At 42.4% G+C, this 72,089-nt stretch overlaps 1 protein-coding gene across 2 annotated transcripts; it reads right to left on the reverse strand.

Annotated features, from left to right (window-relative positions):
- Window positions 1-27,263: 27,263 nt before the first annotated feature.
- LOC123412578 lies at window positions 27,264-34,137 on the reverse strand. 2 transcript variants are annotated; one of them, XM_045105528.1, is made up of 16 exons: window positions 33,788-34,137; window positions 33,616-33,669; window positions 33,281-33,514; window positions 32,412-32,510; window positions 32,273-32,328; window positions 31,847-31,955; window positions 31,166-31,336; window positions 30,810-31,022; window positions 30,357-30,563; window positions 30,054-30,260; window positions 29,846-29,965; window positions 29,470-29,763; window positions 29,299-29,397; window positions 28,802-29,214; window positions 28,662-28,714; window positions 27,264-27,536 (listed from the first exon to the last, which is right to left on the reverse strand). In XM_045105528.1, exons 1-15 carry the CDS (start codon window positions 33,857-33,859, stop codon window positions 28,681-28,683), a joined length of 2,382 nt encoding a protein of 793 aa, XP_044961463.1. In that variant the 5' UTR covers window positions 33,860-34,137; the 3' UTR covers window positions 27,264-27,536; window positions 28,662-28,680. The 2 variants fall into 2 exon arrangements, with proteins under 2 accessions (XP_044961463.1, XP_044961462.1); XM_045105527.1 differs by having other exon boundaries at window positions 31,847-31,958.
- Window positions 34,138-72,089: the final 37,952 nt, after the last annotated feature.

The raw sequence follows: 72,089 nt of genomic DNA on the forward strand, positions 1-72,089 counted from the left end.
CACCATACCTACCTACTATGGCTTTTTCAAAGTCATTCCGAGATATATTGCCATGCAACTACCACCATGACATGTTCCACCACGTCTACATTGCCATTGCATGATCGTAAGATAGCTAGCATGATGTTTCCATTGATGTCTATGCCATGCTAGATCATTGCCACGGTACGATACCGAAGGCATTCCATATAGAGTCATAGTTGCTCTAAGTTTTGAGTTGAAAGTGTGATGATCATTATTAATGGAGCATTGTCCCATGTGAGGAAATAAAAGAGGCCAAAGAAGCCCACCAAAATAAATAAAAAAAGAGGCCAAAGAGCCCACCAAAAAAATGAGAGAAAAAGAGAGAAGGGACAATGCTACCACTTTTTTCACACTTGTGCATATTATGCACCATGATCTTCATGATTGAGAATCTCTCGTTTTGTCACCACCATATAGCTAGTGGGAAATTTTCATTATATAACTTGGCTTGTATATTCCAATGATAGGCTTCCTCAAAATTGCCTTAGGTCTTCGTGAGCAAGCAAGTTGGATGCACACCCACTAGTTTTCTTTAAGAGCTTTCACATACTCGTAGCTCTAGTGCATCATTTGTATGGCAATCCCTACTCATTCACATTGATATCTATTGATGAGAAGCACTCTCGAGGAAGAAAATCAGCTCGTGAAGGCTGGCACTGAGAAGACCATGGCAGAGCTTGCTGAACTGAAGAGGCATTATTCCGAATGGGAAACCAACCTCAAGAATTCCACCGCCAAGAAAGATGAGTTGGAGCAGTTTGTTGAGGACTTCTGCGAGAAGCTCCAAGGTACGTCGAGTGTTCTAATGTTTTCCCACGATCATTCTAAAGCCTTTGACTAATGTTTCTCATCATTCCTTTTCTGCCGAGTGTAGCCTTTGTTGCTGATGCCGAGGAGGAGACGTCCCGAATCAATAAGGAGCTCAATCCCAAGAGAGGGTAATGCTGCCTTGTCTCTCCTCTGACTGGAGGAACGTGTCGGCTATGTGGCATCTTGTTTCAAGCTGCTTCAGTCCGCTGTTGGAGATATCGACCGGGAGAAGGCGCCTGAGGACGCTCATGTGAAGGATGATCAAACCATCGTGAGCCGAGTGAAGGTCATCCCTCGTGAGCTCAAGTCGTGGAAGAAATCATCGGCGAGGGCCGGAGCCAACATCGCCCTCTCCCTCATTCGCATCCATTGCAAGGGAGTGGACAAAGAGAACTTGAATCTTCGGGTCGTGAACCGTAAGAGCGCCAAGTTCGAAGACTTCATGGAGATGTTCATGGAGGCGGCCACACAGATTGCGGAGGGCATTGACGTTGATACCTTCATCGAAGCGGTGGAGTCTTTGGCCTCCGAGTGAAACTCAGAGGAAAAAACATTAAGTTTAAATTTTCCTCGGTATGCCGAGTGGTTTGACAACCCCAAACTTCGAGCGGACCCTGGGCCTGCTCTTTTGCGCACCAACAGTTGAACTCTATCTATTTTATTTGCAGTTGGTCTCGGATTTCATTTGCTCGAATTTTCTTTTGTTTGGGGTTATTTATACTCGGCCGAACATGGGTTCATGCTCGAGTCCTTGAGTGTGGAGGTCGGGTATGTTCTTGACTTAGGTGAGAGCTGATTCGCGCTAAGCCTCCGAGTGTGGAGGTTGTCCTCAGTCGGGTCCGTTTCTCCCTCCGCGAAAGAGGAATCGCGGCTTGGGATGATTGTCCTATTCATCTTGGCTCTCGAATGGAGATCTTGCCTCTCACTTGGAACCCCTTTGACTTAGGCGAGATCCGGTTCGTGGCTAAGCCTCTAAGTGTGGAGGTTGTCCTCACTCGAACCCATTTCTCCCTCAGCGAAAGCAGAATCGCAGCTTGGGATGATTGTCCTATTCATCTTGGCGCTCGAATGGTGGTCTTGCCACTCACTCAGAACCCCTTTGACTTAGGCGAAGGCTTGTTCGCGGCTAAGCCCCCGAGTGTGGGGGTTCCCACGATCACTCGGGGTAGGATTCACCTTAGGCGAAGCAGGTCCGCTACCAACAAATGATCGTCCTGCTCATCTTGGCGCCCGAATGGAGGTCTCAACTACATTCAGAACACCTCTAACTTAGGAGAAAACTGGTTCATGGCTAAGCCCCCGAGTGTGGAGGTTTCCACGATCACTCGGGATAGGGTTCACCTTAGGCAAAACGGACTCGCTACCTAGATGATAGTTCTTGCGAACTCGATGATGGTCATGTCCATCAAGGTAACCGAATGATGATCACGGCTTCATTCAGAACCATCTCACTTAGGCGAAAGATGGTCTGCGCCTAAGCCCCCAAGTGAAGAGGTCGTCTTCACTCGAGGCAGGATTTTCCCTAGGCGAAAGCGGAATTGCTACTAAGGAATGATTGTTATGTTCATCTTGGCGTCCGAATGGAGGTCTTGCCATCATTCGGAACCCCTAGCAATATAGTAAACGCATCTGCAAACACAAATGTTAGTTTAAAGACAACCCTATGGCTCCTGCCGGTTGCCGTAGCATCGCCGTGCAAGTCGATATTAACTATTACAACATGATCATCTCATACATCCAATATAACACATCACGTCATTGGCCATATCTTATCACAAGCATACCCTGCAAAAACAAGTTAGACGTCCTCTAATTTGCTGTTGCATGTTTTACGTGGCTGCTATGGGTATCTAGTAGATCGCATCTTACTTACGCAAAAACCACAACAGAGATGTGCAAATTCCTATTTAACCTCTCCAAGGACCGCCTCGGTCAAAACCAATTCAACTAAAGTTGAAGAAACCGACACCTAACAGTCATCTTTATGCAACGAGGTTGCATGTCAACCGATGAAACCAGTCTTTCGTAAGCGTACGAATAATGTCGGTCTGGGCCGCTTCAATCCAACAATACCGCTGAATCGAGAAAATACTAAGGAGGGCAGAAAATCGAAAATCATCGTCCACAAAACCCTTGTGTTCTACTCGAGATAACATCTACGCATGAATCTAGCTCATGATGCCACTGTTGGAGAACGTTGCATGGGAAACAAAAAATTCCTACGAACACGAACACCTATCATGGTGATGTCCATCTACGAGAGGAGATTTGGATCTACGTACCCTTGTAGATCGGACAGCAAGAAGCGTTAAGAAACACGGTTGATGTAGTGGAACGTCCTCACGTCCCTCGATCCGCCCCGCGAACCGTCCCACGAACCGTCCCGTGATCCGTCCCACAATCCGTCCCGATCTAGTGTCGAACGGACGGCACCTCCGCGTTCAGCACACGTACAGCTCGACGATGATCTCGGCCTTCTTGATCCAGCAAGAAAGATGGAGAAGTAGATGAGTTCTCCGGCAGCATGACGGCACTCCGGTGGTGTTGAGTATCTACTCCTGCAGGCCTCCACCCGAGCTCCGCAGAAATATGATCTAGAGATAAAACTATGGTGTCTAGATCTGAGTTGCACGTGGCAAAAGTTGTCTCAAATCAGCCCTAAATCACCACTATATATAGGGGGGAGGGGAAGAGGCTTGCCTTGAAGTCCAAGCCCTCAAGGGTGCGCCAGACAGGAAGGAGAGTAGGATTCCTACTCCAATCCTACTCAAAATAGGATTGGAAAGTGGAGTCCTTCTCTTCCTTCCCACCTCCCCTTTTTTTCTTTGGTTTTCTCTTTATGGCGCCTAGGCCCTCTTGGGCTGTCCCACCAGCCCACTAAGGGCTAGTGCACCACCCCTAGGGCCATTGGGCTTCCCCCGGGTGGGTTGCCCCCCTCCCGGTGAACTTCCGGAACCCATTCGTCACTCCAGGTACAATACCGGTAATGCCTGAAAACTTTCCGGTAACCAAATGAAACCATCCTATATATCAATCTTTGTTTCCGGACCATTCCGGAAACCCTCGTGACGTTAGTGATCTCATCCAGGACTCCGAACAACATTGGTTAACCACACATATCACTCAACTATATTAAAACATCATCAAACCTTAAGTGTGCAGACCCTGCGGGTTCGAGAACTATGTAGACATGCCCCGAGGCACTCCTCGGTCAATATCCAATAGCGGGACCTGGATGCCCATATTGGATCCTACATATTCTTCGAAGATCTTATCGGTTGAACCTCAGTGTTAAGGATTCATATAATCCCGTATGTCATTCCCTTTGTCCTTCTGTATGTTACTTGCCCGAGATTCGATCATCGGTATCCGCATACCTATTTCAATCTTGTTAGCGGAAAGTATCTTTACTCATTCTGTAATACAAGATCCCGTGATTTACACCTAGTCACATTGCTTGCAAGGTTTGTGTGTGATGTTGTATTACCGAGCGGGCCCCGAGATACCTCTCTGTCACACGGAGTGACAAATCCCAGTCTTGATCCATACTAACTCAACGAACACCTTCGAAGATACGTGTAGAGCACCTTTATAGTCACCCAGTTACGTTGTGACGTTTCATACACACAAGGTATTCCTCTAGTGCCAGTGAGTTATATGATCTCATGGTCATAGGAACAAATACTTGACACGCAGAAAAGAGTAGCAATAAAACGACACGATCAATATGCTACGTTCATAGTTTGGGTCTTGTCCATCACATGATTCTCCTAATGATGTGATCCCGTTATCAAGTGACAACACTTGTCTATGGTTAGGAAACCTTGACCATCTTTGATCAACGAGCTAGTCAACTAGAGGCTTACTAGGGACAGTGTTTTGTCTATGTATCCACACATGTATTTGAGTTTCCAATCAATACAATTATAGCATGGATAATGAACAATTATCACGAACAAAGAAATATAATAATAACTAATTTATTATTGCCTCTAGGGCATATTTCCAACACATCTTTGATCCATCGAAGAACATAGTCCAATGCTCGGGGACGATTGGAGCAGGCTACTCTTGCTTTACCCACTCGGCGAGGAAATCTGCGAGGGCCTGAGACTTTATTGCTTTCTTGGCTTCAAACTTGATCTCCAGCGGTAGGAGTTCAATCGCCCATTTGGCCACTCGGCCACTAGCGTCCCGATTGTGCAGGATTTCTGCTAGGGGAGCGTCGCTAATGATTGTGACCGAGTGATCTTGGAAGTAGTGGACCACCTTCTTCACGGTCAGCTAGATCCCATAAACCAGTTTCTGATAGGGAGGGTACCTTTGTTTTGAAGGGGTCAACACTTCGGAAATGTAGTATATTGGTCTTTGTACCTTGTGAGCTTTGCATGATTCTTCCCGCTCCATGGTGAGTACGGTGCTAACCACTTGGCTAGTGGCAGTGATGTACATGAGCAAGGGCTCCTAGCTTCACGGAGCAGCCAACACCGGCTGGGTGGAAAGCAGGGCCTTGAGTTGGTCGAATGTGACATGTGCCTCATTAGTCCACTCGAACCTATCGGATTTCTTCATCAGTCGGTATAGAGGCAAGGCCTTCTCACCGAGTCGCGAGATAAACCGACTAAGGGCCACAAGGAAGCCTGTGAGCCCTTGCACATCATGAATGCGCTCCGGCCGTCTCATCTGGATGATGGCTCCGATCTTGTCGGGGTTAGCATCGATCCCTCGCTCGAAAACAAGAAAACCGAGTAATTTACCAGCCGGTACACCGAAGGTGCACTTGTCTGGGTTGAGTTTGATCCCGAAGCGACGAAGATTTGTGAATATTTTGGCGAGGTCGGCCAGAAGGTTGGAACCTTTCCTGGACTTGACCACGTTGTCGTCCATGTATGCTTCGATGTTCCGACTGATATGTCTCTGCAAACATTTTTAAATCATACGCTGGAATGTAGCCCTGACATTTTTGAGACCGAATGGCATCGTGATGTAGCAAAAACACCTGAATGGGGTGATGAAGGCGGTCTTTATTTCATCTGGTACATACATTTGGATCTGGTGGTAACCAGAGTACGCATCCAGGAACGACGGGCGTTCACATCCGGCAGTAGAATCCACAATTTGATCTATGCGAGGCAAAGGGAAGTGATCCTTCGGGCAGGCACAATTGAGGTGCTTGAAGTCAATACACATTTGGAGTGTATTGTTCTTCTTTGGCACCAGGACCATGTTCGCCATCCACTAGGAGTGGTAGACCTCACGGATGAACTCGGCAGTTAGGAGTCGATCTATGTCTTCGTCGATTGCCTTGCACTTCTCCACGAAGGAGCGGCGCACGTGCTCCTTGACGGTCTTGATCTTCGGGTCCACTCGGAGGCGATGCTCAATCAGCTCCGTGGGGATCCCCGACATGTCAGAGGGCTTCCATGCGAAGATGTCGCAGTTCTCACGGACGAACTAGATGAGCTCGGCTTCCTATTTGTCTTCGAGTGAAGTGGAGATGTTGGTCGCGGAGGCACTCGGATCGATAGGGTGGATCAGAACCTGCTTCGTTTCACCAGCCGACTGAAAAGCAGATTCAGTGGCTAGCCGCTTTGACTTGAGCAGATCGGCGGTGTCCACTGCCTTCTTGTACCATCGAGCTCGGTTGTAAGGACCTGCTCGTTGGCGATCTTATAGCCTTGCTGGAGGCACTCTTCGGCAACCTTCCGATTGCCGGTCACCCACTTGATTCAAGCGATTGTTGTACTCAGAGTATTCAAGTGGGAGTCTTCATGGGCCTTCACCCACTTGAATCGCAACAGTTAACGCGGGTCTTCATGGGCCTTCACGCAGGTGCTTAAATCCTTGGCCGTTGCAGTCTCTTTGTAGTCCGTGCCTTGCTGTGGACCGAGTACTGGGGAGCATCCGATTGTTGCCAAGCAGACCAAGTGACCTCACTTTACCAAGTGAGAGAACAATAACCAAGTGAGGTTGATACTATCACGATGACTTGTAGGACACTGATACGTCCAAAATATATCTATAATTTCTGCTTGTTTCATGATCTTTTGGGTGACATTGTTATATGTTTTGCTACACTTCTATATCATTTTACACATATTTGGACTAACCTACTAACTCAGTGCACCCAGTGCCAGTTTATGTGTGCTGATGCCTATTTTGCAGGGGCTTTTACCCAATTTTCTGAAGCCCGAAAAATCCCGAGAAAAATATATAAAAATCAGCGTATCGGAAGCTTCTAGATCACCGAAGATGGGCCAGAGGGGGCTAGGGGCCGCCCAGGCGACCTGTGGGCGCGGCCTACCCCCTGGACGCGCCAAGAGGATGCCTGGGTGGGTCCCACACCCTCCGGTGCCCTCCTTTCGCCTATATTTACCCCTTGACGAGGAAAACCCTACAGTGGATCCAAAATCGTAAATTTCTCCATTGTTCCGCCGCAGCAGCGCTTCCGAGATCGGGAGCATCAGGAGACCTCTTCCCGGCACCCTGCCGGAGGGAGGATTGACCTCCGGGAGCTTCTCCACCACCATGGATGCTTCCCGGACCTGTCGTGAGTAGTCCTCCTTGGACCATGGGTCCATGACCAGTAGCTATGTGATGTCTTCTCTCCAATCTTGTGCTTCAATGGTTAGTCCTTGTGAGCTGCCCTACATGATCAAGGCATCTATGTAATTCTGTTGCTATTGCTATGCCCGGTTTGTTGGGGTCCCATGGATTATGAGATTATGTTCAGATTTTTATGAGTTATATATTTGATTATCCATTTATATTATGTTCCTTAGTGATTCATGCATCTTCTCCATTGCTATTTATTGCTTTGGCCGAGTAGTAGATTGTAACTCTAAGAGGGAGCGTTATGCATTTTTGTGGGTGCATGCCCCTCGATGTCTAGCTTGAGTGAGAGAAACATGAGAGTAGGGGATGTGTTGTTGCGACCAGGGAGAAAAAAACGGTGCTTGTCACCACGGTTGCAAGGATTGTTTACCTTACGCATAGTTCATTAATGCAGTTGTCCATTGCTTTGAGTTTACACTTTGGGTGGGGCTCGCAACTTAATACCAGCGAGATGTTCTGGATAGATATCTCAAGGTGGATGATTAGTAAGTAGATGTTGATGAATAAACGGTATACTCCTCTTGGCGTACTACCCATTACTATTGAACCTCTAACTATCAAGTAGCATAATTAGCATTGCGGTGTGTTCATAATTCTGTCAATTGCCCAACTGTAATTTTTTTACCCAAGCATAGTTGTTTATCATCTTTTGTGAGAGAGACATCACTAGTGAACATCATGTGACTATGGTCCATATCACCACCATTGTTTACACCTCCATCATTTACCACTTTCCTTTACTTTTCCGTTGCTATCGCTACTACTATTCCCGCTTGTGTTTTGATCCTTTGCAAACTACAAGGCCGGAGAGATTGACAACCTCTCTGTACTCGTTGGGAGCAAAGTTATTTGTTGTGTGTGTAGGTCCATGTCTTCTGCTGGCGCCAGGGTGGGAGACACCTACTTGTTGGTCCTAGGAGTCCTCTTGGTTCGATAAACCTTAAAGTTCCCGTGTGAGGGAAAACTTGCTTCTGACTACATCTCAACCTTCCACTTGGGGTAACCAACAAGGTGAGAGAAGTATATGCATCATCTCGTCATCAAACAAAGTTTTCTGGCGCCGTTGCCGAGGACTCCGGTCTTCAAGATAGGGGAGTTGCACGCTATCCTTTACCCTTGCTTTTTAGTCTTGTTAGTTTGCTTTTTAGTTTTCTTCAGAGTCTTATACCAAAAATCACAAAAAAAGTAGTTGTTTTGTTCTTGCTTGTTGCCGCTGCCATGGGTTCCACTGAGAACACCAAGTTGTGTGACTTCACTAGTCACAACAACAATGACTTTATCTGCACTCCTATTGGTGCTCCCGCCACTCGGGCTACCTCCTATGAGATTAAGCGTGCTTTACTGAACCTTCTTATGAAAGATCAATTCTCCGGTGTTGGAGATGATGCTGCTTTGCACTTGAACAATTTTGTTGAGCTTTGTGACATGCAAAAATATAAACAAGTAGATGGTGATATTTTTAAACTTAAGCTTTTTCCTTTCTCCTTGAGAGGAGGAGCTACAGTGTGGCTTCAATCTTTGCCTACGAATACCATAGATTCTTGGGATAAGTGCGAAGCTGCTTTTATTGGGAAGTACTAACCTCCTGCTAAGATTATCCAATTAAGGAGTAACATTATGAATTTTAGACAACTGGATAATGAACATGTTTCTCAAGCTTGGGAACGTATGAAATCTCTTGTTAAGAATTGCCCTACACATGGTTTGACTACTTGGATGGTTATCCAAACTTTCTATGCAGGATTGAACTTTACCTCGCGGAATCTGGTAGACTCGGCCGCGGGAGGAACCTTTATGTCAACTACACTTGGTGCTCCCACAAAGCTATTGGATGAGACGATGACAAATTATTCTCAATGGCACACCGAGAGAACTCCAACAGGCAGGAAGGTAAACTCTGTTGAGGAGATCTCCTCCCTTAATGATAACGTTGACATGATCATGACTCTACTTACTAATCAAGCTCCTATTGATCCTCATGATGTTCCTTTAAATTCTTTGGTTGCTCAAGAAAGAGAGCAAGTTGATGTTAATTTTATCTCTAGGAACAACTTCAATAATAATGCCTATAGGAGAAATTTTGGTAGCAATCCTAGACCGCTCCCATCCAACAACTATGGGATCAACAACAATTATCCTAGCACCAAAAACTCCACTTCTAAATTAGAGAGCATGCTTAAAGACTTTATCACTTCTCAAAAAGCCTGCTACTTCTCAAACAACAGCGCCAGAAATTGACACGTTGACGGAGATTGGGCTTGCGTTGGTTTTTTTCCTTGAAGAGGAAAGGGTGATGCAGCACAGGAGCAGTAAGTATTTCCCTCAGTTTGAGAACCAAGGTATCGATCCAGAAGGAGGGTATCGTCAAGTCCAGAGTACCTGCGCAAACACAAACAAGCTTGCACCCAACACTTCAAAGGGGTTGTCAATCCCTTCAAGATTGTTTGCAAAGTGAGATCTGAAGGCGGAAAGTGCAACAAAGTAAAAAGTGTAAGGCTGAAAATATAGTGTGGAGTAGACCCTGGGGGCCATAGTGTTCACTAGAGGCTTCTGTCAAAATAGCAAGTATTACGGTGGGTGAACAAATTACTGTCGAGCAATTGGTAGAACCGCGCAAAGTCATGACAATATCTAAGGCAATGATCTAGCATATAGGCATCACGTCCGAGACAAGTAGACCGATACTTTCTGCATCTACTACTATTACTCCACACATCGATCGCTATCCAGCATGCATCTAGTGTATTGAGTTCATGAAGAACAGAGTAACGCTTTAAGCAAGATGACATGATGTAGAGGGATAATCTCAAACCAATGATGAAAACCCCATCTTTTTACCCTTGATGGCAACAACATGATACGTGCCTCGCTACCCCTTCTGTCACTGGGTGAGGTCACCACACGGTATGAACCCAAAACCAAGCACTTCTCCCATGGCAAGAATCATAGATCTAGTTGGCCAAACAAAACCCACAACTCGAAGAGAATTATAAGGATATGAAATCATGCATAAGAGAGATCAGAAGAAACTCAAATAAGATTCATAGATAATCTGATCATAAATCCACAATTCATCGGATCTCGACAAACACACCGCAAAAGAAGATTACATCGGATAGATCTCCATGAAGATCATGGAGAACTTTGTATTGAAGATCCAAGAGAGAGAAGAAACCATCTAGTTACTAGCTATGGACCCGTAGGTCTATGGTGAACTACACACGCATCATCGGAGAGGTCATGGTGTTGATGGAGAAGCCTTCCGTGTCCGAATCCCCCCTTCGGCAGGGCACCAGGACGTGCCCCACATGGGATCTTGCGGAGAGAGAAGCTTGCGGTGGCGGAAAAGTGATTACGATGCTCCCCCGATTTTTTTAGGAATATTTGGGAATTTATAGGCGCAAGATCTAGATCAGGGAACCTCCAGGGGGGCCACAAGCCTCGATGGCGCCCTCCCCCCTGGCCGCGGGGTGGGGGCTTGTGGGGCCCCTGGTGCTCCTCTGGCTTGGCCCCCAAGTCCTCCGATCTTCTTCCGTCCAGAACAAATCTTTTTGGGGATTTTCTTCCGTTTGGACTCCGTTTCAAAATCTCCTGTGAAAGGGGTCAAAAACATGGAAAAAACAGGAACTGGCACTTGGCACTGAATTAATAAGTTAGTCCCATAAAATAAATAAAAGGCATGCAAAACATCCAAAGTTTGACAAGATAATAGCATGAAACCATCAAAAATTATAGATATGTTGGATACGTATCAACCATCCCCAAGCTTAACTCCTGCTCGTCCTCGAGTAGGGAAGTGAAAAAGAATGAATTTTTGATGTGGAATGCTACCTAGCATAGTTGTCCTTTGCAACTTCTTTCGCGTGGCATGAATGTTCAGATCCATACGATTCAAAACAATAGTTTGCTATTGACACGAAAACAATAATACTTCAAGCAAACTAGCAAAGTAATCATGAACTTTCGAAATAACAAGGCCAATGAAAGTTATCCCTACAAAATCATATAGTCTGGCTATGCTCCATCATCCTCACACAACTAATGTAAATCATGCACAACCCCGGAATTGGCCAAGTAATTGTTTTCGCACTCTTACTTTCTGAAACTTTTTATAACTATCACGCAATACATGAGCGCGAGCCATGGATATAGCACTATAGGTGGAATAGAGTGTGGTGGTGGTTGTGAGACAAAAAGGAGGAGATGGTCACACTGACTCGGCGTATCAATAGGCTATGGGGATGCCCATTAATAGATATCAATGTGAATGAGTAGGGATTGCCATACAAGAGATGCACTAGAGCTATAAGTATGTGAAAGCTCAAGAGGAAAACTAGTGGGTGTGCATACAACTTGCTTGCTCACGAAGACCTAGGGCAATTTTGAGGAAGCCCGTCATTGGAATATACAAGCCAAGTTACAAAACGAAGATTCCCACTAGCATAAGGTATTGAAAAAGCAAGAATCTCTCAATCATGAAGAACATGGTGCTAACATGAAGCACAAGTGTGGAAAAAGATAGTAGCATTGTCCCTTCTCTCTTTTTCTCTCATTTCTTTTTTTATATGGGCTCTTAGGCCTCTTTTTTTCTTTTCTTTTCTCTTTTTTTTGTTTTTGGGCTCTTTGGCCTCTCTTTTTTCCTCACATGGGACAATGCTCTAATAATGATGATCATCACACTTTTTAGTTACTCAAAGCTCAAAGATCACAATGATGATGACTCCATAGGAAATGCCTCCGGCAGTGTACCGGGATGTGCATCGATCTAGTATGATCATGCAATGGCAATATGAGAGTGACGGCACAAGTCATGAGACGGAACGGTGGGAGTTGCATGGCAATATATCTCGGAATGGCTATGAAAATGCCACAGTAGGTAGGTATGGTGGCTGTTTTGAGGAAGGAATTTGGTGGTTTGTGCACCGGCGAGAATTGCGCGGCACTAGAGAGGCTAGCAATGGTGGAAGGTGAAAGTGCATCTATACCATGGACTCAACATTAGTCATAAAGAACTCACAAACTTGCTGCAAAAGTTTTTATTAGTAATCGAAACAAAGTGCTAAACGCATACTCTGAGGGGAAGGGTTGGTAGGTGTAAACCATCGCGCGATCCCGACCTCAACACAAAGGATGACAATCAATAGATCAATTATGCTCCGACTTCCTAACATAGCGGTTCACCATACGTGCATGCTACAGGAATCACTAACTTCAACACAAGTATTTCTAGATTCACAACACCCTACTAACATAGCTTTTCATATTACCGAATCCATGTCTCAAAACTAATTGAGAGGAATTGAAACTTTGCTTTCTATTCAATGCACATGAAGATGGAAGTTTTTTGCATCCTCTTTGGGTACCTAGAACATTTGGGACTACTTTCATAGCATAAGCCAACTACCAAATCACGCACTGCCGTGCTCTAAATATATAAGTGAAGCACAAGAGCAAAAGTATCTAGCTCAAAAGATATAAGTGAAGCACTAGAGCAAAAGTATCTAGCTCAAAAGATATAAGTGAAGCACTATGAGCATTCCAGCAAAATCACGATGAGTGCTTGTCTCTCTCTCTCCAAAAGGCGTGCAGCAAGGATGATTGTGACACAACAAAAATAAAAGACTCCTAAGATACAAGACGCTCCAAGCAAAACACATATCATGTGGTGAATAAAAATATAGCTCCAAGTAATGTTACCGATGGATTGAAGACGAAAGAGGGGATGCCTTCCCGGGGCATCCCCAAGCTTAGGCTCTTTGGTGTCCTTGAATTTGGCTTGGGGGGACTTGGGCATCCCCAAGGTTGAGCTCCTTACACTCCTTATCTCTTTGTCAATGAGAACGTCACCCAAAACTTGAAAACTTCACAACACAAAACTTAAACAGAAACTTGTGATAACATTAGTACAAGAAAACAAACTACCACTTCGTTTGGTACTGTAGCAAACTTGAATTCCATCTATATTGATGATGGGCTACTGTATTCTCACTTTTCCATGGCTAGTACCCCCCGATACTAACCATAGTTTCATCAAAACAAGCAACCAACTCAACAAAAACAAAATCTGTCAAAAACAGACCAGTCTGTAGCAATCTGTATACTTCGTATACTTCTGGTACCTCAAAAAATCTGAAAACTTACGATGGTCTGGGGAAAAAGCATATCAATAAGCAGAAAAAATAATAAACTCAAAATCTCTTTCTTAATAAAAATTAAAAATCATCTCGTGAGCGAAAAGTTTCTGTCTTTTTCCAGCAGGATCAAACAACCATTACCAAGACTAGTCATAAAGATTTTGCTTGGCTCAAACACAAAAAGAAACACAAAAAACACAATCACAACAGAATTATGAAAGTGTGGACACAAAAAAACAGAAAGAAAAAGATAAATTTATTGGGTTGCCTCCCAACAAGTGTTATTGTTTAACGCCCTTAGCTAGGCATTGATAATTCAATGATGCTCACACAAAAGACAAGAATTGAAGCACAACGAGAGCATCATAAAGCATGTGAAAATCATATCTAAGTCTAACATACTTCCTATGCATAGACATTTTATAGTAAAATAGATTGTCAAGACAACCAATAGTTTCCATATGCAAGGAAGAAGAAAGAGACAATATCAATCTCAACATAACGAGAGGTGATTTAGTGATATGAAAATTTCTTCCACCATATTTTCCTCTCTCATAATAATTACATGTGGGATCATATTTGAATTCAACAATGTAACTATCACATAGGATATTCTTTTCATGATCCACATGCATGCAAAGTTGACGCTCTTCAAAAATAGTGGGATTATCATCAACTAAAGTCATGACTTCTCCAAACCCACTTTAAATAATATTGCAAATATCATATTCATCATGAGGCTTAAACAAATTTTCAAGATCATAAGAAAAATCATCGCCCCACTCATGATCATTGCAACAAGTAGTGGACATAGCAAAACTAGCATCCCCAAGCTTAGGGTTTTGCATATTTTTAGCATGATTGTCACTAATAGAATTTATAGTGAAACCATTGCAATCATGCTTTTCATCCAAGGAGCCCTCGTGAATCACTTCATAAATTTCTTCCTCACAATTTCCAGATTCACGCATCTCAAGCAAAACTCCATAAAGATAGTCAAGTGCACTCAACTCACTAGCAATTGGATCAACATAATTGGATCTCTTAAAGAGATTAGCAAGTGGACGAGGATCCATATCACTAGATTTTGAGCAAGCGAAGATGCAAGCATATTGAAGGCACATGGCACACAAGCGAACAGAAACCAAGCGAAAAAGGCAAGCGAAAAAAGGCAAATTGGTGAAGTGGGGGAGAGGAAAACGAGAGGCAACTGGCAAACAAAGTAAATGCAAGAGATGAGTTTGCGACACTTACTTGGATGAGTTCTTGACTTGATCTTCCTCCATGGCAACGGCGCCAGAAATCCTTGTGCTACTTCTCAAACAACAGCGCCAGAAATTGACACGTTGACGGAGATTGGGCTTGCGTTGGTTTTTTCCCTTGAAGAGGAAAGGGTGATGCAGCACAGGAGCAGTAAGTATTTCCCTCAGTTTGAGAACCAAGGTATCGATCCAGAAGGAGGGTCTCGTCAAGTCCAGAGTACCTGCACAAACACAAACAAGCTTGCACCCAACACTTCAAAGGGGTTGTCAATCCCTTCAAGATTGTTTGCAAAGTGAGATCTGAAGGCGAAAAGTGCAACGAAGTAAAAAGTGTAAGGCTGAAAATATGCTGTGGAGTAGACCCTGGGGGCCATAGTGTTCACTAGAGGCTTCTCTCAAAATAGCAAGTATTACGGTGGGTGAACAAATTACTGTCGAGCAATTGATAGAACCGCGCAAAGTCATGACGATATCTAAGGCAATGATCTAGCATATAGGCATCACGTCCGAGACAAGTAGACCGATACTTTCTGCATCTACTACTATTACTCCACACATCGACCGCTATCCAGCATGCATCTAGTGTATTGAGTTCATGAAGAACAGAGTAACGCTTTAAGCAAGATGACATGATGTAGAGGGATAATCTCAAACCAATGATGAAAACCCCATCTTTTTACCCTTGATGGCAACAACATGATACGTGCCTCGCTACCCCTTCTGTCACTGGGTGAGGTCACCGCACGGTATGAACCCAAAACCAAGCACTTCTTCCATGGCAAGAATCATAGATCTAGTTGGCCAAACAAAACCCACAACTCGAAGAGAATTACAAGGATATGAAATCATGCATAAGAGAGATCAGAAGAAACTCAAATAAGATTCATATATAATCTGATCATAAATCCACAATTCATCGGATCTCGACAAACACACCGCAAAAGAAGATTACATCGGATAGATCTCCATGAAGATCATGGAGAACTTTGTATTGAAGATCCAAGAGAGAGAAGAAACCATCTAGTTACTAGCTATGGACCCGTAGGTCTATGGTGAACTACTCACGCATCATCGGAGAGGTCATGGTGTTGATGGAGAAGCCTTCCGTGTCCGAATCCCCCCTTCGGCAGGGCACCAGGACGTGCCTCACATGGGATCTTGCGGAGAGAGAAGCTTGCGGCGGCAGAAAAGTGATTACGATGCTCCCCTGATTTTTTTTGGAATATTTGGGAATTTATAGGCGCAAGATCTAGGTCACGGGACCTCCAGGGGGCCACAAGCCTAGATGGCGCCCCCCCCCCCCCCGCCGCGGGGTGGGGGCTTGTGGGGCCCCTCGTGATACTCTAGCTTGGCCCCCAAGTCCTCCGATCTTCTTCCATTCCAGAACAAATCTTTTCGGGGATTTTTTCCGTTTGGACTCCGTTTCAAAATCTCCTCTGAAAGGGGTCAAAAACATGGAAAAAATAGGAACTGGCACTTGGCACTGAATTAATAAGTTAGTCCCAGAAAATAAATAAAAGGCATGCAAAACATCCAAAGTTTGACAAGATAATAGAATGAAACCATCAAAAATTATAGATACGTTGGAGACGTATCAAAGCCTTCAACAAGAATGTAGAAGAGAAACTAGAAAAAATAGATAGTCTCTCTTTGAAGGTGGACAACATAGCTCATGATGTAGAGATGCTTAAAATTAGAACTTCCCCACTTGAGGAAAGGAACACTACACCCATGGATGCTATCCAAGTCCAAATTAATGAGAACATAAGAATGCTAGCCAAACTTAAAGATATATGGGCTAGATAAAAGTAAGAGAAAGAGAGAATTAAGAGCCTTCCTACACACACTACCATTGCTACTATACAAGTTGTGGAGGATCTCGAAACTTTTAGCACCCATCGCATTCCTAGTCCTAGTGGACCAATTAATGGTGATGTTAATACCTCACCTATAGGACAAAAAGGTTCTTTGAATTTAGAGACTACCAAAATAATGAGCTTAGATGACATTACTAGCACTTTAATTAATGGTAGTAATCTTGATTTTGACAATTGTAGTCTTTCCGAAGTTATCACCTTTTTGTAAAGAATGGCTAAAGACCCCCACACTAGTACACTCAATATTGCCTTCACCGAGCATATTACCAATGCTCTTATCAAATCTAGGGAGGAGAAGCTCAAGCTAGAGACTTCTATTCCTAGGAAACTACAAGATGTTTGGGATCCTATGTTCAAGATCAAATTGAATAATATCTCTTGCTTTTCTTTGTGTGATGTTGGAGCTAGTGCTTCCGTTATGCCTAAAAGAATGTATGATAGGCTTGATTTGAAACCTTATGATCAATGTTCTTTTGGTGATCATCTTCTTGATTCTTCCATAAAGAAACCTTTAGGGAGAATTGATGATGTGCTTATTATTGTCAATGAAAATTATGTGCCTGTTGATTTTCTTATTATGGACATTGAATGTGATCCTTCATGTCCAATTATTTTGGGACGTCCTTTTCTCCGCATCGTTGGTGCTATCATTGACTTGAAAGAGGGGATCATTAAATTCCAAATCCCCCTTAAAAAGGGAAAGAAACACTTCCCTCGAAAGAATATTAAGTTACCTTATGAGTCCATTACTCGGGCAAGTTATTCTTTTGGAGTTGATAACACTTGATCTTCTTGCACTATGCCTAGCTCAAAGGCATAAAAGAAAGCGCTTGTTGGGAGGCAACCCAATTTTTTTACTTTATATTTTAGTGGTATTGATGCTTGTTACTACTGTAGAAACATCATTGTATCTTTATTTTTAAGCTTTGTGCCAAGTTTTAGCCTCCGATTGCAAGAAAGTTCAAAAATTGTGACATGCTGTCCAGAAACAGATCATGTCTGCTTGACGGAACAATTCGCCAAAAATCACCAGATCATCTTTTTGATCTGAATTTTTTTACAGAATTATATATATAATTGTTTTTCTGGCATATGTTGAGTTTTTTTATTTGAATGGCATGAGTGCCCCGAATAAATTATTTACTACCTGTTGTTCTGTTTTTCACAGATTCTGCCATGTTTTGCACTTTCATTGTTTTGCAAATCCTAAGTTTACTTTTTTATTTGCAAAAACCTTTTGGAAATCATGAGAAACGGTAGCTATTCATGAAAATCTTTATTTCCAACAGGTAATAAATTATTTTATTAAGGGTACTAACCAATCTAATCAGCTTATGATGAGTTCCGTATGATGGGAGTTTTCAAGTATGCGACGAGAGATGACGAAAGAAGATACAAGAGTGTCAAGCGCTCAATCTTGGGGATGCCCCCATGCACCCCAAGAAATATTCAAGGAGACTCAAGCGTCTAAGCTTGGGGATGCCCCCGTGCATCCCCTTCTCTATCAACAATCATCAGTTTGTCCATCTCCATGCTATATTTTTATCACTTCATATGTTCTGTGTTATGCTTGGAGCGTCCTGCTATTTACTTTTTAGTTTGTTTTAGTTTTGCTTATTGTTCATAACAAGTCGGGACCTAGCCTACCTTGTTTGGGAGAGAAAAACGCTCCATTCCACTCTAGAACACAACATAGTTTTCATGCTTATCTTTTTTGTGTTTTCTTTATCTTTCCATAGCTACTGTCATGCTTAGCTCCTAGTTTTCATGCTTATCTTTTTAAGAGTTTTTATTTAGGTTGATTTTAGAACTCTCTTGAGTTATCATGCTTATCTTGTTTAGAGAGTTGGCTCATTGCACTGAGTTGTGTGTCTTGCTTGAGTAGGTAATTGAGGTTGCTATTTAAGTATAGTAGTAACTTGCAATAGTTTTGAGGTATTGATTTGAGTAATGTTTGGACTATTGGTGCCGAGAGCTTAAGCCCATTAGTTATAGGTGTCGTATTTTGGGAAATTCGTATGTTTTTTAAAAACTAAAAATTAGTTGAGAACTCTAGCTACTAAATTGATCGCTATCCTCTGGATGGGTTGGAATATATAGAGTACCATAACGTTACCATGAGTCGAGGATGCGCAAGGATAACCAAACCCCCAAACACTCCTCCTCGGGGTACATGTCTCTTTGTGAATTTCCTAACTAGATAGAGAGTTGCCGATAATAATTGTATGAGTTCTTCGGACTAATGTGAGTATTCCATTGTTGGCACTTCCACCACCCATATTTTGTTGGCCTCTTCGGTACCGTGCATTGCCCTTTCTCATATTGAGAGTTGGTGCAAACTTCGCCGGTGCATCCAAACCCATGACATGATACGCTCTGTCATACATAAGCCTCATTATATCTTTCCTTACAACAGCCACCATACCTACCTATTAAGGCATTTCCATAGCCTTTCTGAGATACATTGCCATGCAACATCCACCATCTCATGACTTGATCTTCATGTCATACATGCTTTTGCTTGATCATAGAGTTGCATGATAGTTGGGCCTTGCCCATATTATTGATACATGGCGCGCTAGTAACATTGCATATCCTGCTACACTGGCAGAGGCATACATTTGCATACATCATGATAGTTTTCACTTGTCTTTATGTTGAGTACTTCTTATAAAGTGTGATGATCTTCTTTTTATTCATGTAAAACATAGAGTGTTGCCCTTAAGTGAGGAAAAGATCCCAAAGAGGACAAAACAAAAGATCCCAAAGAGGACAAATGAGAGATAAAAAGAAAGAGCCAAAGAGGCCATAAAAATAAAAAATAAAGAGAAAAGAAAAAAAGAGAAGGGGGCAACACTATTCCTTTTGAAAGATCCACGCTCGTACTCCATTGCTATATTGGTACTACATAGAGATTATCATTCATGCGTAACTATGTGGGGACCCTTACACTATAGAACTTGGTTTGCATGTTCCAATGATGAGCCTCCTCAAATGAGCTCTAGGTCCTCATGAGCAAACAAGTTGGATGCACCCCCACTAGTTCCATTTGAGAGCTTACCTTAGCTCATATGTGCATCCGTTACATGGAAATCCCTACTCCTCACATCATATATATCATTTGGCTTTCTCTCGCCCATGGTTGTCCTCATTGATGTGAGCCTTTCACACCTTTTTGTCTTCATTCCCCATCATTATTCTATTTGCCATCCTAAGTGCCAACATATCTTGCTTATGCTCATCCATTGCCTGAGTGCTCAAAGTCGAAAGGGAGAGGATCATTTTGACTTGTGCCTCACTGGTGGTCTGGGGATGAGTCAAAATAAGATTCTGAAGGAGACCAAGTGTGAGGTTTAGTAGATTGAGTTCTCAATTAAAAAACTATTTTATGATCTCAACCCATCTCCCACTTCTTGCATGCAAAGACCATTTGGAGACATTCGAGTCACGGGCAGCGAGAGCTCTTGCACCTTTATGTTCTTACTTTGCTAAATTCAATACTAGATATAAACTCTTGCTTGTTATTGTCTTGACTTGAATTGCATATTTTACTTGCTTTACTTTGAAGTTCTTATATGTGTGTTAGCATGTCATCACATAAATTATTGTGTTATCATTTATCTACTCGAGGACGAACAAAAATTAAGCTTGGGGATGTTGATACGTCCAAAACGTATATATAATTTCTGCTTGTTCCATGATATTTTGGTTGACATTGTTATATGTATTGCTACATTTTTATATCATTTTACACATATTTGGACTAACCTACTAACTCAGTGCACCCAGTGCCAGTTTCTGTCTGCTGATGTCTATTTTGCACGGGCTTTTAGCCAATTTTCCGAAGCCCGAAAAATCCCGAGAAAAATATATAAAAATCAGCGTACCGGAAGCTTCCGTATCACTGAAGATGGGCCAGAGGGGGCCAGGGGCCGCCCAGGCAACCTGTGGGTGCGGCCTACCCCCTGGTCGCGCCAAGAGGTCGCTTGGTGGGTCCCACACCCTCTGGTGCCCTCCTTTCGCCTATATTTACCCCTTGACAAGGAAAACCCTACATAGGATCCAGAATCGTGAATTTCTCCATCGTTCCGCCGCCACAGCACTTCCGAGATCGGGAGCGTCGGGAGACCTCTTTCCAGCACCCTGCCAGAGGGAGGATTGACCTCCGGAAGCTTCTCCACCGCCATGGACGCTTCCCGGACCTGCCATGAGTAGTCCCCCTTGGACCATGGGTCCATGACCAATAGCTATGTGATGTCTTCTCTCCAATCTTGTGCTTCATTGGTTAGTCCTTGTGAGCTGCCCTACATGATCAAGACATCTATGTAATTCTCTTGCTATTGCTATGCTCGGTTTGTTGGGGTCCGATGGATTATGAGATTATGTTCACATTGTTATGAGTTATATATTTGATTATCCATTTATATTATGTTCCTTAGTGATTCATGCATGTTTTCCATTACTATTTATTGCTTTGGCCGAGTAGTAGATTGTAACTCCAAGAGGGAGCGTTATGCAAGATTGTGGGTTCATGCCCCTCAATGTCTAGCTTGAGTGACAGAAACATGAGACTAGGGGATGTGTTGTTGCCACCAGGGAGAAAACAATGGTGCTTGTGACCACGGTTGCAAGGATTGTTTACCTTACGCATAGTTTGTTAATGCAGTTGTCCGTTGCTTTGAGTTTACACTTTGGGTGGGGCTCGCAACTTAATACCAGCGAGATGTTCTGGATAGATATCTCAAGGTGGATGTTTAGTAAGTAAATGTTGATGAATAAACTGTCTACTTGTCTTGGCATACTGCCCATTACTATTGAACCTCTAACTATCAAGTAGCATAATTAGCATTGCGGTGCGTTCATAATTCTATCAATTGCCCAACTGTAATTTGTTTACCCGAGCATAGTTGTTTATCGTCTTTTGGGAGACACACATCACTAGTGAACATCATGTGACTTCGGTCCATATCACCACCATTGTTTACACCTCCATCATTTACCGCTTTCCTTTACTTTTTCGTTGATATCACTATTACTATTCCCACTTGTATTTCGATCCTTTGCAAACTACAAGGCCGGAGAGATTGACAACCCCTCTGTACTCGTTGGGAGCAAAGTTATTTGTTGTGTGTGCAGGTCCACGTCTTATGCTAGCGCCAAGGTGGGAGACACCTACTTGTTGATCCTAGGAGTCCTCTTGGTTCGATAAACCTTACAGTTCCCGTGTGAGGGAAAACTTGCTGCTGACTACATCTCAACCTTCCACTTGGGGTAACCAACGAGGTGCGAGAAGTATATACATCATATCGTCATGAGACACTGATGTCCTTACGGGTACTTTGGTGGGCCCTATAGAAATGGGTCCGTTGGCCTATCCCTTAAGTATAATCACGTCAGCTTCTCCGCGAGAGAAACTAATGCTTGTCATTTGAGAGCAACCCAATCCTCGAAGACTTCGAGAGAAAATCATGAGTGAGAAAAAACCCAAACATTCAAACCAAAACCCAAAACCCAAAGTGATTGAGCGTCACTGAAGAGATTGTTCGTGTGTGGAACCGACGCTTGTTACCTTTGAGGACTCTGGATCCTCCATACGGTTAGGCGTCATGGTCTAGAGTATCTAGCAGTGAATTGTGGATCTCCGGGTGACCAAGTTTGTGAGGATTTGGAAGTCTGCAGTGAAGACTTACCACCAGTGTTGGGCAAGGATTGTGTGTCCTTAGCTCAAGGAGATTACGGTAGGGACTCCGTGTCCCGGAACTGTGTGTCCTTTGGTTTAAATACAAAGCCGCTCCAAACCAGGCGTACGACTGTCACAACAGTTAGAACTGGGCCATCAAATACTATCTTCATCGAACAACGGGTTCTAATTCCTCAACCCTTTCATTTCCTCAATTGTATGTTGACGACTTTGATCTTTACTTTTGAAGAATTTGAGTGAAGATTTTCTCAAATTCCTCGCCTCAAATTCTTCACCTAAGTTATTCGTCACCAGCTCATCCTAATCACGCGATATGTGCAACCTGAACATTTCATTTCACTCTGACGACTAAGCTATAGTTGTCTTTGCACATGTGTTTGAGTACTTATTCCGCTGCACTTAGTTTGTGACTCAGGACTTTCCTCGCTAGGAATTACCTCAGTGAAGAATTTGTAAAAAATTCCTATTGACCCCCCCCCCCTTTAGTCGATATAACGCACTTTCAAAAATGAACGTGAAAACCGCAAATCATAAGAGTATGCACAATGGTAGATTTAGAGTTTTCACACAACATGGGGTACATGGGGTGTTAACTTAACAAGTTCTGAATTGTAGGCATAACAAAATCACTTCAAACATGAAGTTCGGCATTGTTAACATCATCAACTTTTGTAATTGGAACAGGCTCTACAAACCTATCAGGTCTCGTGTAACAATGCAATTTAACCATGTGGAAATGATGTGTATTCTTCGATCATCTTCCAAACAGAGGTATCGTCGGTGAATTCAATCGTACTCATCCTGCCACTGGTTTTTAACCTCAATCACCCACTTTACCTGAAGCTCGGCAACCACCCACTTGAGCCGAACCTCATCATGCATCTGAGGTTACTCATCAGCATCTTGTTATTTGACTTGAACATCCTCTTGTAACTTGAGCTGAACTTATTCTTGTTGCTTAAGTTCCACCTGATGGTGTCACTTGGCTCAACCCTGCTTTGATATAAAATGAAATCATTACACCTAACCCATGATCCAAAAGCTTCTCATTGACACAAAGATGCTATATGCACATGAACTGGACCATCCACAGCTTAACCATCTGCATCATAAAGTATGAACTTTTACAAGATTCGTCCCTACATCACGCACTCACGCCTACAGACGCAGGTCATGATTGATCTCAACACACAAATAACAATTGTCCTACGATGATGACAAATACAAATACTTGCTTCGGGGAAGGGGATGCGAACAAGCTCCGACAGACAGATGGATCGACGACGTCCTTGATGGTTGGGAATGTAGACGATGTCCGACGCCAAACAGCGAGACTACTTCAGGAGTAAAGATGGTCATCCAAAATATATCACATGGTCTAACGTGTGTCAAATAGGACAGACGCTCTCGCAAATAAGACGCGTCAGTCAATCCAGCGGGTCAGCAAGACAATGGAGGCATCCAAGCATCCACGTCGAAAGTTAGACGATCCAGTATCGCAAATATCAACACCTAGGAAACACGCATTTTCCGGTTGTAGCATGCCTATGGAAAAGGCATTTCACGAATTGATCACGCCTAATTAGAAGGCGTAACAAGTAAATCATTATAGCGCCATTTCAACTGGCACGGTAGTGCTACGCCATGCTGGCGACGTGACCAACGACCATGGGCCGCGACCGGTCAAAGGCGCCTAAAAAGAAGGCGTACAAACGTGTATGCTACACACCTGACGGTCGGATGGGAATGGGGGGTAGGTGATAAAATAAGTTTTTTGGAGGTCAATGTGCGACATAAGATCCTCCAGGAGTCATTTAGTAAAAATAATACCTCCTATCTGTGTCGCACATCCATCATGGTGTTAAATCAACCTGGCCCATGGTGTTGTCGGTGCTTCAGGGTATTCCAGTACACAACGAGTTTCACAATAGGTATATAGAGTTGCATAATAATTGATTGGACATGAGGGGTGGGACCAAGTCTATAGATTCTCATGTTGTGAGGTCCTTCACATGCATCATTATTCCTCCATGTTCCGTTTTATGCGGTAACACATTGTCCTCAACTTATTAGATTATCATAATTCTATGCGCTGGCAGTACTAATCACCATGAAAGATCCTTTTTTAACTACACGTGGAGAGCCAAGAACTAAGAAAATGGAGGACTTTTACGAGACGACATTTATTAACTCCAATTCTAAACTTTATCGCCAAAACTCTCGAACTTCAGATTTCATTGGTCTTTCTCAAAATGTTCTTCTGATATTTATTGCAAAGTTCATACATAACCTTCATATAGTTCTTCAGAAATTTATACAATTTATTACGAGTTACAGAAAAATTCTACCTGACTTGTGATAAAGTATAATAGTACATGCATAGAGTTCTTCGAAAATTATAGAAATTATTGCTAGTTACACACAAGTTCTACTAACTTGTGATAAAGTCTGACAGGACCTTCATAGAGTTCTTCAGAAAATAAAGTGAGAAAATTGCTTCAAAACTGCTAGAGAGAAAATAAAGTAAGATAAATCTATCTTTGTAAATGTGTTGGATGGAAAAAAATCCATCACAGAGAGAGAGAGAGAGAGAGAGAGAGAGAGAGAGAGAGAGGGGGGAGATAGAAATGAAGAGATATTGACACGGCAGGGGGAGGGGCGGTGAGGAGAGAGATAGGTAAGGTTGTAGGGGTGATGTGACTGTATTAAATCATATAGGATTTCTGTCGTGAAACCAGCTGGGCCGGGTTGCCTGAATCCATAAAAAAGGTGTGACGGTCGCGATAGGCATCGCACACGCATCATGTTAGGAATCGCCATATTTGGATCATCAGTTGAAACCACGGAGCCACCATGAGAGGTAGGAAGGAATCATAAAGGCTCGATCATGCTTGGAGCACCATTAGAAATATTGGATCAAAGTCGAATTAGATTAGAAAGCGAGGCCGATGTACAGGAGAGCAAGACAACCACCACTGTGTGCCACTCCGGTCATGGTGTCCACCACTCCAGCAGCGGCATCCACCACACATGTGACACCCAGGAGAGTGTTCCCCCGTGCGCCCTCCCAGTGGTGGTGCCCACACGCCACTCCGGGTGTGGCGTCCTCCTTCGATTGCCCATACCGCTTGCATTTCGCTCCTAGTGATCCGTGGGTTCTGACTCTTTTTGTTAGGCGTTTGTTGCATGCCACGATGTTCTTTCTCTATTGATGAGTTTTACTCCCTTTCTTGACATGCCCCTTATCTTAGTTAGGTTGCATCGTGCTCTGCCCTCTAGCCACTTTCTCCATGGACAATCTAGCACTTGTTCCTCGGTACAATCATCATGTTCCGACTTCTCATCTTTATTGTTGGAGCGGCCCCAATACGACAATTCATTATGTTTTATTTCTGATGAAAATCAGCTTCCTGTGCATCAACCTATTGGCTAGGTGTCACGTGTCTTTGAGTTCATTAATTCCACGACGATCTTCGATGTCAAAAATAAATGTTGCTAATGTGTAAAGATTAATCGATAAACTAAGTTTGATAGCATGTGTTTAAGACTATCACATCCAAAAAGATAAGATGGATGAGCTTCCTCGTGGCACGCATATCTTCTAGTAAATCTAGATACTAACAACCATTGAGCCTCAAAGATTGCAAGTTATAAAACACACACACACACACACACACACACACACAAACACAAACACGGAATCTGACAATCTAAGGATGCCACACTAGAAAGGTCAAGATATTGTAGATGTTTTGAATTTAAGACTTGATTATGGATAGTGGAAGGAACATAAAAAATGCAACGCTCTTAATGACAACAATCTTACCTCCTTAAGATTCTTGGATGTACATTCCTCTTAACAAAGTGTGGAGGCATGTTGAAAATTGGGTTATACCTCAATCCAAAATGCCATGCATGGTTACGTATGCAGGTGTGGACCTAGAACAATCAAGGAAGGAGCCCAAAAACAAAGAGGAGGATGAAGAGAGGATTGAAATCATCAAGATGAAGAAAAGGAAGCATGCCGAAATTACGCTATTGTTTTGGCAATAAACATTGATGTGTTTTCACATACGTGCAATTTTTTGTGATGGAATGAATTTCATCGAGATCTAGGAGAAATGTAGGGAAAATAACAAAAAACAGTGCTTCCAAAAACAGTTTTTTGGAGCATTGATATTAATTTATTTTTGCCCAGACTCCACAAATGTTGTTTCATCCCAAAAATTTACACATATCTGAAGCACACATCAATGTTTGTTGCCAAGAATGGGCGCAAGTGAGCTCGAGCCCACAAGCTACATGTCCACACAAGAGCTGATACTTGCTTCTACAGATTCTGAAAGTGATCGGCAGGCGTACGGGAAGAGAATAAGGTTGCATGGCAAGGCGTTCAAAAACGAAAGAGCAGCCGCCTAACGAGCAATGAGAAGCTAAGTCCATGTATTCTGCAGCTACATGTTTGCAGGGTCAGGGTTGGGTGTGAAATGCCAAAGTGGGGCTTGGGAGCTGCTTGGTTTATGGAGAAGCACAGGCTCACAGTGATCGGGAGCGACAGCTACTTTGCTTGTAAGGTAGGGCAAGGGTAGTACATGCAAGCTCTGTGCCTCATTACAGAGCAATCAATTGGGCAATCTGTCGCTATTCTCTCTAACAAGCTAACAACGGATGCTAGTTTTTTATGGAGACCTCACATAAAAAAAGAGGTAGCATTCATCTTCGGCACGTAAATGAGACGCAGGTATAAGCCACAGGCATTCAAGGATGCTAGTTTTTTATGGAGACCTCACATAAAAAAAGAGGTAGCATTCATCTTCGGCACGTAAATGAGACGCAGGTATAAGCCACAGGCATTCAACACGATCAATTCAAGTGTGCACCACATACACGGTTGCAAAACTTCCTCGGTATTTTTCTGATTCTGGACTAGGATCGCAGGACAACTTGCCAAAATAAGGTAAAGAGCAGCAATGCAGGTAGGCACTGTTATAAAAGCAATGGTGCACAAATTTTGAATAATGAATTCAACAGATCTTCAGCCATTTGAAACCAAAACTCAGCCAACTTGACATGATTTGCCACTTCACCGCCCATTTTAAACCAATCGGACAACCTACAGTCGGAAAAAATAAGCATGTCAGCTCCATGCTTGGGTTCCAAACTGATAGCATTTGTATCTTCGCTAGTATTTTAGCACCAAACAAGATATCTCTTACAATGTCAGCAAAGGTAAATTATTAAATGTCCCGGAAAGGTGCAAGACCAAGATAACATGCTACTCCCTTCCCGTTTCAAAAATAAGGCGTGCTTAGTTTTTTCAAAAGTCAAATTTGGTATTGTAGATGATGATATTTTTTTCTAAAAACTTGATCAAACATGCACAAATTTGACTTGTGAAAAAACTCATACACCTTATATTCTGGAACAGAGGGAAACAACATATGTACTCCCTCCAGTCCTAAATACAAGACCTTTTAGAGATTTCACTATAGACTACTCCCTCCGTTCCTAAATACTCCCTCTGTTCCTAAATATAAGTCTTTTTAGAGGTTTCACTAGTGGACTACATACGAATGTATATAGACATATTTTAGATTATAGATTCACTTATTTTGCTTCGTATGTAGACCCCTAGTGAAATCTCTTAAAAGACTTATATTTAGGAACGGAGAGAGTATAAATCTTTCTAGAGATTCCACTACGGACTACCTACACTGCAAAATGAGAGTGAATCTACACTCCAAAATATGTCTATGTACATCTGTATGTACTCCATAGTGAAATCTCTAAAAGATATTTATATTTAGGAACGGAGGGAGTATGTACTATAATCATGACATCATTTTATTTTTTCAACTGGGCAATTCCACATATAACTGATTTACTATATACTAGGGATTAAAAGGCATTGCTTCCATTTCATGCAGTCCTTGTACTACATTAATAGCGTTGCAGTTTTTCTGCCTGCTCTTGGTCAGTGCAAGACATGTACATGTAGATGGAACTACTTGAGTGCAAAGTTCCAATTCTTGTGGGTATTTACTACACTCTGGGGACGGAAACCATCTCAAACAAAGAAAGTAAAGCTAAAAACAATAAATCTTTTAGATTAATATACTAGCAAGATTAGAATGCTAAAGTAGACTCAGATAGTATTAACAGTAACAACTATCTATAGTTCAAGAGGGTCTAGGTGATCACCGAGAAACACTTTCTACATCAGAACATATGATCATACCTCAAGACAAGCTACCTACTTATCTTCTTGAACTGTATTCAGTCCCTGCAGATCTGTAATACCGGAGTAATTTGCAGCAGATGAGCATTAGAGAGGCATATCTATCTAAACTTTAACATCAAATATGGAATAGACCATACCTGCCCTGTTGCTTTCCTCCATAACCATGTCTGGCACTTGGGACTTTGTCGTGTGTAGGGGGACCAACTCGTTCATGTCTTCCCCCATTGGCAGCAACTGTGTGCCTCGATGAATGCCCAGCTCGAACTTCATCAGAAAAGCCATTCACTTGGTTTTGATCTCCAAATTTAGCTGCAGTAGAGCCATTTCCAGGTGGCATTGAATTTGAAGATCTGGAATCAACAACAGGCCCTCTCTTTTGCCGAGTGATGTGTGCCACAGGAGTAACAGCAACTGAAGGCAGCAACGATGAGTAAGAAGCAGAAGATGCTGCAGCAGCAGCAGCAGCAATTTTAGCAGCAGCTGTTGTAGCCGAAATGATCTGTTGTGCTCCTTCACGAAGGTGAATGAAGTCTCCCTCAATCACAAAAAGCTGCAGATGCAATAGGTTTATTAATAATAGGAGTTATCATACACTGGGAATATGTATTGACAAAATAAATGCAGGGAAAATAACCTCATTGTGACTAGCCACAAAATCATCAAGCTTCCCGTAATTTTTCTTGTAGTCATGCCAATGAAGAGGGGCCAACATTTTCCCAAGCCTATTTGGCAGCTGCAAAGAATGGACATGAATCAGAGAAGGTTCCACTAAACAAAAGCAAAATCACAGAAGTGGGCCACTCACAGTTGAACTTATCCTGATTCGGTTATCAGATCCAGCAGGGACTGCACGAACAATGCAAGCTAGAAGGGATCTTTCATCTAGAAGGACAGGCTCCTTTGGTGTGCTAGTTAACAGTGGACCCCCACCACCTCCTGCAGATGTAAGTGTGTCCGACTGATTCACAACATTAGACTTTAACTCTGGCGACATATTGTTCATGTGGATCTGGGCTGTTGACCCAGCAGAATCTGAAGCTTGATTCTGCTTCCTAGGTACATGCTCCACAGGCTGCTTGCCAGATGCAACTTTCTCGCCCTGGTTGTACATACAGCATGTGTGATATAAGAGGCTTACACATCAATGGAATTTCATTAAGCAAACAACAGTAAATAGAAACCTTTGATTCCGATCTTTCTTCTTGGCGTTCCAACTTTCCAGTAGAGCTGGCATTCGAAGATGAATCATGGGTCTTTTTCTCTTCATTGTAAAAATGTTCACTAACATTGGATTCCATAACCTGTAAACAGCTTTTTTTACTTCAGCGGGAATTGAATTAAAAGTAGTAGTTTAAAGGGTACACAAATAAAAACAAGTAAACAGACTACCTTTGGTTCATGAGTTGATTCCACAACCACACTCGTGGAACATTGTTCTTGCTCACCATGAGCTGTAAGATGCTCTGGATGGACCACCTGACTCTGCCCAGACGACAGCTCAACATTGTTGCTAGAAGCTGGTTGTAATGCATTCTGATCTGATTGTGATGGGTCATAGTTTGTTGCATCAGGTGTTTGTGAGACAGCTTGTGCTTCCTAAATGAAAGGATTTATGTCGGAATTAGAATGCAGTGTTACTGTCAGTAAAACAATGATACAATGAACAAGGTGCTTGTGAGTAGGATAAATTACCTGTTGATTAAGCCAGTGTAAGCTAGGTTGGACTGTAGGCTGAAAAGTACCAAACTGAGGAACACCAGAGTTGGGCGAGGCTAAAGATTGAGGAATACCTTGAGGATGCAGCATATAAGAATGCATCCCAGCCATCTGCCCAGAAGGAACAAAACCACTTAGTCCCAGTAGTGGTGGAACAACAGGTACAGCATGGGCATTATTTCCCTGAAAAAATATAATCAAAGTGCGCTTAGGAATTATTCGCAAGCAATAAAATAGAACGATCAACAAAACCAATATGATAGCTAAAAATACAAGGGGGGCAGGCAAGGGTAAGGAACACCAACAATAAACAATAAAACACAAGGTAGTCACAATACACTATAACAAAGTCTCGAAGCAAATTTTGTATCGTTGGTGACAGTGACACACACTGATAACTCTACTGAAGTTGCTCAAAATGAGTAATACCTTAAAGGAGTCATTTGCGGACTGATTGCCATCTGATACTGCACTACCATTTGCAGCCATGCTGCTTCCCTTGCTTTGAACGTATGACGATTCAGCTGAACCATCCTGAGCAGCTTGGGAAACATCTTGTTCTCCAGTACGGTCTCTTAATTCAATAAGTTCTAGCTGTAGTCGTTGTATTGTGTGCAGAAAACCTTGCTGCATTTCAACATACTGGGGACGAAGAAGAGGGTCAAGTAAAGAGAAGGCTAATATTACAGAGGAACAACTGAACCATGAAATACGACACAAAGAAATTCATAGTAGAACAAATCAGACATGAATAACATAAGGAAGGCGTCTACTTAACAGCTGACCTGTTGCTGGAAAGTGGCCCAACATTGACCAAACTGATCAGTACGCTCACGCAACTCAGCTTGTAGTGATTGAGACTGCAAGATATCCATTTCTTGAACTCGTGTAATCCAAGCATGAGCATCCCTCAACTGTTCATCTTTATAAAGAATGTTATCTTGAGCAACCCTATGCTGGAAAAAATACAATGTTTATTCGTGAATGCCTGGACATTAAAATACCTGAACGCTAACGCTCGTAAAGAAATGTCCCCACAAACAAATGACATATTTCATTGCTCAGGCATGAATATAACAAACTAACACAACCGCAATAATGCCCAAGAGCCGCTCAACACAAGATAATGTGTGTACCAAGAATAGGATGGGGAACCCTGCTATTATAAAAGATGGGACTATTGAAAAGGGGAGTAACATCCAGCTCATTATATTATGATGTTACTGCGGTACATACATTTTAAGAGACAAGCATGATAATTATTACAGGATTTTATTCATTTTATGAAACTGTCATGTGAATAATTTGAAGCGGAACTTATAACGGTTATTAACGGAGATCAAGTAAAATATGATATTGTAATCCATACACAATCAGTAAAAAAGTTTTGGGTTTTAATTTAATGGGAGCTTACTGCATGGACCATCTAAAATACAAATGAAAACCAAAAGGGTAGAGACGAATACCTGTTCCTCCAATGCAAGATATTGGCTTTCCTTTTCTCGCAGATGTTCTTGCAGATCATGAATCTGTTTAAGATGTTGGGCTCTTTCAGCTTCAGAATTATCAAGCTCCCTTCTGCACAAAATAAGAAACCATCAGACATACATTTTTGGGGTTATGAATTGAAAAAAAATGCCAGCAAACTAAAGCCTATACAGGCATGAATAAATGGCATGTGGTGGTTTATTTTTAGTCAAAAAGGATGAGATCTGGTGATGTAGCTTGACACGTCAGCAGACCATAGAGGAATTGTATAATTCTGATGCATGATCATTCATCTAGAACTCTGGATTGATGTTTTGATTTTTAAGGTGTGCAACTTCAGAAATGTATTTCCAACTTGAGAGATATTGTACCATGCAAGAACATCTACAAGGTACCAACGATACCTGAAACTGGCGATTTCGTTAGTCTGTTCTCTAAGAAGATCTTGATTAGCCCATACCTGCCGAAAAGAACAAAGATGGCAATAAATAACATAAGCATTCAGTGTTAGTACTGCACAATGAAACAATTAAGACCACCAACCGCTTGATGGTCAATCTTCAAAGTATCCAATTCCCTATGTGTATCATTCAATTTCATTTCCAGCTCAAGAATGTACTTCTCCCGTTCATGTAGTTGTTCCTGTTAAATATGAACATCAGTTTTGTTTCCCGTGACAAGGACAACATAAGTTCTGCTTCAATTATATCACCAGACTAGATGCTACATGTGTAACTGAAACAACACAAGGTAACACCCAAGAAAATGTGTTAGTTGAAGTCAGACCAGAAGGCAGATAAGCTAATCTGAAGCTGCCTTGCATCCTACTGCCAACGACTCAAAAAGGAAGGCATACGTAGACAATGTAAGTAGGGGGGAAATTCATTGGAAAATCCTTTTGGATACATTTCATTAGCTAAATTCATGGTCAAAGTCAAATCTTGAAAAGCGTGGGTGCCAAATTTTTGTAGTCAGAGGGGGTACCAAACTACCTATATAGCAGTGTAACGAACCTACATGTGTGCATCACGTAACTATCTTCCGAGCATTTAGGCCATTAACCACCATTCATTTCTCATCAGCAGATAACCACACAAAAAAGGTGAACCGTACAAATACAAGAAAGGAATCCTACAGAGATACACCATCTCTTGTCAACATAACACAGAACTCGGCAGTTAGAGAAAACCAAAATAACAGCGAGCTACAGCGCAATCACCAAAAAGGTGGTAGATAGCTGTCTACCAATATGGCTCTCAAAATAATCAGTAGAATGTACTACTTCCCAAGCAACCACTAAGCAGTACTCCGTATATACCATGCCGTCTGCAATGAACAAGTCACGAGTACTTGTTGCAGCCTAGTGAGTTGGGAAAGACCCGGCACATAAATAAAAGGGAAAGAGACACAACCTTGAGCTTTTCAGCTGCTACTACATGCTCCTTGGTAGCCTCCCCGAATCGGCGCTGCACCTCGATGATCTGTGGGTGGGCGATGGCCTGTGCGCGCAGATCGATCTCGACCTGCTGCAGCTCCTCCCGCTGCCGCACGATGCTCTGCAGGCGCTGCTGCAGGATGTCATCGCTGAGCCCACCGCTCCCATCGATGGTGATCGAGCAGAAGTCGTCCAGCCCTCCCGACTCATCCTGCACCAAGAACCCAATCCGCCGCCTATTCAAACCACGCCAAAATCAACCAAGCAAAGGTGCATTGCTGCGAGGAAGATAGCACACACACACACGCATACCTGGTAGATGGCCCTGCCCTCGGACTGCGCCATCTTCATGCGCTCCGCGGCATCCTAAAGAAACACCAATACAAACAAGACGGAGACGCAGCATGAGAGACAGACGGACGGCGGTGAGGGGAAAGAAAGGGTTTTTGCCGTGCGGGTGGACCGAGGCGGCGGGGGGGACGACCTCGGCGCCATTGGTGCGGAGCGGGGCGTCGGGGACGGCGCGCCACTCCTTGCGCGCCGCCGCGGCCTCCATTTCGCGTCGCTGGCGGGGTCCGGACCGGCTCCCACCGCGCCGGATCGGGATCTGGCGGCGGGGCTAGGGTTTAGTCCTCGCGGCGAGGCCCGCCGTGAGGAAGCCCGAACGAACCGCGGCTGGAGGCCGATGGGGGGAGGGGCTAGGGTTTTACGCGAGCTGCGGATGAGGCGATCGGAAATTCTCCGGGGGGGGGGGGGGGGGGGGATTTGTGCGGGGCGTGCGATTGTGGGAGAGGAGGCGGCGGGATGCCGGGATGGAAAGCACAGGGAGTAGAGACCCCGAGAGGAGGAGTGTGTCTATGTGATTCGTACTAGTGATCTGGTGGTGGGGTCAATCTGTCAGGGATTCAGGGCCCGAGACATACTTGTGCGATGTTGCATGATTGCCTCTTGTGTGCCGTAAGAAATGTACTTCTTAAGATGTACTGTACTTCAGTATTCATATATTACTTGTATTCATAATATTTCCTCTTGTTTTTCGAACAACAAGTATTGTGATACACAGGGAGTAATAGTGATATAAATATGTTACACATACAAGCAACAGAAAATATCAACAAGGGTACAAACGGTTGTATCACTGTTGCATATGTCCTTGCTGTAACTATTAACAAATCATGACCTTCGCCGTCGTCGAAAAAGAAAGGTGGTCCACAACTTTGGCGTTGAAGAAACCCTTGACGAGGAGGCATTAACGAACCACAATAGTCCCAACTACGGAACATTGGATCTATACCCGTAAAGAACATTGACTGTGAGCCTCTTCACCTACGAGTCCAAGGCCAACGCCAACCCACCTTACAATAGGCGGTCGGATCCTCCATCGTCTTGTGCATATCCGCATTAGTCATGACTATCGCATTTCAATAGCTTGGACTCCACAAGACTCTTCCCCGCACCAACCACACCTCCAACGAGCAAGAGCGCGGGCTTGGAGATCATTATTCCTATGAGCACCATCGGCATCTGCCCCACCATGACATCGACGGAGGAAACTCGGAACCTAGAAACCCTAGGACTAAAACACACTCGAACAAGAAACCGGGGCTCCCCTCACCCTCACGATGCCAAGATGGTGATCGTAGGGGAAGGGGCGGTGGGATTGCTAGCGAGTGTCATGTATCTGGAAAATGCACCTCTTTTTATGATCGTGAGAGAGGAGTCGCGATCTATTGTAAGAAAAAAAATTCAATATAGAGGGCATGTTTGGTATCTTGCATTAGAACAACTCCAACAATTCTTCTAAAGGACATTTCATAAATCTTTTCACACGATGATGGTAAAATTTAGGACAAGTTTCCTTAGAACAACTTGGTCATGTTTCGTAAAGTTCTTCCCCTAATTTTTTTTCAGTTTCTATGTTTTATTAAACAACCTAGCTAATGGCCTAAGGTCCTGAATTCAGTGACACATTGATACGTCCATTCTGTATCATTATTTTTTACTATAACTTATGCAGATTCAATGACATCATTTCATGGAATTCTAATGTATTTTATCTCTTAAAATGCAAGGAGTACAAAGAGAGTGGATTACCGGAGAGCTGGAATTATGGACATAAAATGCAACACAAGAAAAAATAATTCTCCAGAGCTCAAAACGTAGCATGGATTTTTGAATAATTATTTCAATATATATAGGAAAATAGGTCGGTATTCCTAAGAGTATGTACTCCTGGGCACGTGGTGCCTTGGGAGTATAAAAGAGGAGTCCTATATATATGAATAATTATTTGAATAATTATGAAGCCATAATGGGCCAGAGAGGACCCATCGGGGCCCCATTGTTGGAAATATGCCCTTGAGGCAATAATAAATTAATTATTATCATAGTTCCTTGTTCATGATAATCGTTTATTACCATACTATAATTATATTGATTGAAAACTCAAATACATGTGTGGGTACATAGACAACAAAGTGTCCTTAGTATGTCTCTACTAGACTAGCTCGTTGATCAAAGATGGCTAAGATTTCCTCGCCATAGACATGAGTTGTCATTTGATAACGGGATCACATCATTAGTAGAATGATGTGATTGACAAGATCGAAACCGTAAGCATAGCGTTTGATCGTATCAAGTTTACTGCTATTGCTTTCTACATGTTAATGTATATGTTCCTATGACCATGAGATCATGCAGCTCACTGACACCACAGGTATGCCTTGTGTGTATCAAATGTCACAACGTAACGGGGTGACTATAAAGATGCTCTACAGGTATCTCCAAGGGTGTGTGTGGAGTTGGCATGGATCAAACTGGGATTTGTCACTCCGTATGACGGAGAGGTATCTCGGGGCCCACACGGTAATACAACATCACAATAAGCTTGCAAGCAATGTGGCTAAGGAGTTAGTCGTGGGATCTTGTATTACGGAACGAGTAAAGAGACGTGTCGGTAACGAGATTGAACTAGGTATGGGGATAGTGACGATCGAATCTCGGGAAAGTAATATACCAATGGACAAAGGGAACTGCATACGGGATTGATTGAATCATTGACATCGTTGGTTCGACCGATATAGATCTTCGTGGAATGTGTAAGAACCAATATGGGCATCCAGGTCTCGCTATTGGTTATTGACCGTAGAGGTCTCTCGGTCATGTCTACATAGTTCTCGAACCCGCAGGGTTTGCACTCTCAATGTTGGATGACGATATGGATATAGTTGAGTTATTGTATTGTTGACCAAGGTTGTTCGGAGTCTCATATGAGATCTAGGACATGACAAGGAGCTTCGGAATGATCCGGGGGTACAGATTGATATATGGGAAGTTGGTAATCGAGTTCCGGAAAAGTGCCGAAAGGTTGCCGATTTTGTGACGCACGTTCCGAAAGAGTTTCGGGGGTCCACTAGGAGGGTCCACCTGTTGCGGAGGGACCCATGGGCTATGAGAGGTGGCACACCATCCCCTGGTGGGCTGGCCTCCCCTCCCACCTAAGGCACATACGGCTGAGGAGAGGTGGGCTGGCCCAGAGTGGGCTGGCGCCCCACCTAACTTGGCAGCCAAGCCACGTGGTGGTCGTCGCCCCACCCTAGGGAAACCCTAGGGCGTCGGCCTCCTCCTCCCCTCCCCATATATGTACTAGAGGAGAGGGAGGGCAGACACACTTGAAAGGACACGACGCAACCCTCCCCTCTCTCTCGTAGTTCTTCTCCACCGTCGTGATCGTGACGGCGCTTGGCCAAGCCGTGCCGAGATCGCACCACCGCTGCCGCCACCACGCTGTCGTTCTGCGGGAGAACTCAGCTACTACTTCACCCACGCTCGTTGGATCGAGGTGGTGATGGTGTCATCGAGTTGCACATGTGTTGAACACGGAGGTGTTGTCTGTTCGGTAGTTGATCAGGACGTTCGTGATTGTATCGCGAGACGGATCGTGATTGGATTGCAAAGATGTTTGACTACATCAACTGCGTTTCTTAATGCTTCCGCTTAGCGATCTACAAGGGTATGTAGATGTGCTTCCCCTCTCGTAGTTGTTGATCTCCATAGATTGGTCTTGGTGAGCGTAGGAAAAAAATTGTTTCCCATGTGACGTTCCCTAAAAGTGGCATCATGAGCTAGGTCCATGCGTAGATAACATGCACGAGTAGAACACAAAGTGTTTGCGGGGGGTGATGCCTAGATTGCTTACTTCCTTAGTCTTATTTTGATTCGACGGTATTGTGGTATGAAGTGGCCTGGACCAACCTCACCCGTCCACGTACGAGAGACCGGTTCCATCGACTCACATGCAACTTGTTGCATAAAGATGGCTGGCGGGTGACTGTCTCTCCAACTTTAGTTGAATCGGATTCAACAAAGGTGGTCCTTGTAGAAGGTTAAATAGCAACTTTAATATCATGTTGTGTCTTTGCGTAGGTAAGAACGGTTCTTGCTAATTACCCATAGCATTCACGTAAAACATGCAACAACAAAGTAGAGGACGTCTAACTTGTTTTTGCAGGGTATGTTGTGACATGATATGGCCAAGGACATGATGAGACATATGTGATGTATGTGATGATCATGTTTTTTATAGATTATCACGACTTGCATGTCGATGAGTACGGCAACCGACGGGAGCCACTTTAATTATTTGTGCCTTTTTGCTTTACTTGATCTCTATGAGTTAGCAATAGTGGTAGAAGCATAGTCGGGGCGAAAATCCCAATAGCGACTCAACGATGGAGATCATGATGATGAAGATCATGGTGTCATGCCGGTGACAATGGAGATCATGTCGGTGCTTTGAAGATGGAGATCAAAAGCACAAGATGATGGCCATATCATGTCACTATTTTGATTTGCTTGTGATGTTAATCCTTTTATGCATCTTGTTTTGCTTAGGACGATGGTAGCATTTTAAGATGATCCCTCACTAAAATTTCAAGATAAATTTGTGTTCTCCCCAAGTGTGCACCATTGCGAAGGGTTGTCGTTTGGAAGCACCACGTGATGATCGGGTGTGAAAGACTCTACGTTCGCATACAATGGGTGTAAGCCAGTTTTGCACATGCAGAACACTTGGGGTTAAACTTGATGAGCCTAGCATGTATAGAGATGGCCTCGAAACACAGGAGACTGGAAGGTCAAGCATGAGTCATATAGTAGATATGATCAACATGGAGATGTTCACCATTGAAACCACCTCATATCACGTGATGATCGGACTTGGGTTGCTGGATTTGGATCACGTGACACTCGAACAACGGGATGGATGTTGAGTTGAGTGGGAGTTCTTAAGTAATATGATTAATTGAACCCATTATCATGAACATAGTCTAAGTTGCCTTTGAAAATTGTGTTGTAGATCAATGGCTCCCGTAGTAGCTCCCGTGAATTTTAATGCGTTCCTAGAGAAAGCTAAAATGAAAGATGATGGAAGTAACTATGCAGACTAGGTCCGTAATCTAAGGATTATCCCGCGACTTCGCAAAAGGCTTATGTCCTTGATGCACCCCTCGAGGTAGCACCCCCTCTGTACGCGTCCACAAATGTTGTGAACGTCGGACAGGCGCATGATGATGACTACTCGATAGTTCAGTGCGCCATGTTGTATGGTTTGGAATCGGGACTTCAAAGGCGTTTTGAACGCCATGGAACATATGAGATGTTCGAGGAGTTTAAGTTAGTTTTTGAAGCTAATGCCCGAATGGACAGGTATGAGACCTCCCATAAATTCTTTGCCTTCAAAATGGAGGAGAATAGTTTTGTCAGTGAACACATACTCAAAATGCCTGGGTACTACAACCGTTTGAGTGAGTTGGGAGTTGAGATTCCACCTGAGACGGTCACTGAGAGAGTTCTTCAGTCACTGCCACCTAGCTACAAAATTTTCATGATGAACTATAATATGCAAGGGATGAACAAGTCACTCTCCGAGCTATTCACGATGCTGAAAGTCGCAGAAGTAGAAATCAAAAAGGAGCATCAAGTGTTGATGGTGAATAAATGACTAGTTTCAAGAAAGGCAAAGGCAAGAAGAAGGGAAACTTCAAGAAGAATGGCAAGTCAGTTGCCGCTCTCGTGAAGAAACCCAAGTCTAGCCCCAAGCCTCAAACTGAGTGCTTCTATTGCAAGGGAGCTGGCCAGTGGAAGCGAAATTGCCCCAAGTATCTAGGAGATAAGAAGGCTGGCAACGTCAACAAAGGTATATTTGATATACATGTTATTGATGTGTACCTTACTAGCTCTCGTAGTAGTGCATGGGTATTTGATCCCGGTTCGGTTGCTCATATTTGTAACTCAAAATAGGAACTACGGAATAAATGAAGGCTAGGAAAGGACGAAGTGACGATGCACGTAGAAAATGGTTCGAAGGTTGATGTGATCGTCGTCGGCACGCTCGCTTTTCGATTACCATCGGGATTAGTTATGAACATATATAATTGTTATTTGGTGCCCGCGTTGAGCATGAACGTTATATCTGGATCTTGTTTAATGCGAGACGGTTACCCATTTAAATCAGAGAATAATGGTTGTTCTATTTATATGAGTAATATTGTTTTATGGTCATGCACCCATGAATGGTTTATTCTTGTTGAATCTCGATAGTAATGATACACATATTCATAACATTGATGCCAAAAGATGTAGAGTTAATAATGATAGTACCACTTTCTTGTGGCAATGCCGCTTATGTCATATTGGTGTAAAATGCACGAGGAAGCTCCATGGTGATGGACTTTTGGAGTCACTTGATTTTCAATCACTTGACACATGTGAACCATGCTTCATGGACAGGATGACTAAAATCCCATTTTCCGGTACGATGGAACGGGCAAGTGACTTGTCATACATATGGATGTGTGCGGTCCAATGAGTGTTGAGGCGCACGATGGATATCGTTATTTTCTCACCTTCACCGATGATTTGAGTAGATATGGATATATTTACCTGATGAAACATAAGTCTGAAACATTTGAAAAGTTCAAGCAATTTCAGGGTGAAGTGAAGAATCATCGTAAAAACAAGATTAATTTCCTGCGATTTGATCGAGGAGGAGAATATCTGAGTTATGAGTTTGGCATGCACTTAAGACAGTGTGGAATTGTTTCACAACTCATGCCACCTGGAACACCATAGTGTAATGGTGTGTCCGAACATCGTAATCGTACCTTATTAGATATGGTGCGTTCTATGATGTCTCTTACCAATTTGCCACTATCATTTTGGGGTTATGCATTAGAGACAACCCCATTCACTTTAAATAGGGCACCATCTAAGCGCATTGAAACGACACCATATGAATTATGGTTTGGCAAGGAACCTAAGTTGTCGTTTCTTAAAGTTTGGGGCTCCGACGCTTATGTCAAAAGGCTTTAGCCTGATAAGCTCGAACCCAAAGCGGATAAGTGCATCTTCGTAGGATACCCAAAGGTAACACTTGGGTATACCTTCTATCTTAGATCCGAGGGCAAAATGTTTGTTGCTAAGAACGGGTCCTTTCTCGAGAAATAGTTTCTCTCAAAAGAATTGAGTGGGAGGGTGGTGGAACTTGATGATGTTACTAAACCGACACTTCAACCAGAGAGTAGCAGGGTGCATGAAGATGTTCCTATGGCGCCTACACCAATTGAAGAGGAAGCTAATAATGGTGATCATGAAGCTTCAGATCAAGTTACTACTGAACCTCGTAGGTCGACAGGGACGCATAATGCTCCTAACTATCTGGATTCCAACAAATGGCTAGAAGCCATGAAATGTGAGGTAGGATCCATGTATGAAAACAAAGTGCAGACTTTTGAAGTATTACTTGAAGGTCGAAAGACTATTCACAACAAATGGATCTTTAAGAGGAAGACGAACGTGAACGGTAATGTTACCGTCTATAAAGTTGGACTTGTGGAAAAGGGGTTTTCACAAGTTCAAGAAGTTGACTACAATGAGACTTTCTCACCCGTAGCGATGCTTTAAGTCCGTCAGAATCATGTTAGCAATAGCTACATTTTTCGATTATGAAATCTGGCAGATGGATGTCAAAACAACATTTCCTAATGGTTTCGTTAAGGAAGAGTTGTATATGATGCAGCTGGAAGGTTTTGTCGATCTAGGGAATGCTGAAAAAGTATGCAAGCTCCAGTGATCCAATTATGGACTGGTGCACGCATCTCAGAGTTGGAAACTTCGCTTTGGTGAGGTGATCAAAGCATTTGGGTTTATACAAGTTTATGGAGAAGTATGTATTTACAAGAAAGTGAGTGGGAGCTCCATAGCGTTTCTAATATTATATGTGGATGACATATTGCTGGTTGGAAACAATATAGAACTTCTCGAAAGCGTGAAGATATATTTGAACAAGAGTTTTTCAATGAAGGGCCTTAGAGAAGCTGCTTGCATATTAGGCATCAACATCTATAGAGATAGATCGAGACGCTTAATTGGACTTTCACAAAGCACATACCTTGATAAGGTTTTGAAGAAATTAAAAATGGATCAGTCCAAGAAGGGGTTCTTGTCTGTCTTACAAGGTGTGAAGTTGAGTAAGACTCAATGCCCAGCGACTAGAAAGGATTGAGAGAAGATCAACTCGCATGCTTCACCCATATGCTCTATTATGTATGCGATGCTCTACACAAGACAAGATGTCAACCTTGCCATAAGTATGGTCAGAAGGTTTCAAAGTGATCCAAGAGTGGAACACTAGACATCGGTCAAGAATATCCTTAAGTACCTGAAAAGGACTAGGGAGATGTTTCTCGTTTACGGAAGTGATCAAGAGCTCGTCGTAATGGTTACGTAGATGCTAGCTTTGACACACATCCGGATGACTCTAAGTCTCAAACTGGATATGTATTTATTCTAAATGGTGGAGCAGTAAGGTGGTGCGGTTCCAAGCAAAGCATGGTAGATGATTCTACATGTGAAGTGGAGTACATAGCTCCTTCTGAAGCAACAAAGGAAGGTGTCTGGATGAAGCAGTTCATGCGGGTCTTGGAGTTGTGCCCGATAAACTAGATCCAATGACCCTATTTTGTGACAACACCGGTGCCTTTGCTCTAGCCAAGGAACCAAGGCTTCACAAAAGGACCACACACATAAAGCGTCGCTTCAATTCCATTTGTGATTATATCCAGTAGGAAGACATAAACATTTGCAAGGTACATACTGATCTAAATGTTGAAAATTCGTTGACTGAACATCTTCCACGAGCAAAACATGATCAACACGAGAACTTTATGTGTGTTAGATTCATTACCATGTAATACTAGATTATTGACTCTAGTGCAAGTGGCAGACCGTTGGAAATATGCCCTTGATGACCCACAAGTGTAGGCGATCTGTCGTAGTCCTTTTGATAAGTAAGAGTGTTGAACCCATCGAGGAGAAGAAGGATCTGACAAGTGGTTTTCAGCAAGGTATTCTATGCACGCACTGAAATTATCGGTAACAGATAGCTGTGTGATAAGATGATTCGTAGCAAGTAGCAGGTAACAATAGTAACAAAGGTGCAACAAAGTGGCCCAATCCCTTTTGTAGCAAGGGACAAGCCTGGACAAACTCTTATAGGAGGTAAAGCGCTCCCAAGGACACATGGGAATTTCTATCAAGCTAGTTTTCATCATGTTCATATGATTCGCGTTCGCTACTTTGATAGTTTGATATGTGGGTGGACACGTGCTTGGGTGCTGCCCTTACTTGGACAAACCTCCCACTTATGATTAACCCCTCTCGCAAGCATCCGTGACTACGAAAGAAGAATTAAGACTAAGTCTAACCATAGCATTAAACTAGTGGGTCCAAATCAGCCCCTTACGAAGTAACGCATAAACTAGGGTTTAAGCTTCTGTCACTCTAGCAACCCATCATCTACTTATTACTTCCCAATGCCTTACTCTAGGCCCAAATAATTGTGAAGTGTTATGTAGTCGACGTTCACATAACACCACTAGAGGAAAAACAACATACAACGCATCAAAATATCAAACGAATACCAAATTCACATGACTACTTATAGCAAGACTTATCCCATGTCCTGAGGAAGAGAAGTGACTACTCACAAAGCATAATTATGTTCATGACCAGGGAGGTATTGAATAGCATCAAGGATCTGAACATATAATCTTCCACCGAGTAATCCAACTAGCATCAACTACAAAGAGTAATTAACACTACTAGCAACCTTACAAGTACCAATCGGAGTCGCGAGACGGAGATTGGTTACAACAGATGAACTAGGGTTTGGAGATGAGATGGTGCTGATGAAGATGTTGATGGTGATGAGTCCCCTCTGATGAGAGGAGTGTTGGTGATGACGATGGCGACTATTTCCCCCTCCGAGAGGGAAGTTTCCCCGGCAGGACGGCCCTGCCGGAGCTCTAGATGGGTTCTGCTCAAGTTCCGCCTCGTGGCGGCGGTGATTCCTCTCGAAAGCCTCCTCTTGATTTTTTTCTGGAACGAAACCCTCCTTATAGCAAAAGAGGGGAGCCAGAGGGCCAACAGGGAGCCCACAAGCCCCCTAGGCGCGGCCAGGGGGGTAGGCCACGCCTAGCAGGCTTGTGGCCTCCTGGTGGGTACCCTCTGGTACTTCTTCCGCCCAATATTTTTTATAAATTCCAAAATAATTCCTCATTGATTTTCACAGCTTTTGGAGTTGCGCAGAATAGGTATCTCAAACTTGCTCCTTTTTCAGGCCAGAATTCCAGCTGCCGGCATTCTCCCTCTTCATGTAAACCTTGTAAAATAAGAGAGAAAAGGCATAAGTATTGTACCTTGAAGTGTAATAACAGCCCATAAAGTGATAAATATCAACATAAAAGCATGATGCAAAATGGACGTATCAACTCCCTCAAGCTTAGACCTCGCTTGTCCTCAAGCGGAAGCCGAGATCAATAAATATGCCCACATGTTTAGAGATAGAGGTGTCGACAAAACAAGAAACGGACATGGAGGCATCATGATCATAATCAGAACAGCAATATCATCATATAATCTCTTATGCTAAAGTGATAATTCCTTCACAAAGTAAAGTATGGATCAAGAACCTTATTGAGAATTAACAACTAATAGCCTTTAATCACTGAAGCAATTGCAATTTATCATAACATCGGAAAGAGTCAAATAAGAGCTTGTAAAGCAAATCCACATACTCAGTCATCCTTTCGTCTTCTACAATTGCTAAAACTCACGGGGTACTCATGAGATCAAAGTTTCAGTTGGACACAGAGAAAGATAAGGGCTTATGGTTTCGCCTCCCAACTACTTACCTCAAGGGTAATGTCAAAAATAAAAATTCATGAGTACTTACTTCCAAGTTGACATATGAATATAGATCTTTCCCTAGCATATGACGTTAGCCAAGATAAAGGCAAAAAAAGGAATTGGTGTCGATCACCACGACTCTTTTAAGGGCAAAAAGTAAAGGTACATGATAGGCCCTTCGCAGAGGGAAGCAGAGGTTGTCATGCGCTTTTGAGGTTTAGATGTGTGACCTCTTAGTGTGAAGGAACGTCACTTTATATTGCCTCCTGTGATAAAGAACTTTATTATGCAATCTATCGCTTTTATGTCTTTCTCATCACAGGTTCGTACAAAGCTTATTTTCCACGCACTAATGGATCATACATATTTAGGGAGAATTTTTTTTATTGCTAGCACCGATGACAACTTACTTGAGGGATCTTATTCAATCCATAGGTAGGTATGGTGGACTCTCATGGCAAAACTGGGTTGAAGGTTTATGATGCACAAGTAGTATTTCTACTTAGTGCGGAAGTTTTGGCTGATATGAGGTGGAAGCAAGCGTCACATGCTAAGGGATCTCTAGTCATATAACATTGTTCGGAACCAAGCAAACATAATTCATTATGTTGTCTTCCTTGTCCAACATCTACTTCTAAGCATGTAATAGTTTAATGAGTGTTCACAATCATAGATGGTGTCCAAGATGATATATTTATATGTGAACTTCTATTTCTTTGTTACTTCCTATTAATTGCAGCAATGACCAAGGTCTACGTTTGTCCACCCTCAACAAGTTTCAATCAACAATCTTTTTATATCTGAAGCCATCACATCCCATAAGATCATTACATGATCTTACATGCTTTTGTTCTTTTATCATTCTTTCTTTAGATCATGGCATGAAGCAATGCCCTTAACTAAAACTCTCTTTATTATATGACTCACGAGCTCGAATACATTGGGGGTGACACAAAGCAAAACTCAAGCCTAGAACACTAAGAACTTTATTCTACTAGAGAAAGTTAAAACCAAAAAGGGTCGAACTAAGAAAAGGTAAAGGCAAAAGATGTGATGGTGATACGATACCGGGGCAACTCCCCCAAGCTTGGCACAAGCCAAGGGGATTGCCCATACAGTGCTTAGTTGTCTTCTTTTGAAGGTGATGGCGGTGGAGTTGTTGTAGAGGTCTTGAACCTGTTTAATTTCCTCTTGAGCACAAAATTCTGCTCCTTCAGATCGTTAATTTCCTCTTTAAGCCTCAACACCCTTTGGCATAATTCTTGCTTACTTTCCTGCAAAATACGAGAAGGGATAAACAAAATCTTAGGCTTCTTCCTTGAGTCAGGGAGGCTTGACTTCTTGAACTCCACATGTGTGTTTCCAGATTGGGGTAGAGGAGACTCCTCTTCATCGGAACTTGTTCCTTCCTTCCCCTTGGGATCATAATCTTCTTCCTCATCAGTGGTCCAACCATAATGATCCAAGTCCCCATAGACTTTGGGGTTAGCAAGGTAATCGGCCACATAGCTCTCCTCCTCTGAATCTTGAGAAGACATCTTGCTCTAAATCTACGGCAGAAACAGGCTCGAAACGAAAACAGAGGATATTTGCATGATACGAGGGTCAGACCTTTCGGGAGAATATATAATGAATTTTTCCTAACCAGAAGGAGTACTTCGCAAGAAAACGGAGTCCGGGAGGCACACGAGGTGCCCACAACCCCCTAGGCATGGCCAGGGGGTAGACCGCGCCTAGGAGGCTTGTCGCCTCCTCGTGCGTTTTTCGGACTACTTTAAATTTTTCTATTTTTCTAAAAATTCCAAAACGGAGAAAAAATCCTACTGGAAAAGTTTTGGAGTCAGTTTACTTACCGAACCACATACCTCTTCGTTTTCGGAGTCTGAAACAGGCTGATAAATATCCCTTATGTACTCCTCCGGAGTTATGGTATTGATAATATTGCTTTCAACATTTATGGGAGTACCTGAGATATAATGCTTGATTCTTTGCCCATTTACCACTCTCGGAAAATTACCTTCCGTGTTGTTGATCTTGATGGCACCGGAACGATATACTTCCTCAACAATGTAAGGACCTTCCCACTTGGAGAGAAGCTTGTCTGCAAAAAATCTTAAATGAAAATTGTATAGCAAGACATAATCACCTACATTGAACTCACATTTTTGTATCCTTTTATCATGCCACCTCTTAACTTTTTCTTTGAACAACTTGGCATTCTAATATGCTTGAGTTCTCCATTCATCAAGTGAGCTAATATCAAATAACCTCTTCTCACCAGCAAGTTTGAAATCAAAGTTGAGCTCTTTTATTGCCCAATAAGCCTTATGTTCTAGCTCAAGAGGTAAATGACATGCTTTACAGTAAACCATTTTGTACGGAGACATGCCCATGAGATTCTTATAAGCAGTTCTATAAGCCCACAGTGCATCATCAAGCTTCTTAGACCAATTCTTTCTAGACCTATTAACAGTCTTTTGCAGAATTAGTTTAATCTCTCTATTGCTTAGCTCTACTTGACCACTGGACTGAGGATGATAGGGAGATGCAACTCTATGGTTGATATCATACTTAGCAAGCGTTTTACGGAAAGCACCATGAATGAAATGTGAACCACCATCAGTCATTAGATATCTAGGGACTCCAAATCTAGGGAAAATAACTTCTTTAAGCATCCTGATAGAGGTGTTGTGATCAGCACTACTAGTTGGGATAGCTTCTACCCACTTAGTAACGTAATCAACAGCAACTAGGATATGACTATACCCGTTGGATTTTGGAAAAGGTCCCATATAATCAAGACCCCAAACATCAAATGGTTCAATGACAAGTGAATAATTCATAGGCATTTCCTGACGTTTACTGATATTACCTATTCTTCGACATTCATCACATGACAAGACAAACTTACGGGCATCCTTGAAGAGAGCATGCCAATAGAAACCTGATTGCAATACCTTGTGTGCAGTTCTATCTCCCGCATGGTGTCCTCCGTAAGCCTCGGAGTGACACTTCTGTAGGATCTGTCCCTATTCATGCTCAGGTACACAACGTCTAATAACACCATCTACTCCTTCTTTATAAAGGTGAGGATCATCCCAAAAGTAATGTTTCAAATCAAAGAAGAATTTCTTCTTTTGCTGGTATGTGAAACTAGGTGGTATATATTTGGCAACAATATAATTTGCATAATCAGCATACCACGGTGTGCTACGTGAAGCATTGATGACATTCAGTTGCTCATCAGGAAAGCTATCATCAATAGGTTGTGGGTCATCAAGAACATTCTCCAACCTAGACAAGTTATCTGCTACGGGGTTCTCAACACCCTTCCTATCAACAACATTCAAATCAAATTCTTGTAGCAAGAGAACCCATCTGATAAGTCTAGGTTTAGCATCTTTCTTCTCCATGAGATATTTAATAGCAGCATGATCAGTGTGAATAGTGAATTTGGAATCAACTATGTAAGATCTGAACTTTTCACATGCAAACACGTTTGCTAAAAAATCGTTTTGAGTAGTAGCATAGTTTCTTTGGGCATGATACGTCCATTTTGCATCATGTTTTCATGTTGATATTTATTGCTTCTTGGGCTCACTTCACGGTACTATTCTTATGCCTTTTCTTGCTTATTTTGCAAGGTTTACATGAAGAGGGAGAATACCGGCAACTGGAATTCTGGCCTGAAAGTGGAGCAAGTTTGAGATACCTATTCCGCGCAACTCCAAACGCCATAAAAACCAACGAGGATTTTTTTTCCCAATTTATCAAAAATACTGGACCAAAGAAGTGCGAGAGGGGGGGGGGTGCAGGTGGCCACAAGCCTGTACGGCGCGACCACCCCCCAGGTCGCGCCATGAGGGCTTGTGGGCACCCTGCAGGCCCACTTGCCCCCTCTTTTGCTATATGAAGGGTTTCGTCTAGGAAAAAATCTAGGAGGAGCTTTTTCGTGGTTTCGCCGCCGCCATGAGGCGGAACTTGAGCAGAACCAATCTAGAACTCCGGCAGGACGATCCTGTCGGGGAAACTTCCCTCCCGAAGGTGGAAATCGTCGCCATCGTCATCACCAACACTCCTCTCATTGGAGGGGACTCGTCACCATCAACATCTTCATCAGCACCATCTTATCTCCAAACCCTAGTTCATCACTTGTAACCAATCTCCGTCTGGCGACTCTGATTGGTACTTGTAAGGTTGCTAGTAGTGTTGATTACTCTTTGTAGTTGATGCTAGTTGGATTATTTGGTGGAAGAGTTTATGTTCAGATACTTGATGCTACTCATTACCTCTCCGGTCATGAATATTATTATGCTTTGTGAGTAGTTACTTTTGTTCCTAAGGACATGGGATAAGTCATGCTAATAGTAGTCATGTGAATTTGGTATTCGTTTGGTAATTTGATGTGTTGTATGTTGTTTTTCCTCTAGTGGTGTTATGTGAACGTTGACTACATAACACTTCACCATTATTTGGGCCTAGAGGAAGGCATTGGGAAGTAGTAAGTAGATGATGGGTTGCTAGAGTGACACAAGCTTAAACCCTAGTTTATGCGTTACTTCGTAAGGGGCTGATTTGGATCCACTAGTTCAATGCTATGGTTAGACTTTGTCTTAATTCTTATTTCGTAGTTGCGGATGCTTGCGAGAGGGGTTAATCATAAGTGCGATGCTTGTCCAAGTAAGGGCAGTACCCAAGTGCCGGTCCACCAACATATCAAACTATCAAAGTAACGAACGCGAATCATATGAACATGATGAAACTAGCATGACAGAAATTCCCGTGTGTCCTCGGGAGCGTTTTTCCTCCTATAAGACTTTGTCCAGGCTTGTCCCTTGCTACAAAAGGGATTGGGCCACTTGCTGCACCGTTGCTACTTTTGTTACTTGTTGCTTGCTACTTATCATCTCACCACACAATCACTTGTTACCGACAATTTCAGTGCTTGGAGATATTTCCTTGCTGAAAACCACTTGTTAGATCCTTCTGCTCCTTGTTGGGTTCGACACTCTTACTTATCGAAAGGACTGCGATTGATCCCCTATACTTGTGGGTCATCAAGACTCTTTTCTGGCGCCATTGTCGGCGAGTGAAGCGCCTTTGTTAAGTGGAACTTGGTAAGGAAACATTCATATAGTGTGCTGAAATTTATTGTCACTTGTCACTATGGATACTAATCCTTTGAGGGGCTTGTTCGGGGTATCTTCACCTTGAATGGAAGCACAAAGAGTTGCTCCTCAACCTGCTGCACCTACTGAAAATATTTGCTTTGAATTTCCTTCGGGTATGCTTGAGAAACTGCTGGCTAATCCTTTTACAGGAGATGGAACATCACATCCAGACTTTCATTTGATCTATGTAGATGAAGTTTGTGGTTTATTTAAGCTTGCAGGTGTGCCCGAGGATGAGGTCAAGAAGAAGGTCTTTCCTTTACTTTAAAGGATAAGGCGTTGACATGGTATAGGCTATGTGATGATACTGGATCATGGGACTACTATCGAGAAAGCATCGCTCAAGCTTGGGGGAGGCTTAAATCAATGCTATATTCATGCCCCAATCATGAGCTCTCGAGAGAAATTATCACTCAGAACTTCTATTCTCGGCTTTCTCATGATGATCGCACCATGCTTGACACTTCTTGTATCGATTCTTTTATAAAGAGAGATATTGACTTCAAATGGAATTTATTGGAGAGAATTAAACGCAACTCTGAAGATTGGGAGCTTGAAGAAGGTAAGGAGTCAGGCATGAATTTCAAGTTTGATTGCGTTAAATCCTTTGTTGAGACAAATACCTTTTGTGACTTTAGCGCTAAGTACGGACTTGACTCTGAGATAGTAGCTTCATTGTGTGAATCCTTTGCTGCTCATATTGATCTTCCCAAAGAGAAGTGGTTTAAATATCATCCTCCTTTAGAAGTCAATGTAGTTAAACCCACTCTAGTTGAAGAGAAAGTCATTGCCTATAATGATCCTGTGGTTCCCAGTGCTTATATTGAGAAACCACCTTTCCGTGTTAGGATAAAGGATCATTCTAAAGCTTCAACTGTGATACGTAGAGGCTATATTAGAACACCTACACCCCATGAGAAAATTAGAGTTGAACCTAGCATTGCTATTATCAAAGATCTTCTGTCTGAAGAAGTTGAGGGACATAATATTCACTTCTGTGAAGATGCTGCTAGAATTGCTAAACCTCGCGTTAGAGACAAACATAGGCCTGTTGTTGGCATGCCTGTGGTTTCTGTTAAGATAGGATATCATTGTTACCATGGTTTATGTGACATGGGTGCTAGTGTTAGTGCAATACCTCAATCCTTATACGATGAAATCAAAGATGAGATTGCACCTGTAGAGATAGAACCTATAGATGTCACTATTCAGCTTGCCAATAGAGATACTATCTGCCTTGTGGGAATTGTTAGGGATGTTGAAGTCTTGTGTGGTAAAACGAAGTATCCAGCTGATTTTCTCGTTCTTGCTACCGCACAAGATAGCTTTTGTCCCATCATATTTGGTAGACCCTTTCTCAATACTGTCAATGCTCATATTGATAGTGAGAAGCAAAATGTCACTGTTGGCTTTGAAGGCGTGTCACATGAGTTCAATTTCTCCAAGTTTGGTAGACAACCTCATGAAAAGGAGTTGCCTAGTAGGGATGAAACTATTGCCCTAGCTTCTATTGCCGTGCCTCCTACTGATCCCTTAGAGCAATACTTGCTTGAGCATGAAAATGATATGCATATGGATGAAAGGGATGAAATAGATAGAGTTGTCTTAGAACAATATCCTATCCTTAAGAATAACTTGCCTGTTGAATTGCTTGGGGATCCACCCCCACCAAAGGGTGATCCTGTGTTCGAGCTTAAACAGTTGCCTGATACTCTTAAGTATGCCTATCTTGATGAAAAGGAGATATATCCTGTCATAATTAGTGCTAGCCTCTCAGAGCCTGAAGAAAAGAAGTTACTAAAAACTCTGAGCAAGCATCATGCTGCTATTGGATATACTCTTGATGATCTAAAGGGCATTAGTCCTACTCTATGCGAGCACAAGATTAAAACTGATCCTGATTTCAAACCAGTTGCTGATCATCAAAGGAGATTAAATCCTAAGATGAAAGAAGTAGTAAGAAAAGAAATACTAAAGCTCCTGGAGCAGGTATCATCTATCATGTTGCTCATAGTGATTGGGTGAGTCCGGTGCATTGCGTCCCTAAGAAGGGAGGCATTACCGTTGTCCCTAATGATAAGGATGAATTGATCCCACAGAGGATTATTACTGGCTATAGGATGGTGATCGATTTTAGGAAATTGAATAAAGCCACTAGGAAAGATCATTACCCTTTGCCTTTTATCGACCAAATGCTAGAAAGGCTGTCCAAACGCACACACTTCTGCTTTCTAGACGGTTATTCTAGTTTCTCCCAAATACCAGTTGCACAATCTGATCAGGAGAAAACCACTTTCACGTGCCCTTTCGGTACCTTTGCTTATAGACGTATGCCTTTTGGATTATGTAATGCATCTGCCACCTTTCAAAGATGTATGATGGCTATATTCTCTGACTTTTGTGAAAAGATTTTCGAGGTTTTCATGGATGACTTTTCCGTTTACGGGTCTTCTTTTGATGATTGCCTCAGCAACCTTGATCGAGTCTTACAGAGATGTAAAGACACCAATCTTGTCTTGAACTGGGAGAATTGCCACTTTATGGTTAATGTAGGCATCGTCTTAGGACACAAAATTTCTGAAAGAGGTATTGAAGTCGATAAGGCTAAGGTTGATGCAATCGAGAAAATGCCATACCCCACAGATATCAGAGGTATAAGAAGTTTCCTTGGTCATGCTGGTTTCTATAGAAGGTTCATTAAAGACCTCTCTAAGATTTCTAGGCCTCTTACCAACCTCTTGCAAAAGGATATTTCTTTTGTTTTTGACGATGATTGTGAGGAAGCCTTCGAAATACTTAAGAGGGCTTTGATAACTGCACCTATTGTTCAACCACCTGATTGGAACTTGCCTTTTGAGATCATGTGTGACGCTAGTGATTATGCTGTTGGTGTTGTTCTAGGGAAAAGAGTCGATAAGAAGTTGAATGCTATTAACTACACTAGTAAAACTCTAGACAACGCCGAGAGAAACTATGCTACTACGGAGAAGGAATTTTTAACAGTCGTGTTTGCATGTGAAAAGTTCAGGTCTTACATAGTTGGTTCCAAAGTCACTATTCACACTGATCATGCTGCTATTAAGTACCTCATGGAGAAGAAGGACGCTAAACCTAGACTTATCAGATGGGTTCTCTTGCTACAGGAATTTGATTTGCATGTTGTCGACAGAAAGGGTGTTGATAACCCAGTAGCAGATAACTTGTCTAGGTTGGAGAACGTTCTTGATGACCCACAACCTATTGATGATAGCTTTCCCGATGAGCAACTGAATGTCATCAATGCTTCACGTAGTGCACCGTGGTATGCTGATTATGCGAACTATATCGTTGCCAAATACATACCACCTAGTTTCACGTACCAGCAAAAGAAGAAATTCTTCTTTGACTTGAGACACTACTTTTGGGATGATCCTCACCCTTATAAGGAAGGAGTAGATGGTGTTATTAGACGTTGTGTACCTGAACATGAACAGGGACAGATCCTACAGAAGTGTCACTCCGAGGCCTACGGAGGACACCATGCAGGAGATAGAACTGCACACAAGGTATTGCAATCAGGTTTCTATTGGCTCACTCTCTTCAAGGATGCCTGTAAGTTTGTCTTGTCTTGTGACGAATGTCAAAGAATAGGCAATATTAGCAAACGCCAGGAAATACCTATGAACTATTCACTTGTCATTGAACCATTTGATGTCTGGGGCTTTGATTATATGGGACCTTTTCCAAAATCCAACGGGTATACGCATATCTTAGTTGCTGTTGATTATGTCACTAAGTGGGTAGAAGCTATCCCCACTAGTAGTGCTGATCACAACACCTCTATAAAGATGTTGAAAGAAGTTATCTTCCCTAGATTTGGAGTCCCTAGATATCTAATGACCGACGGTGGTTTACACTTCATTCATGGTGCTTTCCATAAAACGCTTGCTAAGTACGATGTCAACCGTAGAATTGTGTCTCCCTATCACCCTTAGTCCAGTGGTCAAGTAGAGCTAAGTAATAGAGAGATTAAACTAATTCTGCAAAAGACTGTCAACAGGTCTAGAAAGAATTGGTCTAAGAAGCTCGATGATGCACTGTGGGCTTAGAGAACTACCTATAAGAATCCCATGGGCATGTCTCCGTACAAAATGGTGTATGGGAAAGCATGTCACTTACCTCTTGAGCTAGAGCATAAAGCTTATTGGGCAATCAAAGAGCTCAACTTTGATTTCAAACTTGCCTGTGAGAAGAGGTTATTTGACATTAGCTCGCTTGATGAGTGCAGAACTCAGGCATATGAGAATGCCAAGCTGTTCAAAGAGAAGGTTAAGAGGTGGCATGATAAGAGGATACAAAAGCGTGAGTTCAATGTAGGTGATTATGTCTTGCTATATAACTCTCATTTAAGATTCTTTGCAGGCAAGCTTCTCTCTAAATGGGAAGGTCCCTATGTTGTTGAGGAAGTATATCATTCCGGTGCTATCAAGATCAACAACACGGAAGGTAATTGTCCGAGAGTTGTAAATGGGCAGAGAATCAAGCATTATATCTCAGGTACTCCCATAAATGTTGAAAGCAATATCATCAATACCATAACTCCGGAAGAATACCTAACGGACATTTATCAGCCTGTTTCAGACTCCGAAAATGAAGAGGTATGTGATTCGGTAAGAAAACAGAGTCCAAAACTTTTCCAGTAGGAAATTTTCTCGGTTTTGGAATATTTGAAAAAATACAAAAAATGGAAGTAGTCTGGAAAGTGCGCGAGGAGGTGACAAGCCTGCACGACGCGGGCCGACCCCCTCGCCGCGCCGTGAGGGCTTGTGGCCACCTCGTGCGCCTCCCGGACTCCGTTTTCGTGCACGACTCCTTCTGGTCTGAAAAAAATCATTATATATACTCCCGTTTGGTCTGACCCCTGCATCACCCAGATTTCCTGTGTTTTTCGTTTCGAGCCTGTTTCTGTTGCAGATCTAGATCGCTATGACTTCCCCAAAAGCTCTGAAGGACAAGATCTTCGAGAAGGTCATCAACCCTTACCTCACGGGAGTGCTGCAACACCCTCAATCTATCGAGATGCGTGAGGGGATGTTGCACATCCGTGATGTTGAGGGGCCTAAGAAGACCGGAAGCGTGGAGACGAGGCTCGAAGCAATGGAGCAACAAGTCTTCAAGTGCCAAGGGATGGTGGAGCGTGGACTCAACGCCAACAACATGATGATCACGGAGTTCGCCAACAAGCACAGGACTGATGCCAACGACATTGGGAAGCATCTCTCTAGGCTCTATGACAGGATTGATCAACTCCAGGCCCAGATCTATGACCTGCAAAACCAAAACTGTGAATATGAGTATAGATTTAAATAAATACGGTTGGCTGCAGATTTGAGGATACCGGAGAATCGTTCATCTTTCCATGATGGAGCACCTATGCCTTGGAAGACGGAGGATCGAACTCATGTTGCAACAACTCCACCACCATCACCACCAAAGGAACACAACTGAGCATTGGTATGGGCAATCCCCTTGGCTTGTGCCAAGCTTGGGGGAGTTGCCCCGGTATCGTATCACCATCACATCTTTTGCCTTTACCTTTGTTTTAGTTTTCCTTTTCAATTTTCTCTTTCTCTAGTAGATTAAAAGTCTTAGTGTTTTAGTCTTGAGTTTTGCTTTGTGTCACCCCCGATGTATTCGAGCTCGTGAGCCATATAATAAAGAGTGTATTAGTTGAAGGGCTTTGCCTCTTGCCATGATCAAAAGAGTGAGAATAGAACAAAAGCATGAAATATCATGTAATGATCTTATGGGAAGTGATGGCTTCACATATAAAAAGAATGATGGTTGAAACTTGTTGAGGGTGGAAAAACATAGACCTTGGTCATTGTTGCAATTAATAGGAAGTGATAAAGAAGGAGAGGTTCGCATATAAATATATCATCTCTGACACCACCTATGATTGTGAACACTCACTAAACTATTGCATGCCTAGAAGTAGATGTTGGACAAGGAAGACAACGTAATGGATTGTGTTTGTTTGGCTCCGAACAATGTTATATGATTAGAGATCCCCTAGCGTGTGACGATTGCTTCCACCTCATATTAGTCAAAATCTCCCGCACCAAGTAGAGATACTACTTGTGCATCCATAACCCTTCAAACCAGTTTTTCCATGAGTGTCCACCATACCTACCTATGGATTGAATAAGATCCCTCAAGTAAGTTGTCATCGGTGCAAACAATAAAAAATGCTCTCTAATATGTATGATCTATTAGTGTGTGGAAAATAAGCTTTGTACGAACCTGTGATGAGGAAGACATAAAAGAGACAGACTGCATAATAAAGTTCTTTATCACAGGAGGCAATATAAATTGACGTTCCTCTGCACTAAGAGGGCACGCATCCAAACCTCAAAAGTGCATGACAACCTCTGCTTCCCTCTGCGAAGGGCCTATCTTGTACCTTTACTTTTTGCCCTTGAAAGAGTCATGGTGATCTTCACCAATTCCCTATTTCGCCTTTGTCTTGGCCAACGTCATATGCTTGGGAAAGATCTATATTCATATGTCAACTTGGAGGTAAGTACTCATGAATTATTATAGTTGACATTACCCTTGAGGTAAGCAGTTGGGAGGCAAAACTGTAAGCCCCTATATTTCTGTGTGTGTAGCTGAAACTTTGAGCTCATGAGTACCACGTGAGTTGTAGCAATTGTAGAGAATGAAAGAATGATTGAGTATGTGGATTTGCTTTACAAGCTCTTATTTGACTCTTTCTGATGTTGTGATAAATTGCAATTGCTTCAATGACTAAACGCTATCGGTTGTTACTTCTCGGTAAGGTTCTTGATCCATGCTTTACTTTGTGAAGGAATTATCACTTTAGCATGAGAGATTATATGTTGGTATTGCTGTTCTGATCATGATCATGATGCATGCATGTTCGTATCTTGTTTTGTCGGCCCTAAACATGTGGACATATTTATTGAGCTAGGCTTTCGCTTGAGGAAAGCGAGGTCTAAGCTTGGGGGAGTTGATACGTCCATTTTGCATCATGTTTTCATGTTGATATTTATTGCTTCTTGGGCTGTTATTTCACTTCACGGTACTATTCTTATGCCTTTTCTCGCTTATTTTGCAAGGTTTACATGAAGAGGGAGAATACCGGCAACTGGAATTCTGGCCTGAAAGTGGAGCAATGTTGAGTACCTATTCTGCGCAACTCAAAACGCCGTAAAAATCAACGAGGATTTTTTCCCGATTTATCAAAAATACTGGGCCAAAGAAGTGCCACACGGGGGCGTGCAGGTGGCCACAAGCCTGCACGACGCGACCACCCCCCAAGCCGCGCCATGAGGGCTTGTGGGTACCCTGCAGGCCCACTTGCCCCCTCTTTTGCTATATGAAGGGTTTCGTCCAGGAAAAAATCGAGGAGGAGCTTTTTCGTGGTTTTGCCGCCGCCACGAGGCGGAACTTGAGCAGAACCAATCTAGAGCTCCGGTAGGACGATCCTGCCGGGGAAACTTCCCTCCCGGAGGGGGAAATCGTCGCCATCGTCATCACCAACACCCCTCTCATGGGAGGGGACTCGTCACCATCAACATCTTTATCAACACCATCTCATCTCCAAACCCTAGTTCATCACTTGTAACCAATCTCCGTCTCACGATTCTGATTGGTACTTGTAAGGTTGCTAGTAGTGTTGATTACTCTTTGTAGCTGATGCTAGTTGGATTATTTGGTGGAAGAGTTTATGTTCAGATCCTTGATGCTACTCATTACCTCTCTGGTCATGATTATTATTATGCTTTGTGAGTAATTACTTTTGTTCCTGAGCACATGGGATAAGTCATGCTAATAGTAGTCATGTGAATTTGGTATTCGTTTGGTAATTTGATGTGTTGTATGTTGTTTTTCCTCTAGTGGTGTTATGTGAACGTCGACTACATAACACTTCACCATTATTTGGGCCTAGAGGAAGGCATTGGGAAGTAGTAAGTAGATGATGGGTTGCTAGAGTGGCAGAAGCTTAAACCCTAGTTTATGCGTTACTTCGTAAGGGGCTGATTTGGATCCACTAGTTTAATGCTATGGTTAGAATTTGTCTTAATTCTTCTTTCGTAGTTGCGGATGCTTGCGAGAGGGGTTAATCATAAGTGGAATGCTTTTCCAAGTAAGGGCAGTACCCAATCGCCGGTCCACCCACATATCAAACTATCAAAGTAACGAACGCGAATCATATGAACATGATGAAACTACCATGACAAAAATTCCTGTGTGTCCTTGGGAGCGTTTTTCCTCCTATAAGACTTTGTCCAGGCTTGTCCCTTGCTACAAAAGGGATTGGGCCACTTGCTGCACCGTTGCTACTTTTGTTACTTGTTGCTTGCTACGAATCATCTCGCCACACAATCACTTGTTACCGACAATTTCAGTGCTTGCAGATATTTCCTTGGTGAAAACCACTTGTCAGATCCTTCTGCTCCTTGTTGGGTTCGACACTCTTACTTATCGAAAGGACTACGATTGATCCCCTATACTTGTGGGTCATCAGGGCACTGTCTATAGTTTTACTAGCATAGTGAATAACATTCAGCTTCTTATCAACTCTTTGTCCTAGAACAACACCAACAACATAATCACTAGCATCACGCATGATTTCAAAAGGTAAGTTCCAATCAGGTGGTTGAACAATAGGCGCAGTTATCAAGGCCTTTTTAAGTATTTCGAGGGCTTGCTCACAATCATCATAAAAAAAAGGAATATCCTTTTGCAAGAGATTGGTAAGAGGCCTAGAAATCTTAGAAAAGTCCTTAATGAACCTTCTATAGAAACCAGCACGACCAAGGAAACTTCTTATACCTTTGATATATGTACGACATGGCATTTTCTTGATCGCATCAACCTTAGCCTTATCGACTTCAATACCTCTTTCAGAAATTTTATGTCCTAAGACGATGCCTTCATTAACCATAAAGTGGCACTTCTCCCTATTCAAGACAAGATTGGTATCTTTACATCTCTGCAAAACTCGATCAAGGTTGCTGAGGCAATCATCAAAAGAATACCCATAAACGGAGAAGTCATCCATGAAGACCTGAACAATCTTTTCACAAAAGTCACATAATATAGCTATCATACATCTTTGAAAGGTAGCAGGTGCATTACATAAGCCAAAAGGCATACATCTGTAAGCAAAAGTACCAAAAGGGCAGGTGAAAGTGGTTTTCTCCTGATCAGATTGTGCAACAGGTATTTGGGAGAAACCAGAATAACCATCTAAAAAGCAGAAGTGTGTGTGTTTAGTCAGTCTTTCTAGCATTTAGTCGATAAAAGGCAAAGGGTAATGATCTTTCCTAGTGGCTTTATTCAATTTCCTAAAATCAATCACCATCCTATAGCCAGTAATAATCCTCTGTGGGATCAATTCATCTTTATCATTAGGGACAACTGTAATACCTCCCTTCTTAGGGACGCAATGCACCGAACTTACCCAATCACTATGAGCAACAGGATACATAATACCTACTTCCAGGAGCTTTAGTATTTCTTTTCTTACTACCTCTTTCATCTTAGGATTTAATCTCCGTTGATGATCGGCAACTGGTTTGGAATCAGGATCGGTTTTAATTTTGTGCTGGCATAGAGTGGGACTAATGCCCTTAAGATCGTCAAGAGTATATCCAATAGCAGCACGGTGCTTTCTAAGAGTTTTCAATAATTTCTTTTCTTCATGCTCTGAAAGGCTAGCACTAATAATAACATGATATATCTCTTTTTCATAAAGATAAGCATACTTAAGAGTATCAGGCAACTGTTTAAGCTCGAACATAGGATCACCCTTTGGTGGGGTGGATCTCCAAGCAGTTCAACAGGCAAATTATTCTTAAGGATAGGATGTTGTTCAAAGATAACTCTATCTATCTCATTCCTTTCATCCATATGCATATCATTTTCATGCTCAAGCAAGTATTGCTCTAAAGGATCAGTAGGAGGCAGAGCAATAGAAGCTAGGGCAATAATTTCATCCTTACTAGGCAACTCTTTTTCATGAGGTTGTCTACCAAACTTGGAGAAATTGAACTCATGTGACACACCTGCAAAGCCAATAGTGACATTTTGCTTCTCACAGTCAATATGAGCATTGACAGTATTGAGGAAAGGTCTGCCAAATATGATGGGACAAAAGCTATCTTGTGTGGTAGCAAGAACGAGAAAATCAGCATGATACTTAGTTTTACCACACAGAACTTCAACATCTCTAACAATTCCCAAAGGGCAGATAGTATCTCTATTGGCAAGCTGAATAGTGACATCAATAGGTTCCATCTCAATATGTGCAATCTCGTCATTAATTTCATCATATAAAGATTGAGGTATTGCACTAACACTAGCAACCACGTCACATAAACCATGATAACAATGATCTCCTATCTTAAGAGAAACAACAGGCATGCCAACAACAGTCCTATGTTTGTCCCTAGCATGAGGTTTAGCAATTCTAGCACCATCTTCACAGAACTGAATATCATGGCCCTCAACATTGTCGGACAGGAGATCTTTGATAATAGCAATGCCAGGTTCGACTCTAATTTTCTCAGGGGGTGTAGGTGTTCTAATGCAGCCCTTACATATCACAGTTGGAGCTTTAGAATGATCCTTTATCCTAACAGGGAAAGGTGGTCTCTCAATGTAAGCACTAGGAACAATAGGATCATTATAAGCGATGACTTTCTCTTCAACTGGATTGGTTTTAACTACATTGACTTCTAAGGGAGGATGATATTTAAACCACTTTTCTTTAGGGAGATCAATATGAGCAGCAAAAGATTCACACAATGAAGCTACTATCTCAGAGTCAAGTCCATATTTAGCGCTAAAATCACAAAAAGTATTTGTTTCAACAAAGGATTTAACGCAATCGAACTTAAGATTCATACCTGACTCCTTACCTTCATCAAACTCCCAATCTTCAGAGTCGCGTTTAATTCTCTCCAATAAATTCCATTTGAAGTCAATATCCCTCTTCATAAAAGAACCGGTACAAGAAGTGTCAAGCATGGTGCGATTATCATGAGAAAGCCGAGCATAGAAGTTCTGAATAATAATTTCTCTCGAGATCTCATGGTTGGGGCATGAATATAACATTGATTTAAGCCTCCCCAAGCTTGAGCGATACTTTCTCTATCAGGAGGCCAAAAATTATAAATATAATTCCTATCATGATGTACCAGATGCATAGGATAAAACTTTTGATGAAATTCCAATTTCAATCGGTTGTAGTTCCATGATCTAGTATCGTCACATAGCCTATACCATGTCAATGCTTTATCCCCAAAAGATAAGGGAAAGACCTTCTTCTTGACCTCATCCTCGGGCAAACCTGCAAGCATAAATAAACCACAAACTTCATCTACATAGATTAGATGCAAGTCGGGATGTGATGTTCCATCTCCTGTAAAAGGATTAGCCAACAGTTTCTCTAGCATACCCGAAGGGATTTCATAACAAATATTTTCAGTAGGTGCATCAGGTTGAGGAGAAACTCCTTGTGCTTTCGTTCGAGGTGAAGATACCCCGAACAAGCTCCTCAAAGGATTAGTTTCCATAGTGACAGGTGACAATAAATTTCAGCACACTATATAAATGTTTCCTTACCAAATTCTACTTACCAAAGGCACTTCACTCCTCGGCAATGGCGCCAGAAAAGAATCTTGATGACCCACAAGTGTAGGGGATCTATCGTAGTCCTTTCGATAAGTAAGAGTGTCGAACCCAACGAGGAGCAGAAGGATCTAATAAGTGGTTTTCAGCAAAGTATTCTGTGCAAGCAGTGAAATTATCGGTAACAGATAGTTGTGTGATAAGATGATTCGTAGCAAGTAGCAGGTAACAATAGTAACAAAGGTGCATCAAAGTGTCCCAATCCCTTTTGTAGCAAGGGACAAGCCTGGACAAACTCTTATAGGAGGTAAAGCGCTCCCGAGGACACATGGGAATTTCTGTCAAGCTAGTTTTCATCATGTTCATATGATTCGCGTTCGCTACTTTGATAGTTTGATATGTGGGTGGACCGGTGCTTGGGTGCTGACCTTACTTGGACAAACCTCCCACTTATGATTAACCCCTCTCGCAAGCATCCGCAACTATGAAAGAAGAATTAAGACTAAGTCTAACCATAGCATTAAACTAGTGGATCCAAATCAGCCCCTTACGAAGCAACACATAAACTAGGGTTTAAGCTTCTGTCACTCTAGCAACCCATCATCTACTTATTACTTCCCAATGCCTTCCTCTAGGCCCAAATAATGGTGAAGTGTTATGTAGTCGACGTTCACATAACACCACTAGAGGAAAAACAACATACAACGCATCAAAATATCGAACGAATACCAAATTCACATGACTACTTATAGCAAGACTTATCCCGTGTCCTCAGGAACAAAAGTGACTACTCACAAAGCATAATTATGCATGACTAAAGAGGTATTGAATAGCATTAAGGATCTGAACATATGATCTTCCACCGAGTAATCCAACTAGCATCAACTACAAAGAGTAATTAACACTACTAGCAACCTTACAAGTACCAATCGGAGTCGCGAGACGGAGATTGGTTACAAGAGATGAACTAGGGTTTGGAGATGACATGGTGATGATGAAGATGTTGATGGTGATGAGTCCCCTCCAATGAGAGGAGTGTTGGTGATGACGATGACGATGATTTCCCCCTCCGGGAGGGAAGTTTCCTCGGCAGGACGGCCGTGCCGGAGCTCTAGATTGGTTCTGCTCAAGTTCCGCCTCGTGGTGGCGGCGATTCCTCCCGAAAGCATCCTCTTGATTTTTTCTGGAAGGAAACCCTCCTTATGTCAAAAGAGGGGAGCGAGAGGGCCAACAGGGAGCCCACAAGCCCCCTAGGCGCGACCAGGGGGGTAGGCCACGCCTAGCAGGCTTGTGGCCTCCTCGTGGCTCCCCTTTGGTACTTCTTCCGCCTAGTATTTTTTATAAATTCCAAATAATTCCTCGTTGATTTTCACGGCTTTTGGAGTTGCGCAGAATAGGTATCTCAAAATTGCTCCTTTTTCAGGCCAGAATTCCAGTTGCCGGCATTCTCCCTCTTCATGTAAACCTTGTAAAATAAGAGAGAAAAGGCATAAGTATTGTAACCTGAAGTGTAATAACAGCCCATAAAGCGACAAATATCAACATAAAAGCATGATGCAAAATGGACGTATCAGCTCTATAGGCAATAATAAAGTAGTCATTATCATATTTCCTTGTTCATGATAATCGTTTATTATCCATGCTATAATTGTATTGATTGGAAACTCAATACATGTGTGGGTACTTATGCAACAAAGTGTCCCTAGTATGCCTCTACTGTACTGGCTCGTTGATCAAAGATGGCTAAGGTTTCTCGCCATAGACATGAGTTGTCATTTGATAACGTGATCACATAATTAGGAGAATGATGTGATGGACAAGACCCAAATTGTAAGCATAACGGTTGATCATATCAAGTTTACTACTATTGCTCTCTACATGTTAATGTACCTGTTCCTATGACCATGAGATCATCCAGCTCAGTGACACCGAAGGAATGCCTTGTGTGTATCAAACATCACAACGTAACTGGGTGACTATAAAGATGCTATATAGGTATATCCAAGGGTGTATATGGAGTTGGCATGGATCAAGGCTAGGATTTGTCACTCCGTATGACACAGAGGTATCTCGGGTCCCACTCGGTAATACAACATCACAATATGCTTGCAAGCAATGTGGCTAAGTAGTTAGTCGCGGGATGTTGTATTACTAAACGAGTAAAGAGACTTGTTGGTAACGAGATTGAACTAGGTATGGGGATACTGACGATCGAATCTCGGGCAAGTAATATACCGATGGACAAATGGAACTCCATACGAGATTAATTGAATCCTTGACATCGTTGGTTCGACCTATATAGATCTTCGTGGAATGTGTAGGAACCAATATGATCATCCACGTCCCGCTATTGGTTATTGACCTTAGAGGTGTCTCGGTCATGTCTACATAGTTCTCGAACCCGCACGACCTACACACTTAATGTTTGGTGACGATATGGATACATTTGAGTTATTGTATTGGTGACTGAAGGTTGTTCGGAGCCTCAGATAAGATCCAGGACATGACAAGGAGCTTCTGAATGGTCTAGAGGTAAAGATTTATATATGGGAAGTTGGTGTTCGAGTTTCAGAAAAGTTCTGGAAGGTTACCGATTTTGTGAAGGAAGTTCCGGGGGTCCACCACGAGGGTCCACCTGTACTGGAGGTACCCATGGGCTATGAGAGGTGGCGCACCAGCCCCTGGTGGACCACGGCCCGTTCCACCTAAGTCCACGTGGTTGAGGTGGGTTCCCCCAGAGTGGGCTAGCGCCCCACCTAACTTGGCGGGCAAGCCACGTGGTGGCCGTTGTCCAACCCTAGGGAAACCCTAGGGCGCTGGCCTCCTCCTCCCCTCCCCCTATATATAATATAGGAGAGGGAGGACAGCCACACGTGAAAGGCCATGACGCAACCCTCCTCTCTTTTTCGTAGTTCTTCACCACCGTCGTGATCGTGAAAATGCTTGGCAAAGCCCTGCCGAGATTGCACCACCACCGCCGCCACAACGCCAATGTGATGTGGGAGAACTCAGCTACTACTTCACCCATGCTAGTTGGATCGAGGTGGTGAAGGTGTCATCAAGATGCTCGTGTGTTCAATGCGGAGGTGTCGTCCGTTCGACACTTGATCGGGACATTCGTGGTTGGATCACGGGACGAATCATGATTGGATCGCGAAGATGTTCGTCTATATCAACTCGTTTCTTAACGCTTCCGCTTAGCGATCTACAAGGGTATGTATATGCACTTCCCCTCTCATAGTTGCTGATCTCCATAGATTGATCTTGTTGAGTGTAGGATTTTTTTTGTTTCCCATGCGATGTTCCCTAATACCCACACACCGTGGTGGTGTGCCCACCCCGTAGGGGGTGCCATGTGTTTGTGTGCCCCCTGGTGGCTCATTTCCTAATGCCCCTTTGCTATAAATTCACATTTTCCCTAGAAAAATGATAACCCACAAGTATAGGGGATCGCAACAGTTTTCGAGGGTAGAGTATTCAACCCAAATTTATTGATTCGACTCAAGGGGAAGCCAAAGAACATTCTCAAGTATTAGCAGTTGAGTTGTCAATTCAACCACACCTGAAAGATTTAGTATCTGCAGCAAAGTATCAGTAGCAAAGTAGGGTGATAGCAGTAGTAACAACAATAACCAGTAGCAGCAAAGTAACAACAGTAGCGACAGAGTAACAGTAGCAGCAGTGACAGCAGTAGCGGCAGAGTAACATAGCAAGGACCAGTAGTAAAAGACTCGTGGGCATTGGATTGGTGATGGATGATTATGCTGGATGTGATTCATCATGCAACAGTTATAACACGGAGAGATAAGTAACTAGCTCGAGTTCGTTAATCTAATGTAGGCATGTATTCCGTATGTAGTCATACGTGCTTAGGGAAAAGAACTTGCATGACATCTATTGTCCATCCCTCCCGTGGCAGCGGGGTCCTAATGGAAACTACGGGATATTAAGGTTCTACTTTTAATAAAGAACCAGACCAACGCATTAACACTTGGTGAATACATGAACTCCTCATACTATGGTCATCTCCGGGAGTGGTTCCGGCTATTGTCACTCCGGGGTTGCCGGGTCATAACACATAGTAGGTGACTACAACTTGCAAGATAGGATCTAAAACACACATATATTGGCGACAACATAATAGGTTCAGATCTTAAATCATGGCACTCAGGCCCTAGTGACAAGCATTAAGCAGGGCAAAGTAGTAGCAACATCAATCTCAGAACATATGGATACTAGGGATCAATCCCCGTCAAAACTAACTCGATTACATGATAGATCTCATCCAACCCATCACCGTCCAGCAAGCCTACGATGAGATTACTCATGAACGGTGAAGAGCATCATGGAATTGGCGATGAAGGAAGGTTGATGATGACGATGGCGACGATCTCCCCTCTTCGGAGCCCAAAACGAACTCCAGATCTGCCCTCCAGAGGAAGAACAGGAGGTGGCGGCGCCTCCGTATCGTAAAACGCGATGGACCCATCTCCTTGATTTTTTTTCCGGGCGAGATGGACTAAATAGAGCTAGATTTGGAGGCGGTGGAGTGTCGTGGGCTCCACAAGCCTGCCAGACACGACCGGGGGGGCATGCCTGGTGGGCTTGTGGGCTCACGGCTCCACTTCCTCCGCTGATTCTTGCGCCAATATTTTTCATAAATTCCAGAAAAATTCTCCGTAAATTTTCAGGTCATTCCGAGAACTTTTATTTCTGCGCAAAAATAACACCATGGCAATTCTGCTGAAAACAACGTTAGTCTGGGTTAGTTCCATTCAAATCATGGAAATTAGAGTCCAAAACAAGGGCAAAAGAGTTCGGAAAAGTAGATACGACGGAGACATATCAAGTCCCCCAAGCTTAAAGCCTTGCTTGTCCTCAAGCAATTCAGTTGACAAACTGAAAGAGACAAAAGAAAAACTTTGACGAACTCTGTTTGATCTTGTTGTTGCAACTATGTCTAACTCATATCCAGAGTTTCAGCAATATCACAAGCAAATCACATAAGCAAATGACATCTAGGTCTCACGGTAAACTCATATCAATGGCATAATAAACTAGCGATCAAATAATAACAACTCTCAAACGTCAACACTTCAATCAAAACAATCATGAAGCAGTACGGACAGATGGTATCTCGCTAGCTCTTTCTCGGACCGCAAAACATAAATGCAGACCACCTTCAAAGACCAAGGGCTGATTAAACATTGTAATTCATGGCAAAGAAGATCCAGTCATACTCAATCACAGTTAAAAGCAAAGCATAAAAATGACAGAGGTGCTCTCTAATTGCTGCTTCTATAAGAAGAAGATGACTCAACAGGAACATAAATAGACAGGCCCTTCGCAGAGGGAAGCATTGATTTGAAGAGGTGCCAGAGCTCAAGCTTTGAAAACAGAGATAATAATTTTGGGTGGCGTGCTTTCATTGTCAACGCAATGACTAAGAGTTCTCACCATCTTCCACGCTACACATGCTATAGGCGGTTCCCAAACAGAAAAGTAAAGTTTTGACTCCCCCACCACCAATCAATCACACTCCACGGCTAGCCGAATCCTCGGGTGCCGTCCATACCAACATTAATCCTGGGGGAGTTTTGTTTGCAATTATCTTTTCGATTTGAGCATGGAACCGGGAATTCCAATTACCGGCCCCTTTCTCGTGAATGATAGTGAATAAACACATATCGAGTATAACACGCCTAGCATGGAAGATACTGATAGCCCCCTGTCACCACATGAGCGGTTCGGGCATGCAAAACAGATTATTTCTTGAAGATTTAGAGAGTGACACATGCAAATTTAGTTTTAACGGCAGGTAGATACCGCATATAGGTAGGTATGGTGGACTCATATGTCACAACTTTGGGTTTATGGAAGTGGATGCACAAGCAGTATTCCCGCTTAGTACAAGTGAAGGCTAGCAAAAGATTGGGAAGCGACCAACTAGAGAGCGACAACAGTCATCAAAATGCATTGAGATTAACTAACATTGAGTGCAAGCATGAGTAGGACATAAATCACCATGAACAAGAACATCATAGAGGCTATGTTGATTTTGTTTTAACTACATGCGTGAACATGCGCCAAGTCAAGCCACTTGAATCATTCAAAAGAGGATACCATCCTATCATACTACATCATAGTCATCTCAACATTCATGTGGGCATCCAAGACAAACCATTATAAGCTCCTAGCTAAGTAAGCATGGCATAAGCAACTATGATCTCTAAGTTGTCATTGCAAACATGTTTGTCTCACAACAAAGCTGAACTAGGAACAGTGAGTTAGTCATATTTACAAAAACAAAATAGATCGAGTTCATACCAGCTTTTCCAGGCTCACTCACTTCATCATATATCGTCATTATTGCCTTTCACTTGCACAACCGAACAATGTGAACAATAATAAGAGTGCTCGTGCATTAGACTAAAGCTGGAATCTGTAGGCAAACACAAAGGAGAAGACAAAGTAATATGGCTCTTTGAAAGCTAAACATGCATGCATGCAAGAGCCACTAAACATTGTAACCAACATCTTCTACCTTGACCCAAAGAAAAAGAAAACTATCTACACGGGAAAGCTCCCGACAAGCAAAAGAAGAAAAATAAAAACTTTTTGGGTTTTCTCAAAGTAGACAGACACGCGAAAAGAAAACGAGAAAAAGAAAATAAACTAGCATGGATGATACAGTGGCAAAGTGTGAACACCGACGAACAAAGTGAAAGCATAAGCAAGAATGTAAAGTCGGTGAGAAACACGTACTCCCCCAAGCTTAGGCTTTTGGCCTAAGTTGGTCTACTCCCAAGGAGGGAAATAGCCAGCTCCGGGGTACTCATATGGTGAGTTGTGGCTAGTCCCATTAGTTCTTGAGGACATGGGAGAAGTATTGCTATTAGTAATCATGTGAAGTTCGATACCGTTCAGTGTTTTTATTATATGTTTTGTTGTTCTTCCTCTAGTGTTCTTACGTGAATGTCGACTACATGACACTTCACCATTTTTGGGCGAAGGGGAAGGCATTCTATAATTAGTTTCTAGCTTATGGGTTACCAAAGTGATAGAAACCCAAACCCTAGTTTATGGATTGTTTCGTAAAGGGTTGTTTTGGATCCAACCGATTAATGTTATTCTTAGATTTATCTTATTACTTCTCTTGTATTTGCGGATGCTTACTTGGAGGGTATAATCATAAGTAGGTAATTGTTCAAGTTAGGAAAGTACCTTAGCTCCTGTCCACCCACATAACACCTACCAAAATAATGAACGATAACTTAATGAATCATGGTGAAAGTAACTTGGTGAGTTTCCCGTGTGTCCTCAAGAGTGTTTTAGTCACTATAAGAAACACCTCCAGCATGTCCTTAACATAATTAATGATAGAGGCACTTGATGCACTTATTACTTTTGTTACTTATTATCTTACTACAAATTATTTTTCTATCAAACTATCTCTCAAAACTATTTTACAACCCTTGAAGTGAAACCTTGCTGAAAATTGCTTGTTAATTCTTTCTGCTCCTTGTTGGGTTCTACACTCTTACTTACCAAAAGGACTATGATTCATCCCCTATACTCGTGGGTCATGAAGCCTCTTTTTGGGCGCCATTATAGGAGAGTGCAACGCTCTTGGTAAATGAAATTTGGTAAGAATCTTTTTATCGTACATGTTGATTTTTTAGTTTTTGTTCGCTACTCCTTTCATAGCTTGTTTGGGGTGAAGTCACCACATGCACAAGTGGCAAGGGATGATGCTCCACCTACTGGAAAGTATATTATGAAATTCCTCTTGGTATTCTGGAACCATTGGAAACTAACTATTATGAAGGAGATGGAATAGATTTCATCCTTTTATGCACTTGCTTGTTATAGAAGAATTGTGTGGATCGTTCATGCTTGCATGTTTATGAGGGGATGAAGTGAAGAAGAGGGTATTCCCATTATTTTTGGAGGAAAATGCATTGTCACGGTCGAGGCTATTGGAGAATGGGACTGGAAGGAGCTGAAATGTGCTTTCCATAATAAATTTTATGCTATGCATCTAGTTCGTCGTGTTTGGAATTTTATGTATAACTTTTGGCCTCATGATAGAGAAAGGATCGCTCAAGCTTGGGGCAGGCTTAAGGACTTAATGCTCAAATCCCCCGGTCATGAGCTCTCAAGAGATATTATTGTTCATAAATTTTATACCAGGCTTTCTCTTTCTGACCAAGAAATGGTTGATGCTTCTTGTGTTGGTTGTTTTACAAGCACACAAATTGATTTAAAATGGGATCTTATTGAATAATTAAAGGTAATCCTGAAAATCATGAGGTCGGAAAGGTAAAGAGTCAAGTATAAATCTTGAATATGGTTGTGTTAAATGTTTTGTTGAAATTTATGTTTTGTGAGAGCCCACGGCAAAATATTGACTGAATTCTGAGATAGTTGTCAATTTCTATAAATCGTTTGTTGCTCATGTTGATCTCCCTAAGGATAAATGATTTAAATTTCAAAAACCCATTAAAGATAATTGTAAGGAATATATTATTGCTAATACTGAAATACAAGCTTATACTATTAATTTTGTTTTGCTTACTGCTGATATTGAAAAACCTCATTTTCCTCTTAGACTTAAGGAACACTATAGGGTAACAGTTAGGGTTAATAAGAGTCACGATAAGGCACTTAAACATTCTGAAGAAATTAAAGTAGAATCTTCAATAGCCATGGTGAAATATCTTTTAGTTGAAAACGCCGATCGTCATGTTATTTATTTGTGGAGCAAACTTTCTCACATTGCTAAAAAGGATAAAAATGTTAGAGTTATTGGCATGCTTGTTGTCTCAGTTAAGATTAGTCATCGTATTTATCATGGTTTAAGTGAGATGGGTGCTAGTATAAGTGACGTTCCTCTCTCTCTCTCTCTCTCTATTTGTGTGTGTGTGCATGAAGAAGTAATGCATGCTATTTCACTCGTTGAGATATAAGAGATTGATGTTACTATTAAGATTGCAAATGCAAAAACTGTTCTGCCTTTTTGGATTGTTAGAGATGTTGAAGTCCTTTCTGGTAAGATCAAATATCCTACTGATTTCTTGGTGCTTGGATTTGAACAATATAATTTTTGTCCCATAGTATTTGGTAGACCCTTCTTAAATACTATTGGTGTTGTTATAGACTGCAATAAATATAAAGTTAAGTTTGTCTCATGATTTTTTTCTAAGTTCACCAAACAACATCATGTTAAAGATTTACCTCATGAGGATTTTCGGAGCCACCGAGACAGACAACCTCCTTAATATAAACTTCACAGCCTTTTCGGTTTCACCAAAAAGAGCAACTCGGTTTCACCGAGATTGTTGTGTGTAGCCCTAAAATATAAATCGGCCAGACCAATTTTCCTGACTTGGTGACACCGAGATTCAGTTTGCGGACGATTAAACCTAAAAACCTCTTGTTCTCTAATCTAATGGAGATCTCTTGTCGATAGGAGCATTGCAAATGTGGATTGTAGATGGACTAAACCTATTTGCGCAAGAATCAGATTAGGGAGCGCAAAGAGGGGCGAGATCTTTACCCTACATTACTAGTCTTGCTTCTATTGATGTGCCTTCTACTGATCCATTAGATCAATACTTGTTAGAACATGAGAATGATATGACTATGCAAGAAAAGAAAGAAATATATGAGATTTTCTTTAGTTCGGAACCTATTCTGAAACATAATTTGTTTGTTGAAATCTTGGGAGATCCTCCACCCCTGAGGGTGATCTTGTGTTTGAATTAAAGAAAGTCCATGATAGATTGAAATACGCTTATCTTGATGAAAATATCATATACCTTGTTATTGTCAATTCTAACCTTTCGTTGCATGAAGAAAAGAGATTGTTGAGTACTCTAAGAAAACACCACATCGTAATTGGATATGTGATACGTCTCAAATGTGTTTATATTTTATATTATTTAATGCTATTATATTATCACTTTCATATGCTTTCTATACCACTTTATATTATTTGTATGGACTAGCTTATTAATTTAGTGTCTAGTGTCATTTCCTGTTTTTTGATTGTTTCTTGTTCCACGAGAAACCCATAGCTAGGAAGGTCCAAATACAATGCTAATTTAAACCTTTTTATGGAGTCTGGAGGACCCTAGAAGCTTTGTGAGGCCACGAGAGGACCCACCATCCAGCCACAGGGGCGGATGGCGCTTCCAAGGGGATGGCAGCGTCGCGTGGGCTTGTAGCCCCGTGGTTTCTCCGTCTGAACCAATTCATTCACCTATAAATTCCATAAATTTTGAAACCCTTAGAAAGACACACGAGAGAATTTTATCACCGATGTAATCCTTTGTTTCAAAGCGATCCCTTCGAGAGCCCTGTTTGGTGCTTTGTTGGAGGGGGGAAACCACCATGGGAGGCATCTTCATCAACCTTGCCGCCTCCATGATGATGTGACCAGTTCTTTCAAGTCCTATGGGTCCATAGTAGTAGCTATACGACTTCTTCTTTATCTCTTTTGGATCTTCAATATAATGATCTCCTATGAGATCAATCCGATGCAATTATTATGGTGTGTTTGTTGGGATCCGAGGAATTGTGGATTTGTAACTACTGCAGGAAGATCCTCACACGACACCTGGATCACAAACCCCTCGACAAAATTGTGTGCGATGAAGTAATCGCAAATGGTATAGCTCTAGCTCTGTAGCCAATGAAACAAATTGTGTGTGATGGCTGATC

The sequence above is a fragment of the Hordeum vulgare genome, chromosome 7H, assembly GCF_904849725.1.
Source record: "Hordeum vulgare subsp. vulgare chromosome 7H, MorexV3_pseudomolecules_assembly, whole genome shotgun sequence".
Taxonomy (NCBI): Eukaryota; Viridiplantae; Streptophyta; class Magnoliopsida; order Poales; family Poaceae; genus Hordeum; species Hordeum vulgare.

Excerpts from the sequence above, each read along its gene's own strand:
- LOC123412578 (XM_045105527.1), bottom strand. The coding sequence starts at position 33,859 with ATGGAGGCCGCGGCGGCGCGCAAGGAGTGGCGCGCCGTCCCCGACGCC. Across the intron at positions 30,564-30,809 it reads CCGCAAATGACTCCTTTAAG|GGAAATAATGCCCATGCTGT; the intron begins GTATTACTCATT and ends ATATTTTTTCAG. Across the intron at positions 28,715-28,801 it reads GGAGGAAAGCAACAGGGCAG|ATCTGCAGGGACTGAATACA; the intron begins GTATGGTCTATT and ends CCGGTATTACAG.